This window comes from Gymnoscopelus braueri (assembly GCF_963280865.1).
Source record: "Gymnoscopelus braueri genome assembly, chromosome: 11".
In the NCBI taxonomy this organism is placed as follows: Eukaryota; Metazoa; Chordata; class Actinopteri; order Myctophiformes; family Myctophidae; genus Gymnoscopelus; species Gymnoscopelus braueri.
The window spans coordinates 29,725,777-29,796,359 of NC_137613.1; the positions used below are offsets into that span (position 1 = coordinate 29,725,777).

At 40.2% G+C, this 70,583-nt stretch overlaps 2 protein-coding genes and 1 long non-coding RNA gene across 7 annotated transcripts; 2 read left to right on the forward strand and 1 right to left on the reverse strand.

Moving 5' to 3' along the window:
• The first annotated feature begins 629 nt into the window (after positions 1-629).
• Positions 630-19,742, forward strand: LOC308095248 (histone-lysine N-methyltransferase SETDB1-A-like). 3 transcript variants are annotated; one of them, XR_013934052.1, is made up of 19 exons: positions 630-809; positions 1,428-1,702; positions 2,582-2,772; positions 3,230-3,784; positions 4,719-4,886; positions 5,664-5,862; positions 6,503-6,576; positions 7,212-7,402; positions 9,147-9,279; positions 10,731-10,806; positions 11,369-11,570; positions 13,007-13,359; positions 13,984-14,100; positions 15,079-15,248; positions 16,006-16,137; positions 16,249-16,380; positions 17,518-17,711; positions 17,847-17,930; positions 18,070-18,121. XR_013934052.1 is itself a non-coding variant. In XM_080442231.1 (19 exons), the coding sequence occupies exons 2-19, from the start codon at positions 1,521-1,523 to the stop codon at positions 18,188-18,190; spliced, it is 3,279 nt and encodes a 1,092-aa protein (XP_080298357.1). In that variant the 5' UTR covers positions 630-809; positions 1,428-1,520; the 3' UTR covers positions 18,191-19,742. The 3 variants fall into 3 exon arrangements, 2 of the variants coding, with proteins under 2 accessions (XP_080298357.1, XP_080298358.1); XM_080442231.1 differs by having other exon boundaries at positions 17,842-17,930; positions 18,070-19,742; XM_080442232.1 differs by having other exon boundaries at positions 17,536-17,711; positions 17,842-17,930; positions 18,070-19,742.
• A 3,781-nt stretch (positions 19,743-23,523) lies between these two features.
• clk2a (CDC-like kinase 2a) lies at positions 23,524-46,446 on the forward strand. Of its 3 annotated transcripts, XR_013934078.1 has the most exons (18): positions 23,524-23,666; positions 25,659-25,852; positions 26,045-26,345; positions 28,169-28,262; positions 29,138-29,204; positions 30,280-30,396; positions 31,588-31,754; positions 34,852-34,946; positions 35,729-35,858; positions 36,756-36,838; positions 37,348-37,427; positions 37,565-37,655; positions 37,975-38,453; positions 41,884-42,006; positions 43,272-43,406; positions 43,508-43,887; positions 45,100-45,187; positions 46,001-46,446. XR_013934078.1 is itself a non-coding variant. In XM_080442913.1 (13 exons), the coding sequence occupies exons 2-13, from the start codon at positions 25,659-25,661 to the stop codon at positions 38,161-38,163; spliced, it is 1,608 nt and encodes a 535-aa protein (XP_080299039.1). In that variant the 5' UTR covers positions 23,524-23,666; the 3' UTR covers positions 38,164-39,697. The 3 variants fall into 3 exon arrangements, 2 of the variants coding, with proteins under 2 accessions (XP_080299039.1, XP_080299040.1); XM_080442913.1 differs by lacking the exons at positions 41,884-42,006; positions 43,272-43,406; positions 43,508-43,887; positions 45,100-45,187; positions 46,001-46,446 and having other exon boundaries at positions 37,975-39,697; XM_080442914.1 differs by lacking the exons at positions 23,524-23,666; positions 25,659-25,852; positions 28,169-28,262; ... (3 more) ...; positions 45,100-45,187; positions 46,001-46,446 and having other exon boundaries at positions 26,206-26,345; positions 37,975-39,697.
• A 2,431-nt stretch (positions 46,447-48,877) lies between these two features.
• On the reverse strand, positions 48,878-60,107 carry LOC308094649. Its single transcript, XR_013933972.1, has 5 exons — positions 59,391-60,107; positions 53,587-53,619; positions 53,426-53,493; positions 52,432-52,491; positions 48,878-50,457 (listed from the first exon to the last, which is right to left on the reverse strand). It is a non-coding gene; the product is annotated as an uncharacterized lncRNA (long non-coding RNA).
• Positions 60,108-70,583: the final 10,476 nt, after the last annotated feature.

Genomic DNA, 70,583 nt, shown 5'->3' on the forward strand with positions numbered 1-70,583 from the left:
CTTAAGTACAATTTTGAGGTACTTTTACTCAGGAGTATTTCCATTTTAAATACTTGTACTTCTACTCCATTACATCTCAGAGGTAAATATTCAACTTTTTACTCCACTACAAATATTTGAAAACTTTAGTTACTAGTTACTTTGTTGATTTTGATTATTATTAGAAAACATACATTAACCACTTCAGCCCTATGTATACCCTATACTAAAAATGATAGGGTCATAATTGTTATAACCGCGTTGTGAGCTTGTAGGTCTGCTATTTTCAAAGATCTGACATTTTAGACATTTTGAAAGCATATTAACTTTTGGTACTTTAAGTACATTTTGATATAAACAGCTTTGTACTTTAACTCAAGTAAATTTGGAATTCCGGACTTTTACTTATAGAGTAGTTCTACATTGCAGTATTGATACTTTTACTTAAAGTAAAAAATGAGAGTCCCTTTTTCCACCACTGTATGCCATTATGTCTTGTTTCATCTAGTTGTGCCTGTCAAGAGTGAAGACGCCGTCGCTAGAGGCAGTGTTGTACGCTGGTGCCCACACCTGGCGGAAATGGACGACAAGAAGAAGCAGAAGAAGAAGTCTCGCGCTTTGCCGTGTCCACTTCCTTTTATTTAGCATGCTCCAGTGGCTAAGCAACAACTCTACAAAAACAACCACGGTTTCTTCTTAAAAGTTCATTTTTAATTGACCAGAGTAGTGTTTTAAAGTTGTTCGATAAACAAAGGTAACATCGGGGTGGTTTATTAGCCGCAAGCCGCTAATTCATTGAGAAAGGAAGGCGTTTTGGTGCAAATGTGTCGGTGAGTGTGATGGTAGATACATGTATGGTGCAAAACCCGTTGAGCTTTTCCTGCCTTTTGTTGAAATGTGCACATGTTGTTGTTTGTGACCTATTTTCCTTTGATAGATGCTAGTTATGCAATGCAGATATTAGGGTGTTTACTTTTGTAATAACAATCTCCAAAGTAACTAGTAACTAAAGTCTTCAAATAATTCTAGTGGAGTAAAAGTACAATATTTGCCTCTGAGATGTAATGGAAACATTGAAAATTGGAAATACTCCAGTAAAGTAAAAAAATACCTAAACATTTTACTTAAGTACAGTACTTGGGTAAATGTACTTAGTTTCTTTACACCACTGTCATTTAGATAAACATTATCTTTTTGCATGACCACAATTGCTATGAATGTTAACTAGATTTTTTTCATTTTGTTATCCTGGTATCCCAGTTAGCACCAAATTGTTCTTCTTTGCACTCTCTATTTACTTTACCATTTACCCAGTCGTTTTTTCATGCCATTTACTTTGATCTTAAACATTGTAAGTCACTCTGGATAAGAGAGCAATTGTGAAAAATGGCTAAAACGTAGAAACTGAAAAACAAGCTGTGTGTGTGTGTGTGTGTGTGTGTGTCCAGTTTTAAACGTATCCAGTGCCACAGATTGGGATTATTTCACTGAGCAACAGCTGGAGGCACCGTGGAATAGGAGGTGCCAGCCTTGTTACAGTCATGATGGACGGTGATGAGGAGAAGTTGGTGATGACTCGAGAGGAGATGCGTAAATACGTCCAAAAGATGGTGAAGGAGAAACAGAGGGAGCTGTTGAACCCAGGAACCGTGCAGAACGGCAGCTTCCAGTCCCTGACTGAGAGGAGAGATCGGCGGCTGACAGCCTTCCAAGATCTCTGCCAGTGAGTGCCTTGACACACACACACACACACACACAGTATGTACAGTACATTCAATATATATGGTCGCTGTTGGGTGGAAACCTCATATGTCAAAAACAGTTACTTTTCAGGAAATGGTTTGTTTGTACTTTTGTATAAACGAGCTCCTGTTTATACTTGTCATTGGTTCAAAATGTAGAAAACCCACAGACGGACTTAAAGGGATATTTCACTTTCAAAAAGACTTTGGGTCATTTTATCGTCTACTCAGGCTTTTGTGAGCCCCCCAGACAGTTTTTAAGTTGCTTCATTCAGTATTTAGATATTTAGATATTTAAATTTGATATTCATGTTATCAGACATTAAAAATAAATGAAAACGGTTATCGAAAAAACACGGCCCCCTTACGTATTAGGAGGGCAGGGTGAGTCACCAGAACCAAGGACGGGTGTTTTTGATGAATCTAACATGTTAAAAATTTAGTTTGAAGTTATAATGGGTTTGTATAGGAAGGCGACGTGTCTGATAAAATGAATATCAAATATCTAAATACTGAATCAAGCAACTTAAAAACGGTCTGGGGGCTCACAAAAGCCTGAGTAGACGCTAAAATGACCCAAAGTTTTTTTTAAAGTGAAATATCCCTTTAACTTTCAATAAAAAAGCAAAAAAAAGCCTACAATGCGCCGCGTTGTGAGCTTGTATATGTCATACTGTTGTGTGACACTATTATGACGAAGTAGGGCATGCCATACGTTTATGGAAAAACATAGAAAGTTGAATATGGAGATGTGAGACGAGGTTTCTGCCCGACAGCAACAATACACTGACAAAAAGTTATATATTTGGATACAACATATGTGAGAAAATAAAATATACATTGCTGATTGTGCCTGGCAGGTCTGTGGAAGAATGTGAAGCTAGCATGAAGGAACTGTACACTTTGCTGACTATGGAGTACAAAGACACAGATTCAGAGGATGAAAGCCAAGTCAGCATCAACTCTGACGAAGGAGCTGTCGCGAATGGATTCGATAGTGATGTTGATACAGTAGATGATGATACAGTAGATGATGCTGATGCTGCAGACAGTAAGGACGTTGTGTCACTGTGAAAACATAAATGTATAGCTTCATATGCATGTATTGTTTATTTAAGATACAGCTTGTGTATTTTGGATGTTCATAAAGAGTAGACTAGAAAAATGAGATGTTCACATGACCATTTTCCGCTTCTGTTATACAGTATATTATGTGGATGTTAGCCACCACAGTTTCACTTAATTTATTAGACTCATTTCTGGATCTTTTTCTAGCTGCGCAAGGATTACAGAGAAGCTAGCTTAGTAGAAATGTCAATGTATGACAAAGACAAAGATGAAGAACAAATGACTAATGTGGGATTTACAAGAACGGCTCCCATTAAAAAGAAAAGAAAATCGAGTTAACAAAGAGTCGCAACATATTTTATTAACATAATCCAAGTGATGACATAATTTCATTAAAAAAAGCATGATTTCTTATATTTTCACACTTTTCTCCTTCCTAGGTGATATGGCCCCTAACAGTCCTGCTGCCAAGTCACAACACAGACCACAGACCAGCAGGGTTGAGGATTCACACAAACACCCACAGAGAGATGAACCATCCACTTCTCTTCAGCTTAAACTGAAGCCGGTTGTGCGCCTTTCCCAACTCACCCCGGAAATGATTCGCCGTCCTCTCCCTCCACGGGCGGCGCGCCTGAAACAAAGAAAGGAGAAAAAGGTGGAGGAGGAAGAGGAGGATGAGCCTAGTGACTGTGATTCTGAGGACTCATACAAACCAAAGGAGGACGTCAGCGACGGCAGCAGCAGAAGCAGCAACAGCAGCGGCAGTGAATGGTCATACAGTGGCTCAGACTCGCTGTCAAAAAAGAAGAGGGAAAAGCATAAGCGAGGCAAGATAATGACGCCACAAGTAATTCCACAAGTGAGGCCACAACAAGTACACACCAACGTCACGAGCGCCGTACAGCAGAAGATCACCTTCACTCCTTCAAGCAAAGTGACTTTCCCACAGACAAACATCACGACAACAAAGATAATGCCAAAGCTAAATGGAGGTAAATTCTGGGTTTTAATGCAATGTTTTCTACTGCAATGCTAAAACTGATATGACATATCACTGGAGTCATGGAAATGCTTGCGCTAAAGGATTGATTCTGTGGTCACTGAAGTGTTTTTAAAGAGGGACAACGAGTGCATTTTCCGGCTGCGGCAATGCAGCTGCCGCCGGAGCAAATTGGTTTGATTTGCAGTTGCTCCTCAACATTGACAAACATCCTCAGTGTGAGGAAGAGATTTGTAGTCGAAACGTTGCAGCTTTTTTTGTGGTGTAATTAAGTATCTGCCGCATTGGAGCCCTCAGTGTGCGACCGTTAATTTATTTTTCTCTGCTTACTGTTTGCCGTTCTTTACCTGCATGCCGTTTTCCTTTTTTCTAATCTGAGTAAACAACAACACCTACATATTGTAGGATATATCCCTGTGAACTCATTCATAAAGCACATAGACGGACAGCTAGTTGGGGGTATTTTGCGTTACAGCCCAGCCGATGGATGCCAGAGTTTTGAGTCCTAGACCACAAATTACTGATATATTGTCAAATAGTGTAACATTTTCTAATTATTTTTTATTTTATTTTATCTATATTTGAGAACATAACTTAAAAACAAACAAATAACATAACTTTTTGAATTTAGTGTATAATATAATATAATATAATTAAGGTGTAGTTTACTTTAATTATACAATGAACATGTAAATATAAAATGCACACATAAACATAACTTTATTTTAGCCGATCTACAAGCTCACAACACATCGTATGATGATGCGTTGTCAGCTTGTGGATCTGCTATTTTGAAAATATTTGAAAATATTTAAAAGGTGAAAAATGAGGACACATCAGCTGCATAATTAATTGACTATACCCATGTCAAAAGGTCTGCTGCTGTGTTTTTAATCCAGTCATGTTTTGTGGTCACTCTCTTGCAGGAGATACATGTGCGCTTGTGGTTTCCTCCATCTCACAAGCCTCATCCCCCGTAGCCACAAAACCGCCCGACCTCCCAGACGAGGAGGTAAAGGTTGGCATGGAGATCTTAGCCATGAGGAAGCCCAGCTCCTGGGAGAAGGGCAAAATTACGGAAATCATAACAAAAGGTGTGATAATACATTCAGCAGCACACACTCTTGATGATTTGGATGTATTTGGGAATATTTCCTGTTTTTGGATGCAACATGCTTGGGTAGAAATTCAGCATGCATTTGCTTAAATAATTCCTCTGTTATTCCTTTTTTTTCCCCCTACGTAATGTTGAAGTTGTACTCTGAGCGAGAAACAATGTCAAAACATGTCTCAAAATCAGAGTTCCAGCACATAGACGAATGCAGCAATCCACTCATTTCCCTTTCCCAACAGTTAGTTGCGAACGCGGAAGGAGGCGCGGCGAAGCCGCCCCTCCGACCAAGTGGAGCTTACTATATCATCATGCTTGCGTTGTGTGTGTGTCCGTCTGTCCCATATTTATGGTCTTTCCGTCTGTGTTCACGCTCTCATTCTCTCATTGGCTCGCTCCCCCATGTGACTCGAAACTCCGTGCTGAAATGCCAGCAACTGCACTGCCTGTATACAGCCGACAGAGTGCGGCAGAGTGCACTACTACAGTGTGGTTGAAATATGGCAGCCACAGTCAATCTGCGTTCGCCTCCAGCGTTCGCGCGTCTTACTTGTACTCATGTTTTTATATACTGGCACTGGCAGAATGTGCTAAAAGTATGATTTTGAAACCACTCATTGAAGTTTTTATAAAGCTAAACTTAAAAAATCAGGGGGTAGGAAGAGTGAATGGAATTACTACTTCTGGTTCATTGATCACACAGCACAGAAGCAACAGAAAAAGATTAATAAGAAACGCATGTTTAACTCCTCATTCACAGATGGTGTGCAGAAGTACAAGGTAGATTTAGGAACAGAGAAGACCCTGTTGTCTGGACATCACATTGCGTTTTCCTACACACCGGCTCTGGAACGGCTGTACGTTGGTGCTCGTGTGGTTGCCAAGTATCAAGAGGCTGAAAAATCCTGGCTCCAAGCTGGTGTTCTGGTGGAGCTCCCCAATAGAAAGAACCGCATGAGGTTTGTGTGTGTGTGTGTGTGTGTGTGTGTGTGTGTGTGTGTGTGTGTGTGTGTGTGAGAGAGGGTTATAAGGGTTATAACAGTTAATTGTATTGTGTCTAAAATCATAGAGAAGATGTCCTTAGTTTTCTTCTCATTTCATTCAGTACATAAGCCTGGTATTTTGGGTATGGGGATATATGAAATTAATCATAGTTTTCCCTACCCTGTTGAATCTTGCCCCTGACACATACATATTTTATTTTTTTACCTGAAATTGTTTTTTACAGAATATAAACTAAACTAACTTTTAAACTCACTTTAAAACTAAACTAAAATTTAAAACAAAGTCAAAAGTAAAACAAACTAATGAAAAATGCAAAACTATAACAACCTTGTGGTGTGTGTGTGTGTGTGTGTGTGTGTGTGTGTGTGTGTGTGTATTTGTATCAGGGTGATGAACAATCCTATTATTATGGTGGATTTATTGCTTCATATCTATATGAGTCAAACCGCCGGGCTCATTTGTTTATTTTTGGAACAGTTCTTATATGCTGCGATGAGACGGCCGGCCCCGATTCTGCCTAATAGATGGGAGTTTTATGTTTTTAGCTCAGATCCAGTTTGAGATTTTGCCAAAAGACATGTTTCCATCTTTCAGGTTCCTGGTCTTCTTTGACGATTCCTCTCCCTCCTATGTTGGTCTACCTCTTCTTCACCTGGTGTGCCGACCATGTAAGATGGACACATTATTAATACTCTTGTTTTGGGCGGGGGGTTGCGTTATTCAATTTGAGGCGACTCATTTTCAAAGGAACTCTGCGTCAGAGTCTTTTGACTGTACATTTGTAAAAGTATTGACCAGGTAAGGCTGGTTGAAAGCATATCATCTGTCTCTGTCGGGTGGAAACCTCATTATGTCCAAAACTGTTACTTATCAGGATTCAAATTCAAAAATGGCAAAAGTAACAGATCTGCAAGCTCAAAACTTGGCGCTTTTCGAGCTTGTGGATCTGCTACTTTTTGTACTTTTGTTTGACGCTGTAGTATGATCAAGTAGGGCATTCATTTAATACACAAAAAGTTAAAATATGGAGATAATCGGTTTCTGCCCGACAGCAACGACATGCTCCTTCCAGCCATTGTTTACATTCATTCAGTCATTAATTGGGTAGTGCTCTATAAACGGGGATAATATATTGTACAAAACAAAACAAATCTCTGCGCATTAAGCAGTGGTAGACCTGACAGAAGTGAAACGGTAACCTCAACTAATATTATTCATTACTGATATTTACTAGTGCTTTTATTTATTTATGATTTAATACTGTTTTCAATAAACGGATGTGATTTGTCTTTGTGTGTGACAGTGGAGGACGTGTCTGAGGGGCTTACTGATGAGACACACAAGGCCTTTGTCCAGGAATATTTGAAGGTCTGGCCGAACCCTGCATTGGCCCAATACAGGGTTGGACAGACCTTGAACGTGGAGTTTGATGGAGCCCTTAGGAAATGTGAAGTGGATGAGATGGACTGCAGCTTGATTCAAGTTTCTTTCAAGGTGAGCTGCTTTCCACACCCTCCTGTAAATAGGGAATATATTGTTCATTCCTTTGATGTTTCAGACATGTATCTAAATCGAGAGGAAATGACGATGTCAGAATGAGCTTAAATTTCTACAGCAGCTGGTAGTAAGTAAAAAAGAAGCCTCATTCACAGACATACTGCAACCTGGAAGTTATCTAGATATTAACCTTTGGGGCTCTGTGTGAACTAATGTTTCGGACTCAGTAGGACCTGACGTGCAATGGACTTGGCTCAATGTGTGAATGGTCCGGGTCATTGTCTGGTGAATTTAAGATGAGTGTGTAGGTGTTTTGATGACTTTTCTATTGTTGAGGAGAGAGCAGCCTCCCTGAGGTGTTTGGAGAGAGCGATTCAAGCACAGAAAAATTGTTAATTAAATAGGCAGTTTTTTTTTATTGGTAGTAGCTTTTGAGCTGGAAATATTCACATATTCGAACCTCTGTGATCAATGGCTTATAAGTGAAACACTGTTAAAACACAAATGACGCCTCTTTCCTAAGAAAGTAATTCAGTAATGCACATGATAACAGTGCACTGACTGTGCACTACAGTTTACATTTTAGGCATTTAGCAGACGCTCTTAATCCAGAGCGATTTACAGTAAGCAAGGACACAAGATAATACATATTACATCAAATGCATAAAAAACAGTAATCTAATAATAAAGTAATACATAGTAAACCAATAATCTAATAATAACAAATGCATACGTAAACCAAGAACCTATCATCGGCCTACATTGACACTATACACACTATAGGATGCCAGGCCAACAAATCTCTGTCTGTACGTTTTTATTTGTCCAGCTCAAGAGGGTGATGTGTTTTTCAAATTAGGTTTTGGCTTGTTGACATTACTTTGGTCACTGAACAAACACCCCTATAGGGTGTTTGTTCAGTAACTTGAGTCTTCCTGTCTCTCCAGCTCTTTAGTAAACAGAAAATGCATTTTGCGGTCGGGATACCAATTTTATTCAACCTGAATACAGGATAAACGAGGGAAATTGGAAGTGATGACACAAAGAAGTGAGCAGACAACATTGGGACAGGGAACATTATAAAGTTCAAGCTAATAAATGTGTACTCTCTCCTGATTGGCTGAAATCTTTTAACAAAAATACATTTTGTTCCAACCAAAAACACATCACCTATCCTCTGTCAGGAATGGATGCTGCCATTGCGCATATTGGATCACTGGAAATGCTCTTTGTTGCACTAAACTAAATGGAACAGAGCCTTAATTGGACCTTTTTCACTGCAGCCATATTGACATAAATTGTTGAGTAATGTTACCTCCTTAACAGGTGATGATACTAATTAAGGTTGTCTTACATTCAGGTCAAACAGAGTCAGGATGCTGCTATTGTGCATGTTAAGTCACTGGAAAGGCTCTGTGTTACACTAAATGGAACAGAGCCTTAATTAGTATCATTGTAACACCTGTGAAAGAAGAACATTAGTCAAAGTCGACTATTAGTCAATATGGCTGCTTGCTCACATACCCACTATTATATCAGCTGCAGTTGTGTTTACCTTGTCATGATATGTCTGTGAAAGGGGTCCATCATCATATTGTTTTTACTTATAACAAACTAAAAATGTAATTGTAATGTCTTGGTATTGAATTGTAATTTCTTGGTATTACTTATAATTCATGTTGTGGACACCAAATGTGTCAAACAAAACGTGTGATAACGGTGGTCTGCATGTCATACTCAGGAGGGTGATGAACATAAGGAGTGGATTTACCGGGGCTCGAACCGCCTCGAACACATTGTGAACATGAAGAAACATTCAGAGGAGAATAAGCATGGACAACGCAAGGACAACACACCTTTCATCTCCCCACCAGGTTAGTCTGTGCTCCATTCAGTGACGTGATAATATAACTAGTCCAAACCCGGGGATGTATGCACCCAAACTATGTGCAGACTTGGGACCAAACTGTGATTACAGATAGCCCCACTAAGGTGTGAAAACTGCATGAGAATTGCCACATAACTATAAATGCTTCTAACCGGCAATTGGTTATGTCCCAATTACTGACACCGTTTTGTAATTAAAGCTTCGGTGCTTCATTGACTACACACATATACAATACCAGCCTTGCTGGGAATGCTGCTTGCCATGCATTTAAATAAAACACTTGTGTAACTTTGCACCATTGAGCCAGATCTCTCTTTTGGTGTTCTATCTGAAGTTGTGTGTGTGTGTATACTCTAGCCCCGAAGTCAGGTCCACGCACTGTCCGTCCAGGCTATGGGACCACGACTACAAATCCCATAGCCTGTGGGACTGTGAACGTGACTACCGATCTCATAGCCCAAAAATGCTAATAAACAGCTTAAATTTGGGAAAAGTCAAGAATAGGCTTTCATATTCTCTGCATACCAATGGCCAAGTGCAATTTCAGATCGATTGGTCAACCCATGGAAGAGAGATTTCTTGATTTAATATGCAAGCCGTAGCTCTTAAGGCAGGTTGTTACAAATAAAAATGTGTGGGGTAATCACATATAGTTTTGCATTTGAAATTTTTTTTTTCCCGTTTTTGTAGAAACGGGTTAACTAAGTTTTTAATTTATAAAAGGATGTGTTTCAGTTTTTATTTGATATAGTGTAGTTTTAAGGCCAGTCCATACCAACTATTCAAGATGCAAAAAAAACGTTGTCTGATGTTACAGAGAAAAGTTGCAGCGGTCTGAATTACCCTATTGCAGGTGTGTTCATTGAGTCGCAAGTGATTCAACTTGTCCAATCTCTCTATCTCACAGGCACACAGACCGCCACACACACACTCTGAGTTTGTTGTCGTTTATATTCCATATCTCGGAGGGACTGTCCTGTCTTTCCTGTGTGTAGACTGGACAGTTTTTTATCGTTTCAAACCACAGATTTAGGATTCGGTTGCAAGTTGCAACTCATTGCATTGCGAGTCATTGATGTGGACTCAGCTTTAGTTTCTTATTGTAATATGGGATATTTGTAAGGGGTGAGATTCAAAAAGGTCAGTAAAATTATTGTGTAATAAAATCAAAACATCATATCATTTAAAAAAATTATTCACAGTTAAAACTGGCACAGCTAAAAACAAATGAAGGTAGATTTGGAATACTATACTCATGTATGAAATAAATTGACAAAGATGAAACTTGTTTTATAACGCCTTGTTTTTGTTTTCATTTCACTTAACGAAAAAGAAATTCACTTCTAGTTTTTGTTATTGCATTAGTTTTATTTAACTAATAACCTTGTTGGTAACGTGTAACGAGAACTCACTCCTTTGCCTCTTTCCATTTGTCAGTGACATCAACACAGACCATCCATCCAAGCAAGCCCCCTCAGACCAGTCCTGTCAGCGCGAGCACCAGCACTAAAAAGTAAAATTTCTCGAATGAAGGATTCTAATTTTAAGCTGAAAGTAACACTTAATTGTTGTTTTGGATAAAATACTGTACTTGGACTTTGCCTGTAATGGTCTTTATACTGTCTGTAGTGAACAGGGAGTAAAGTACTATGAATATATTATGTCAGTCTGGATTTGTTACTATTTGTAGACCACATGATGTAATTGCCTCCTAAACAAACTACTAGATGAGGGTGCTATACTGTGGTGCAAATATTTGTGTACTACAGTTTTACACCATGTTATTACACCCTTGCCATGTGACTACAACAAATACACTGTGTTGTAGTCACTGTCACAGCGACATCTCAGGACAGTTTTAATAAACTCTCTGCATATGGCCAGCCCAGGTCCTGCATTAGGTTCTATTTATTTATTTTTTATCATGAAAAGTTATTCTTGCCTTTTTTTTATACTAACCTCAAAATGAATTCATGTACTTTGTAATTTTGTTAATTCAATTGTTATAAAATCTTGATTATTTATTATTATTGTTAATACTACTAGTTGTAAATTGTATCTTTTATACTTATTAGGGGGACAGAAGAGAGAATAGCCACCCCCATACCAACTTCTAAGCTGGTCAAATACAGCCCTCACCGTTGCTGCCCTGCCTGTCTGGACCAAAACAGGCCCAAAGACGCGAGAAAGCCACACATAGAACGCAACCCACTTCTGGCTCCTCTATTTTATGGGTTCCACCGTGTGAAAGCTCGCAAGAAGAATGGCACTGATGAGGTACTCTTGATTTAATGACAAATGAGTTGTTGAAGGTTTTAAATGCAAATCTTATTCTTTCGGTTCATTCCCATCGGGGTCGCCACAGCAGATCATCAGTTTCCATCTGTTTCTGTTTTCTGCACGACTCCTGCCACCTGCATGTCTTCTCTCACCGTATCCATAAACCACCTCTTTGGCCTTCCTCTTCGCTTACCTGGCAGTTCTATCTTCAGCATCCTTCTCCCAATGTACCTCTCATCCCTCCTTTTCACATCTCAACCTTGCCTCTCTTGTTTTATCACAAACCTTTCTGATTATGTCCTCCTTTCTCACTCCTAATGAGAATCATAGCTAGCTAGCTATAAACCTGCCCCAAATTTGCATACTGGGCCCTGATTGGTCCCTCACTATTCGGAGGGAGTGAAAGCCAATCACAACTGAGCGGTGCCAGACATACAGCATGGCTGGTCTCACTACCATCCTATACATCTTCCCTCTCACTCTTGCCAGTACCCTTCTGTCACAAATAACCTCCATCCGTTCCTCCCTGCCTGCCCTCTTCACCTCTCTTCCACACTCCCCATTACCTTGGATAGTTTACCCCAGGTATAGCTCCTTCACCTTCGCCACCTCTACTCCTTGCATCCTCACTGTTCCGCTGTCCTCTCTCTTGTTTACGCACACATATTCTTGAAAGTTGTAAATGCAAATAAGTTCACACATTTTTGGGTTGGTTCAGTGTTTTTCCAAATACATTCTTGAGTGAGTCTCTCTGAGATTAAAAGACAAAACAGTTTTGACTGATATTTTCTGTCTGCAATAGGTATATGGCAATGCACATTTAGCATAAGATAATAAAAAATCACACCCTGTGTGAAGTGGGCGGTGTCTTGCTAGCTAATCACAATACTGAATGGAGTCAACCAATCATGTACAAAAAATAAATACATTTATTGAAACACTCTTTATGATGGAAGAAACCATAACTTAAAAAAAACAAATTTATGTTTTTTTTAAAGTTATGGTTTCTTATATAGGGCTATGCACATGTGTCATGTGACACTGGCCAATCACAGTCCTGAATAGACTGTGATTGGCCAATCACGGTGCAGGGTTTGTTGTACAAATATCCAAACCTCACTTGTACATTTTTGGCCAATCACAGCGCAGGATTTGTTGTACAAATATCCAAACCTCACTTATAGGGGCGGTTTCACCGCCCAAAAATGTTATGATGTGATACATTGGCTAAATACTGTGTCAAACTAAATGCAGACTGTGATGAGTGTATACTGTAGGTAGAGGAACCAGTCTTGTGCTCCTTCCAGTTTTCTGCTTGGCGAGTTTGGATAAAACTATTATATAAAGAGACACCATCAACAAATGAGGTTAACCTGCCTAAGAAAAGGTTTTGTTTCGTTTTATTGATTGTTTATTGATTGTTTCCTTCAAAGGAGTCAATCCACCTCTACTACAGGTCTCCATGTGGCCTGTGTCTCACCACCATGGCGAGGGTGCAGGACTACCTTTTCATGACTCGCTGTGACTTCCTGTCTCTGGAGATGTTCTGCTTGGACCCTGAGGTGTCCATCTCCTTGACCCGAAAGCCCCTGCGCCAAGTAGTGTTAAACCTAGACTTCGCCAATGGCAAGGAGCTCAGAAAGATCTCCTGTGTCAACGAGCTCAACCGCGAGCGACCTCCCTCTCTGATGTATAGAAAGGACCGCGTGGCAACAGACGGCATCTCTATCGACACTTCCCCCGACTTCCTGGTGGGCTGTGACTGCACGGATGGCTGCGGCGATAGGTATGTTTTTGTACCAAAGACCCAGAAAGGTGCGATATATATACGTACGCAAAAGTGTGCAACCACGATTACTAGGAAAAGAACATTACATGTGGGGTCGCTCTGGTGGTGCAGGACTTAAATGTATCACCATGTAGACTAGGGGTTTGAATCCTCTGCGGTTTGACGGGCCGCTCCAACAAACACATTTAGCCATGTTTGGAGGGGTGCAGGAAGGGTGATTTCTGTCACTGCACTAGCCATTCTTCCAGGTTGGTCAGGGCGTCTGTTCAGTGAGGTGGGAACTAAGGAAGAGTAGTAGGTACCTTCCACGCATGCGTTACGTCCCCCCAGTGAAACTCGCTGTCAGGTGAAAAGGAGAGGGCCTTGATGTCACACGTGTCAGAGTCACATTGTTGTCTGTGCTCTTGCTAGGACCAACTTTTGACACAGTGACAAGGGGCTAGAATTCACAGGGGAATTGGCATAACCGCTAAATTGGGAGAAAAAGAAAGGAAAAATGTGTACATCCACGATTACATGAAAAACAATCCATGTGATCTGAAAATCTAGCCAAAGCTAGTTGTGTGACTTCAGACTGGAAATGCTGACTTATGACAAAGTGTGTGTTTTTTTACTTTGCAGTGTGGTGTGTTCCTGCATGCAGCTGACTGTTCAAAGCACTTCCCTGAGCACTGAGGGACCAGTGGATCAAAGTGCTGGATATTCTTACAAGAGATTGTACAATCACATTGTTACTGGGTGAGCTTCTTCATTCTTTTATTTAAGTCTTAATTCATGATGTGCCTCTTTAAGATATGTATATATACCGCACCTAGTAGGCAGCACAACAAAACTTTTATTCAGACATGCAAAATGACAGATATGATACCAGTACCTTAAACGGACACAATGTGTGTAGGCATGCATGGATTCTTCAAAGCTAATGCTGCTTTCAAGACAACGTCGAGCGCATTAGTTTCACAACTAGGACAATACAGCTTTATTGTCACATCACAGTGGGTGAAATTTGTTTCTGTGATAGTTCCCATCGTATCGTTATTTCCATAGAAAAAAAGAAAGAGAAGAAAGAGGGGATGCCCCTTGGAAAGATACAAACACATATTGCATAATTTCAGATCCAATTATGTATTGAAAGTAAACGAACACTTGTATGGTAATTCAGTTCTTACCACTAACCATGCTTGTCACCACAGTTTTGTTGCTATGTCAGTTGTTTGGGGGAAATTGGCACTCTCACATGGTTCCTGACATAAAATTCTGATTTGGACAAACTTAGTTTTTTTCACAGGTAGGAGATAATTATTTGTAATGGGTTCTGAATTGTCTTGAAAGCAGCATAAATCTCTGCTCTGTAAACTTGTGAAAGCCTTCAGCCGAGTCATCTTTAAGCCTTGCAGACCTCAGTGGTGTACTGTAGTATTCCACAAAAAACTCAACGTATTTCACAAACAATTGTCTTGTAGAGTTTTTCATGCACAGCTGTGGAAGAAAGCATCAGGCTGAAGCGAGAACATAGCCATTTCTGTTCTTAGATAAATAATTAAGCATAAGTTATGAGTCATCATTTGTTCTATTGTAAAAACAGTCTTATATGATTGCAATCTAAACTTTCAGAGCCTCGTAAAACTATTTGAGACTGTGTGTGTGTATTGTGTTTTCAATATGCTTCATGGGTCTTTGACATGTCCCCCTTTGTCATCACTCCCATCTCCTCAGTGTGTATGAGTGTAACGCTCTGTGCCGCTGTGACCCTTCTATGTGCTCCAACCGAGTGGTGCAGCATGGTATCCAGGTGAGGTTGGAGGTTTTCAAGACGGATAATCGAGGCTGGGGCGTCCGCTGTCTGGATGACGTGGCCATAGGGACCTTCGTTTGCACCTTCAGTGGTAATCAGTTTGTTGGTATTACACTGCGCTCTGACCGTCTGATCTGATGGCGTTGTCCTAGTAATCCGTTAACATAAGAAGCTCAGAAAGGATCTGTTTACTTGTTTTTCAACGAAACACAAAACCTTTTTTGGCCGTCCAGGCTTGATCAGTGTGACGGCTGGATGGCCTTCAGTGGTAAGTCACTCAGAGAGCCCTCAGTCCACTGAAGTTGTCTGTCGATTCAGAGTATGTTACAGGTGGACAATTTTCAATTACCCGAAAAAGGCAACTTTCACAACTATCCCAAAACTGATAGTTGAATCATCCTATTTATCTGTCAAAACAGCTTTGACTTAAAACATTTTGAGTTGTGTATAGCCCTGGTAGACTACCCATGTAATGTAAGCTCTTGCATAGAGTATAGAAAAGAAAAACAAGGAAGAACATTACATGTGCAATTTTGATTATTTTCTGCCATTTTGATCTTAACATACAGGAGTGTCTCTCAGCAAATTCCTTAGTTACAACAGTTCTTCAAAGACAGCAGGGCAGCCGTTATCGACACACACATGGCCTATTGTTAAAATGAACTTACTGCAGTGGCTTCCATTGAATGGAATGTTGCTCTCTGTGCACACCTGATGAAGTATTTTGCAACATATCATATTTAGTACAGCAGGTACACGAGTAGAGAAATGAGTGATTTTTCCATCATGCTGGACTCCGTTCTTCAAGCTCTCACTCTCTCCCTTCCTTTCCCTCTCTCCCTCCACAGGTAGAATTCAGAACAGGGAGAAGAAGAACCTCGGTCCAAATGAATACTGTGTTAAGTTGAACCACATAGAGGCGGCTGAGATTCGCAAGGAGGATTATGAGACCGAAGCCTACTGTTCCGATAGTGAACCAGGTACAGACCAGATGGATTCCCTTCTTCAGCTGGAAAATATATTTTATATATTGTCTATATGTCCTTTATTCCTTTAACTTTTATTATTTATCATGTTCCATGACCCATCAGCTGAGGACCAGGTAGATTCTGACTCTGTCCCGTCCACTGAATTGAGGTTCACCACGAAATCTGGCTATAGCACCAAGAGCAAGGAAGCTACAGTGAGACTAGAGAAGGATAGCCGGAAAAAAACACAAAAAGGTATGTTTGCATTCAATGCACGTTCCTCTGTGCAATGCACAATTTAGCTCATGACCAAATTGGGCAGTGATGGTATCAATTGGCACTTGCTTTTCATACAGTAGTATAGGCCTGTCCCCGACTAAGGATTTGTTTAGTCGACTCTAATTGGCGACTAATTGCCAATAGTCGACTGGCAGTCGACTAATATAAAAAAAATAAATAAAAAAAAAAACGTTTTTTTTTTTTTTTTTGGCCAAAATACATTTTATTTCAAAGGGCCAAGTCTACACAGTTTGTTTTGTCTCCAGCAGAGTTTCTAGTGTCTCTATCTCTCTCTGGAAGAGGTTGCACATGAACTCTGCAGCCGCACTGAGGCACTCCAACACAAACAATACCAATACAAAGACGAGGAATAAGAAGAATAAAGTGGAAGTTACGTGTGGTTGCAGGTGTAGACTTGGCCAAAAAAACAATTTAAAACATTTTTGGCCCTTAAAAAAAAAGAGTCGACTAGAGTCGACTAAGAGACACTTAGTCGACTCGGACCCCCCGCGACTAACCAGTCGACTAGTCGACTTAGTCGAGGTCAGGCCTACAGTAGTATATTATTCACTGGTACATTTAACGACATGAACCCTATCATCAACTATTCTGGGGTGAACAGATTTGGTGTAGAGGGGGGAAAAAGGAACCTACCTAATTTAGAGCCCTGGGGGATCCCAGTCAACCACATAAGGGTCTACTCTTAAGTGGTTAAACCTGAATCCAGTTATTCTATTGTGAGGAGGATGTGTGAAAATCTGACATGACACTTCCCAGTGCGTTCAGTTTTTTCAGAGGCACTCCCATTTTGCTTAGATTTTTCCAGTGAGAGCTCAACTAGGGTGGCAACCATTATTTATTTTCTAAGTGATTATTGTATTGATTAATTTTTCGATTAATTGAATAATCGAGAAGCACGTTTTTTTTATAATAAAAAATACAACAATGAATCATTGCAAAAAATTCTAATTGTTTTTTTTAAATAATCGATCAGTCTGATTTCCCACTGAAACCCTATTTTGTACTTTACAGTGTCGCACAAAAATAGCGACTTTCAACGTTAGAAGACCTGGCTCAGACTGAAATACTGATATGTGTGTATATTTCTCATAGACCCTAAAAAGACAGCAGACCCTAAAAAGACAGCAGGCCCAGCAAGAAGATCTCACTCTACCTCAAAGGAGAAGGGACCAGAGAAATCCACTGCCCCTGTTACCACGACGATGACCAGGCATTTGTTTGAAGGGGAGACCCAGTGCTACATCGTCAATGCTAGTTTGGAAGGGAATGTAGCACGCTTTTTCAACGTAAGTTCTGATGCAGCCAGGATTACACTGTGCTGTCAAAAAACAGCCACTTTATTTCCATGAAGTTCACAAAATGTCCCTGAATATGAGCACAAAGTGAATGGCTGGACATGTCCTCTCTCTCTTACAGCACAGCTGTAGCCCCAATATGTTCGTGCAGAATGTCTTTGTGGATACACATGACATTAGGTTTCCCTGGCTGGCTTTTTTCACCAGCGAGTAAGTGTCCACCTGTCACTGTCTGATAGAATTGGTTGAATGCTTTTGACCAACACATACAGCATAATAAGCATACATCATATTTCTGTCATGATCTTTTTACAGATGTGTTGACATGCCTCTCCTCTTTATGTTTCAGGATCATCAAATCTGGTACTGAGTTGACCTGGAACTACAGATCTATAGTAGGAGGGGCAGATGATGTCTCAAACGGTTTGCATTGTCTTTGTGGTTCAGAAAACTGTCATGGTAAATTGTAACTTGGAAGAGAGACTCATCAGACGAGTATTTCACAGTACGTGTGTCTCGGGTGCACGGTTCTGGAAGAAACAGTTTCTTAGAAAGCAATACCAGCACTCATGTTTATTCCAGTCTTTCACCCCCAGCAGCAGTTCATATGACGGACGTTTCGGCCCACAGGCCTTCCTCAGCGTGAATGGTATATTGTAATATAACAATTGAGAAGAGTGGAAGCTGCTAGGTGCAAAAAGTTATTTGCTTACAGTAGCTATCCTTCAATAATGCGCAAGTGCAATATATAGTTTCCTTTTTGTGTATTTTTTCTTTTTTTTTTGTAGTCCGGTTTTTTATTGCTGCATGTTTTTAGAATAGCCTAAATACATATTATGCAACTATACATGTATAGTATATGGTTGCCAAAAGGGCAGTTTAAATGCAGTACCACCCGGTTGGTTCAGTTGTTGCATGCGTTTTATTGACTGACTTTTTGCATCTAATAGATTCCAGTCTTTTTCTATGTAATATTGGAGGGCCTCTTTGGATGCCCTATTCTCCCCGTTTATGTTAAATCAGCTGTAGAGGGTAGCACGGGACCATTTGGAACTGAAAATCAGAAACTCTGTAAATGTGACGTTAATTCGTACCCAGAAACTATAATAATTGCTGTGTGTGTGTGTGTGAATCTGAAATGGATTTACCCGTATGGACCCTGTGAGGACCCGATCTGCTTTATTTCCATGTTAAACTTATTAGACATATGCATTGTAATTACGTTCTAAAATTCATATAGTCTGTTATTACATATGAATGAGGCACACGTGCGTTGACAGCTGATTGAAACGCTGCCAAATCAAGTTTTCTTTAGCAAGGTGAAACGCAATCTACAAGGGAAAGTATAGTGAGCAAAAGCCACCAGGAACGTCATAAGAAGCTCTTGTGGTTATTATAGATGAATATGGTAAGAAAGTCTGCAAAAATGTACTCTGCGACTGAATGAATGAACGCCTCAGATTTAACGCAGTCAAGACAGGCATGTTTCAACATAGTCTTGCATAGCCAGACCTTTCACAGCTCCTCCTACTAACTCCGCGGTGGAGCTCTCTGAAAGTCTGGCTATGCGAGACTATGTAACTCTTCTCCCCCTCCGCGATCTATATCGGGGAGGGGGAGGTGACAGTAACAGACGGTTAGTCTCAACTGTGAAATGTTTTATAAAGCGTGGCTGAAAATATAATTGTATAGTATGTGCCTTGGGGTCCGGTAACGGGTGTAGACCCATCATGGTCAGTTTCGGACCGGGTCTAATAATTTGAAATCTCCACGGGTCAATTTTGGACCCCCGGATCTAATTATCCTCTGTTTCGGAAAGGGTCCAATTCTTTGGACCCGTTTTACCCTCTAATCAGCTGGGCAATGCGAATCCATTCGTGGGCAATGCGATTATGTGGTTGTTCTTTGAGTTGCACCATCAGTAAATTGTACTGTAACAAATGTTTTGTTAAAAAAAAAAGGATGTTCAATATATCTCTAAAAGAAATTAAGCAATGTTTAGATTTTAATAAACTGCTTTATCACAAAGTGTGCTCATTAATGATTGAACTGAGTATTTAAAGCTTTATCTTGCTTTAATTACCCACTAAACATTTTTTCTTTAGAAAAGGATGGACACACTTTTTTTTTTTTCAATGTTGGAAGAGTAGCAGACATCCAGGCTGATAAAACAGCCCACTTCTATCTGAAATGACACTGCTGATCTGCTCTGGTGTCTAAAAGGGTAAGGAATTAAAAAAAGAAAATTTTATAGGGGTTGAAAACTACACTATAACTTTTTGGATGTATTGGTGCCTTTACACCATCATTGGACGTGACGTTTCGAGCCTGCCAGTTCTTCATCAGACATTACGTATTTGGTGTCCCTGTGGTCGGGGAGGACCACTACTGGTTGACAAGTGGCCAGTGGAACTGCCTGAAAGTCAAAATTCAGTATCTCCCCTGAGCAAGCAGGCGTGCCCCATTGGCTCAGTGGTAAAAATGTCAGCACTTTGGGGTACCCGTGTTTGAATCATGGGTAGGACATGAAAGTTCTAGTGCCGTTATGTGTGGTTATTGTTGCTGTAAGGCCAGCGTGCTGCGTGCGTGAAGGGAGGTGGCTAGAGGACAAACGGCAGACACAGAAACAAAGCTCCAAGTGTGATACAGGGACTGAACAAAGCTACACTAATACAGTATAGACCCTGGCCTATAGTATAGTCTGTCTGACTCCAAGCCCACTATCAAGAGCTTTTTATTTTTCACCCTTGGAAAACTAAACTTAAAAAAGGGACCAACAGTGCTAGTCACAACCAGGCAAGTTTACAAAATGTGATCTGTAGGCTACTTGTATGTGCTTATTCTGTAGTGGAGATGAGAGCACATTGGTCATAATACTTGGATTGAATAGCTGAGGTCAATTGTACTCTGAATAATCTTGTATAATACTGTAGGTCTTATGGGGTTTGTTGTTGAACATGTAATTTTCAATTTGCATCTAATAACCACTTCCACCATGAAGATGGGACCCCAAATCTTGGTAAAACGTTCATCTTTATTATCACAACTCTTCCAAGTAATGATATTGATAAAGGACCTCATAGTTGAAGATCTCTTTTAATTTAATTCACCACTGGGTAAAAATAAATAAATGCATAATAAAGTATTACAAGCTTATAGGTTAGTAAGACTCAATGAATGCGTTTGTAATGCTATTATAAATTATTGAAGCATACAGCTTGTATCAACATTCTTAAGCAGTCTGTGCTGTTAATACATTTCTTGAGCTTATAATGTCTAATGAATCTGACGTATTTATGAAGCTATTGACACTTAAAGTCTTATTAACACAATTAGTCAGGGGATATTAGCAGAAAGATTTCCAATCTTGGAATAAATTCCTTACCAAAAAAAGTCTTCACCAATGTGTTTGTAAAGGTGTCTAGTAACACATCTCACAAAGACTGAAATTCAGTTTCCCTAGGAGAATTTTTGACAGCTGCTGAAAGTTGGGGTACCCACCATTTCCCTGCATTTCCATGCAAGGCAAAAAAAAAATCTAATTTTAATTCTGTTTTAAGTAGCATGTGAGGGGTCAAACTAGGGTGTTTTTATTATTCTGAATCCATTGCAAGCATTTGGTTTTGCACCAAAACCACTCCTTGGGCTAAAAACAGCCCAATCTCAATGGGCTTTTTACACAAAAAGTATACCTGGACAAGGATGGCTATGGCCGTTTTTAGCCCAAGGAGTGGTTTTGGTGCAAAACAAATGCTTGCAATGGATTCAGAATCATAAAAACACCCTAGTTTGACCCCTCACATGCTACTTAAAACAGAATTAAAATTAGATTTTTTTTGCCCTGCAGGGAAATGGTGGGTACCCCAACTTTCAGCAGCTGTCAAAAATTCTCCTAGGGAAACTGAATTTCAGTCTTTGTGAGATGTGTTACTAGACACCTTTACAAACACATTGGTGGTGATTTTTTTTGGTAAGGAATTTATTCCAAGATTGGAAATCTTTCTGCTAATATCCCCAGACTAAATATCAATATAAGCATCTTACCTTATTAACCTATTAATTAGGGCTTATTACAAGTACCTTTAATATAAAGCATTAAGATCATCAATCTGTCAGACCAACTTCATCTAGCATTTGATGAATAGCTTTTTGTCTAGGTCTTGGTATGGCTGATGTAGAAGGCTGTTTAACCAATTCCCAATCTAACGTTCCAGATTCCAGTCACCATTATAGCCTGGCCGTATTAGAGCAGCGGTTCTCAACCTGTGGGCCGGGATCCCCAGGGGGGTCCCCAGCAGGAAAGTGACAATTTAAGGACTTTTAAGACCTTTTTAATACCTAAAAAAAAGAATAAAGACCATTATGGCATCAAAAGTAATCAACAAACTATACCATAAAAACTGGTCAAACATTGGCCAAATTGTCAAATAATATAAGACATAGGCAAACATTGTGAAAATAGCCGATCTACAAGCTCACAACTCCTACATTCCAAGTGCTTGTCAGGGTGGGGGGGGGGGGGGGTAGCAGTTCAAATATGATTATTTGGGGGGGTCCTCAGTTCAAATATGATTATTTTGGGGGGTACTCAGTTCAAATATGATTATTTTGGGTGGTACTCAGTTCAAATATGATTATTTTGGGGGGCACGGCCTGAAAGGGTTGAGAACCACTGTATTAGTTTAAATTAAATGTTTTGAGACAACTATATATCTCTAGTCTAGAGCATGTTCTTTACTACTTGGTTTATCATGGTCCCCAACTCTCCAGCTGGTCAACAGAGCAATGTTATGCCACCATGAAGACTTCATTGGTGTCATCATAACATTGCTCTGTTGCAGAATCTGGACTATACAGGACTGCACGTTCTCCACTGGAAGGGAGGCGGTGCAGGTACACATCATCATGTTACACCGACATTGGTGCCATAAAAGAATCATCTTTAAAGAGCACTTACACAGGTGGCTGCAATTCGGAACCACCCCCTGTAAAAAGTCAAAGCCTATCCCGCCTATTGTACATATTTTTTATTTTCTACCCGTTTATGATGTTTTTGCATAGTAGTAGTGTATATTTGTATTCATCGAAAAGTTTCGATGAATTGAGTACAAAGGACCTCAATGGAAGCAAGCCATAGTGTTTCTTGGGTTTAAAATCCTCTTAACAGACCTTGTGTTGAACTGTACTTCCCTGTACTTGTCTTTGCAAAATGTTAATAAAGTATTCAATCACTCAATCAATCTCACTCCAGCGGTCAACTTGTCTAGGGAATTGGTTCTCAAAGTGGGGTCCGGGGACCCCCAGGGGGGTGGACCAGGGGGTCCCCAGCAAAAGTAGTTTACTTTTGTACGTCTTTTTTTATATATCGAAAATGATATCTTCTCTTCTGGGGGTCCCTGGCACAAAATCTTTTCAGATGGGGGTCCGCAGCCAAATACATATCAATTTGGGGTCCTCGACATGAAGAAGTTTGAGATCCACTGGTCTATGGGTTGCAGACATGGGACTTGGGGACTGTCCAACTGTTTTTAAAATAGCCTAGCTATATATTATTCAAGGCAACGTAGCAAAGTACAAAGTACATCCTTTAAACAATTTTTTAAAAAAAGATGAAAATGCAGTAACATATACAAAATATATTCTTATACAATAATATAAAACAAGTAAATATTTATTAAATACAAAATAATAAACACATTATAAATAAACGAATATGCCGAAATTGCACAATAGCGACCTCTGGGGTCATCTAATTGGATATGTCACCAATGTGGGTGTAGCACCGCTGCTCGCTCAGAATAGAACTAGCTGTACCAGCAGACTTAACAAGCTAGCCGTTTTTGCTAGCAACAACAACAAGCCAAAACGAGAAGAACAGAAGAAAAGGGCAGAAACGCAGCCACGGATTTCTTGTGGGACAAACATACAGGCCTCGCGGCTAAAACGGTAAATGTGACATTTAATTCGCGCTCGGGTCAAAAAGCAGCACTCGAAGTAAGTTAGTTAAGAGAAGCTAAAACGTTAGCCTTTTAGCTAGCGTTGGTTAGCAGGTAAACTAAGATGGCGGTCAAATCAGCTACGTTGAGCTAACCGAGCTATCCTGGCTGTGTGAGAAAGTAAAGACATTCCTCTGCTGTTTACTAACACGTGAGACGTGTTACTGTTTAATTGTATTTCGCTGTGGTATATGTAGGCTAAGTTACTGTTAACTGGTGGTAATGCACTGTTGTTAAACACGGTAGCTGACGTTAGCATTAGCATGCAGCTGGCTTGATAACACAGAGCAGTGGTTCTCAAACTTTTTCATGTCAAGGACCCCCGAATTGACACTTATTATCCCGCGGACCCCCATTTGAAAAGATATGCCTCAGCGACCCCCATATAAGATTTTTTTACGTCTCCAGCAGTGATTCTCAACCATTTTAATTTCAAGGACCCCCAGTTTGACATGCATTAGGGCTACGGACCCCCATTTAATGGCGTTCCTATCACTTGGACCCCAATTTATATTGTAAAATCTATGTCAATTTAACTCTTGAGAGTGTACAAATGGACCCTAACGGGTCCATTTGGTTCCATTTGTACACTCTCAGAGTTACAGACCCATAAGGGTCCATTTGGTGCCTAATCTATTGTTTTTAATTTGTTACTGTTTTATTTTTTTGTTTTCTTTGTGAAGCACTTTGTAACACAGTTTTGAGAGGTGCTATATAAATAGTTTTATTATTATTATTATATTTAGCTGGGGACCCCTAGAACTCCCTCAAGGATCCCTGGGGGTCCCCGGACCCCACTTTGAGAACCAATGACCCAGAGACCTGAAAATATGTAGCATTATTATATCAGGACATGTGACGGTACCAAACTAAACGTCCGCTTATTATGATCGACTTTGGGCTTCTTTTTCTGTCAAGTTGCTTGTAAGTATTGGTGGTTACCGGTTTTTTTTGGGCTCGTTTCTAAAGTGTAGTTGCTTATTTGGACTTGTTTCCTAAATTAGGAAATCACAAACAACATTAGGCTAATGTTGTTTAAACCAGTGGTTCTCAAACATTTTCATGTCAAGGACCCCCAAATTAGAATGTATTTGTCCACGGACCCCATACAAGATTTGTGGCGTTATGTTTCAAAATATTCCAAAATTACCATTTTATTTTTTAAGATTTTCTTTTTTGAAAATAGCAGATCTACAAGCTCACAACTTGTTGGGAGGCGTTGTGAGCTTGTAGATTGGCTATTTTCAAAAAGTCGTAGCCTAGTCGCTTCTTTTGGGCTTGTTTTCATAGACCTGGTTGAACACTGGTACTAAACGTGTAACAAACTGGTTCATCCACCCGTCCCAGTGGTTGATGGGTTATTTTGTAAGCCAAAAATATAAAAATAAAAACAAACAGGGCGTTTGTTGCACGAAGCACCATCAGTCAGTCCTAAATATAATATGCACATAGGTTTCATTGGATTAAGTACTGCATTCATTATTAAGCTTTTTAAGTATAACCCTTTAAAGTTAAATAACCTTAAATGAGATCTTAAGCAGAAGAACTTTGTATTTTGTGTGCAGTCCGCCACAGAGCTCATGAATGATGTCTGCTTACCCCTGCCTGTCAACTTACCGAACTAGTTATTGTTACTTTATTGTTTTAGCCACAGTTGCATTTTACATTCATTAGTTTTTTTTTTCTCAGCCACATCGTTATCATAGGCAGTAAGCCTGTTCTACCCTTTTTAGTTAGTTTGTTGTCCTCTTTTTACAACGTAGAATATCTATTCCCTCCCCTACCCATGTCTTTTAACCAAACTGTCTAAATGTCTAGTATCCACCAACAGATGCTCTATGTTACCCCACACACACACACACACACACACTCTCTCTCAAAATAAATCCAAGACCTGTAAGAGTAAGGATTTGTCTCTCTCACCTTTTTAAAACATTCCCAGATGCCTCACACAAGACGGTACTCGTCCTCGGAAAGAGACAGCCGGAGCAGCTACCAGGACCGCTACAGGGACAGAGGACGGAGGCGTCGGAGGTCACCTTCCATCTCCTCAAGCAGCGACAGAGACAGGGAGAGGGACAGAGACAGAAGGGGTCGCGGACACAGACAGGAAGGAAGCTATGCACGCACAAGGAGGTAGACTATGTCGTTGCCGTGCTTTTCAGGAAGACATTACTTAGTTAATGTCTGAAGGTCCTAGTTATGTTTTACATGTATGATTCTGCAGATAAATATACCCTTGTTTTGGAACTCTTGTGAGGCCCGAGGTCGGGCTTTAAGCCCCAGGCAGACATTTTGTCCTGAGAAACGCGCTTCTCTCCACTGCAGCCGCAGCTACGACAATCGGTCGGTCGAGCGCCGGCCGTTCGACAGGAGGTTCTGCGAGGGATACCGGCGACTGGACCACAGCAGGGAGCGGGAGAGGGACCGTGAGCGGGAGCCGCACGCCGCCGGCGCCACAACCGAAAGCTACTACCCACGCGACTTCTCGGCCAACATGTACGACTACCGGCGTGGCGGCGGCCGAGAGAGGGAGCGTGAGCGCGAGGAGTCGTACCGACGGAAAGGCAGCAGGCGTAAGCACAAACGAAGGCGGCGTAGATCCAGGTCCTATAGCCCATCATCCTCGGTGAGTAGAACCCAACCCAAGCTGCTGTTTTAACCCCCCTTTACTCCTCCTGTCTGCTTCCATCTCCCTCTCTTCTCTCTTTTGTTCAGGTCTTTCTGTCTCTCCCTCTCTTTAACCCTTTCTTGTTCACAGCTCCTGGACTTGGTAAGTAGCACAATCTTTTTGTTTTGTTTTTTTAGTTTTTTTGCTCTATCAGCAGGATAAAAAAAAAGAAATTCCATCTGAAAGGGCCTTGTTTGAAGTGTTATTTCACTTTGGTATGAACGTTGTTTTTGTTTTAGAAGTGCACATATGCCTCCATTAACATTTCATGAATCGTCAACCCACATTTGCTTGCTGACATACATGTTAGAAAATCTATGGCATGGGGTGTGCGCCTGTGGCTGACCGGAGGGTCAAGCAAATGGTATTGGCGTTCCCGCTTTGCTTCTGGCTGGAGACGTGTTGTATGTCGTAGCCCCTTCTTTGCCTTCGTTCAACATTCTCCCTTCACTGTTCTGCCTAAATCAAAGAAGAAAAATACAGTTTGCGCTAAAAGTCACATCTGTAATACATCCATTTAACAGGGAAAAGTAAAACTAGATGATATAAGTTAATTTATTTTCTGTTGATTTTCACTTATAAATATTGGGAACAGTTGAAACATGTGAAGGGTAATAATAATAAGACTAGTGTAATGACCACTTTCCATACATAGTATGAGATTGCCTCGCCTCTACTCGGTTTACTTTGACTCTACCCGCCCGCAGGTGACAGGCTGTCTGGTGCTAATGATGTCTAGACACAATCTCAATTTTATCTCCCTCTTTCATTTTCTGGTTACATCAAGGTGAGAAAATAGGCCATGTGATTCATTTACTACATTTTAAACCTTTTTTATATCTAATTCCCTTTAGTAGACTACTAGTCTACAATAAAACTAACAATTAACCCCTACTTGCTCCGTGCTATAAGTGCAATATTAGCAGCCTATATACAGAAAGCAATAGGGTAGCATAGGAGGCCAATGCTGGAGGCTTCGTTTGGTTTCTCTCAAAGTTCAACTTCCTGCAAACGGACAAACTCAATGCAGTCTTATCTGAATTGTTACCTGGTGCCAGGTTCTAATAAATGAACTGTCACTTTCCCATTATGCCCCCTTTCCATTGCATAGTCCAATGTTCTACCAAAGTGAAATATTGCTTTACATTTTCTTATACATTTTGTTTTCATATTTAGTTATTTAATAGCTTGCTTTATTTTATGATCATGCAATTTTGTGTGGGGTTGGTAATGTCCACACTGGTGTATTTAGTATAGTTTATATGTAAGCAATGGGTGGAATTTCATGCTTTATAATGGATTTAGGTTTTAGTATTTCCTACTTGACTGCCAATGATCCTCAGAATCTGTTTGCCATCTTGGATAGCAGTTTTGTTTAATCTGAGAAGGCAGCCTGATAAGTTCCTTAATTAGCTATGCTATTGTTTGTTTGGGTTCTGCGTTGATGAATGGATATGCCGGTTGCTTCCTTGTCTGTAAACAGCTGTGGTTGAAAAGGTAGAGGGGGAGAGAAGCACAGGAAGAGAAATGTGATCTTTGACTTGTGTCCCTTGCACTATATTCCTATCGTTATATATTTCCTTCACGTGGTGTCACGCGTGAATCGCCCCATGGCCACCATACAACCACTACATCAACTACAACCTACACCACCCTCCTCCTCCCTCCTCCTCTACCTGTGTCGCCTGATGCCGTGGCTACGGCTGCCCCTCGAAAACTCGCCCCTCGACCCCTTCGGTCGTGTCGTGACCTGCTGATGGCGGTTTGGGGTCTGAACACAGCGGAGCGACAGCCGGACGCGGGCTCCGAGTGCTGTGAGGGACGACGAGGAAGGGCACCTGATCTGTCGGACGGGGGACGTCCTGCAAGAGAGATGTACTCACTGCCACTACTCTATCGTAACCCTTCTCCATATGAGTATAAAAGCATAGAGCATTTTACATGACAGGGGAGTGCCTGATGATGATGCCTTGCTAGAATGCTGTTCGCCCTGGCTGAAAAAGCAAGGGTGGATTGCAAGATTTTTTTTTTGGAAGAGAAGGATTATAGATATCCTGATTTTATTTGTTTTACTTTGTTTTTAAGATTTTTAGCTGTGGAACGTTTTTCTTTTTTAAATAACGTTGCAGGATGTATGACCTCCTTAAACTAAACCTAGAATCTCTAATGTTCTTGTTAGTCCTCTGTTGTGCTTCAGTTTAGAACTCTGTTACAGGTCTAAGACTGTTAAATAAACTAGACATCGCCCATGATAAGGATTAGCTTTCACACCTCCTTCGCCTATGTTGTTTTTTTCAGTGAAGACTAATATTGCACAACATTTAGACACTATCTACATGTACACTTTTCTTCATCATGAGATTTTTAGGTTTACATTCAATGCAAGTCATTTTAGATTTCTGTCCACTTATACACATTACCCCCCCACCCCCGCCATGTCCTTTTGGGCAAAAACTGCATCTCAATAAAAGTGCTCTAAATTTCAAAGGCTGTAATTAGTCACCGTGAAGGGAGCACTGTTAACTGCACCTCCTCACATTCGTTAGTTATCATGCTAGATCGGCTCACAGCGCTTCAAACCTGCCAATATGAATAGGCAGCGGATTGGGGAGGGGATTGGCGCTAGCATTGATACGCCGGTCTTCACTTTGCATCTTTGTGACACTCTTCTTTGCTCCAGCATCTCTAATTCCTCTGTCACTCTACTCCCCCTCTCTTTCTCGCCCTTCTTTGTCTGTCGTGTCTTGCAGATGAGATCGTCAGTACTCTGGGGGAAGGCACCTTCGGGAGGGTGATGCAGTGCATTGACCATCGCAGGTGTGTACCCATAGAATAACAGCAGCTGTTCACTTCTCCCTTAGAGTCTCTCCAGGGGTGCTGCTTCTTACACCTCCGATTCTTCTCTGATGTGGCACATTAAGACTAGTCGCATGCTGGTATACTACAGTACTTGTGCTGTAGTCTGTTCTACCTCCCACATAAGTAGTTTACTGACTGCTGTCTGGAGGTTAAAATTTCTCTGCATAGTAGTTTACAGTAGTTTAGCTGGATCTGATGAGGTCAGTGATCACTGACGCATTAGTCGTGTCCTTTATCTGCAGTTCCCAAAGCATATATGATTAAAACAATAATAATGATAATAAATTCAGCCTTCCTCAGTACTGGCTGGTTTTGTTAATGTTATTATTGATCACATGATTAACTCAGTTCTAACTCTGTATGAACCAAATCCTCTGTCAGTCAGAGCAGGAAATTTCCTTTATTTTCAAGGTTCACTTTATTTTGTAATTTACATGCTTTACAGTGGCTGCTTCCGATGTTTACTAATAGATTTTCAGAATACAAAGAACCCTCAGACAATGCAAGGCAAACGTGACCCGGTAAAATTAACTAAGGTGCTCATGGTAATTTTCCACACTTGACCTCTGCAAGCTCTGGCTCTGTGTCACTGCTGATTAATTATGAAACGGGCACCAGAAAGACAAACCATGCAATTTTATTTTAATGGTTTGGGCCATTTCGTAAGCAATTCCCTAATGCTAATTCTGCCCCTGTATTGCTGTTGAAACTGGATGTATGTTCTCTTTTCTGTTCTACAAAGTAATCTGCTTACCATAATGAAATAATTTGACTTCTGGCGTGTGTCTCAGGACAGCGTTCTTGATTTGTTTCCATTTACTGTGTTGTGGGTGTGAAGTTAAGTGATATTAAAATGTAACATGGAACATTTTAGATATCATCTGTCCCACTCTTCAGGGCCTGTGATTAATCCCCTGTGGGAGTTTGTGCCGTGCATGCGTGCAGGGTGTGGTGGAAGAGGTCATATGAGTATAATCCATGTGAGGTGTTTAGTTGCATCTATTTTGGTCCACACTGATGTTGTGCTCCACAGGGGAGGAAGCCACGTCGCCCTGAAGATCATTAAGAATGTGGAGAAGTACAAGGAGGCAGCTCGACTGGAGATCAACGTCCTGGAGAGAATCAATGAGAAAGACCCGGAAAATAAACAGTGAGAACAGACTCAGTACTGGTTGTTGCACTGCATCCATTACATATTTTTATTATAAAATAAGTTAAAAAAAAGACACACCTGCTCTCCTTAACTCATTCCCTGCCTAGAACGTAAAAAACGTAATTATATCCAATTACCAATTCTGCCAAGAACGTAAAAAACGTAATTAATCTTTTTTAGAAAAAAAAACCCAAAGACCAAGGAGATATGATTTTTCGAAGATCTAGACTCCCATCCACTTCCTTGTTAACTTAAAACTTAAAAATTCTGTATCTCGGCTCCTGAGTACTTTTTTTTTTTCAATGAAAAATCTCTGGCAGTGGGCAAACGCGGCCAGAAATAGTTCAGGCAGTGAATGAGTTAAACCACATTAATCACTACTTTGGGCATGTAAAAAAATTGGCAAAAATACAAAGCAAGACAAATTATATGTATACATTTTTAACATCCGAATTTTTCAAAATAGCGAAAATGGCACATCTACAAGCTCACAACACGTTGCATCACGACCTGTCAAACAAAAACATAATGCCTCCTTATATCAGCAGGTACTAACCAATTTCAACCAATATTATGATGACATGCCCTCTTTCTCTCCGCCTGTCTCTTCCCAGAGTTCTCTCTGTCGCTCGCTTCCTCAGTATGGCACTATGTGTAACATGTTGCGATCATAGTAACGAGGTCTGACTATGAATTGATTAACACGTAATTCGCTGTGTGTGTACCGTAAATTTCGGACTATAAGCCGCGACTTTTCCCCCATTTTTCGACCCTGCGGCTTATATAACGGTGCGGCTTATCTATGGATTTTTACAGCTAACGGCCACTAGGGGACCTCCTAAATCTATGGATTTTACACCCGCGGCTTATAGTCCAGTGCGGCTTATATATGTACAAATCATTCAATTTAGCTGCTGCGGCTTATATTCAGGTGCGGCTTATAGTGCGAAAATTACGGTACTTTACAACAAACTACCACTTCAAAACAGTCAAAAATTCATGATATGGAAATTAAATACTTGCTAATTACAATTTAATGTTGTCTTTCAGTAAGTTATGTGCATATAGCCTGTTGTTAATTGATTTATGATGGGTTGTTGCCGCATGATGCCACATGGTTATTATTGGTCTCATGATACAGATCTTATGCAATTTGTCATAGTCGAACCTCTCCTCTGTGTTCCCCAGCCTTTGTGTTCAGATGTATGACTGGTTCGACTACCACGGACACATGTGCCTCTCCTTTGAGCTGCTGGCTCTGAGCACCTTTGACTTCCTGAAGGAGAACAACTATCTCCCTTACTCCATCACCCAGGTCCGACACATGGCCTATCAAGTCTGCCTGGCCGTTAAATGTAAGTCCTCACAGTCTCTCACACTTTAACCAATTAGACATACAGTATATGAGCTGGCTGATTGGATAATGCATCAACCATATAATCACAATGTCCCCAGTTCAAGGTCAGGTGAATGCACAGGGCGTGTTTTCAAGGGAATGTATCTTTTGAACCGTGAATCCAATCAAAGCACCCTTTTTAGAAGACCTGATTGACTGTTTGACACAAGTCCAAACCTGTAATAGACAAATGGCTTTTAGTTTAACCCATTAACTGCCAGAGGTATTTTCATATTTTTTTAGCCAGTGCCAGAGTTTTTAATTGAAAAAAAAAAAGTACTCAGGAGCCGAGATACAGAAGTTTTAAGTTAACAAGGAAGTGGATAGGAGTCTAGATCTTTGAAAAATCATATCTCCTTGGTCTTTGGGTCAAATTGAAAAAAAAAGAAAATAGTTCACGTAGATCTACGCGATTGGCACGTGGCGGCTTTAAATAGGTTCGCGTAGATCTACGTGATTGGCTGTGAATCAGGTGGTAACATTAATGTTTTATTGGAAGGACACAGAAGCAGAATCGGTAGCGCTGGCCTTAATGGATTAAAAAAATGCTGCTTAGAAATGTCTGTCAAACTTAGCCAAAATTGCACATTGTCAGTGAAATATTGCTGACACACCCACTTCAGGAATGCTACAAAACCCGGGTAACTGTACTGCTGGGACATTTTGTAAGTTCCAATGTGGAACAACTTGTACAATAGCCTGGGGGCTCCGGTAGTTATGGACTGAGTTTGCCAGTTTTCCCACTAGAGGCCAAATCTTAAAAACAACTGATTAGCTCATATGATCAACTAATCAGGCCTTCTAATAATGTATTTCTAAAATAATAATAATGTATTGCTTTATATACATATATAGCAGCATGTGAAATCTCATTGACTCACTCAGAATGACTACCATCTATTTCATGATAATCCATGTTATCGTCTAGGCTTCTACACCCAGTAATATCAATTCTACAAGCTGGTTTTCAATGCTTCTGCTGACAGCAGTCTCTTGGTCTCATGCCACTGCTCTGAATAAACTCTTGAGTGCAGACGAACACGTCCTCATTTACTCTTCACTCCCTCCTCCAAACTCTTACTTACATGTGAACTTCACATTCAAACTGCTTCAGAAGCAGTTTGAATGAAAGCTTCCTTTGTTTGCAAACACTAAACCCTCTGCAGCCACATGAGGGCGTCACAATTCTAGATGTCCTACGAGTAAAGCGGGGCAACATTTACAATATCAAATATCACAATGTATTTGTTTTGTTTTTTTGTGCAGCCAGTTATTTTTACCCCTTCTCCCAATTTTGTCGTTACCAAGTCCTGAATTCCCCATACACTTGTACAGTGTGTTTGATTGATTGAATACTTTATTAGTCAGAAATGTAAACGGCACGAGGTACAATCGGACGTTTAGGCTAAAAGGATGACACACAAAAGTCCTGGGGACTGCTATTGTACCCTACTGGCTCACGACACCTGTCAGTGAGGGCTCTTTATATTGATATATACTTCCCAGGGTAGCTGTCATTGTAATCATCTTAATTTATATGGTACCTTTTAAACAGGGATACAAAGTTCTATATAAATCACTATAGAATAAAACACCAGTGCAAATAAAAGATAGGAGATAAAACAAGTGATACAAGCATTACAAAAAGAAACTCAAAACATTACAGGAATGTTAAACGGAAGTGAGTAAAAAGGCCTTTAAAACACACACACACACATATATATATATATATATATATATATATATATATATATATATATATATATATATATATATATATATATATATATATATATATATATATATATATATATATATATATATATATAAATAAATATATATAAATATGTGTGTGTGTGTGTGTGTGCGCCTGGGGTCATAGGGTGTTTCGGGTCTCGCAACATACACCCTCGCCCAGGTGACCCAGCCGGCGGTTGATCAAGCCCCAACTTACATCCCAGGTAGCTACCCACGGTCAGTCCTATAGGGAAAGACAGGGCCACTCAGTCCGCTTCTCCGGAACTACTCTGCCTGAACACGGGGAGGCTCTGGCACGTGGAGGGACTAGGCTCTGTGGGTGACCTCCTGGCCGGGCTCCTCCTTCGTCTCACCAGGTCCAAGACCTGAGCGCTGTACCAAATCCGCTGCACCAGATATATATGTGCGTGTGTGTGTGTGTGTGTGTGTGTGTATGTATATATATATATATATATATATATATCTATATATATATATATATCCACACACACACACGTGTGTATGATTGCAAGTGAGGTAGTAGCTAGGTACTAGACCATGAAGGTGGTAACAGTAAACCTATAAAACTTTTCTAAGATTAACTGCTGGCCAGCTAAAACTAGTGACGTGCTTGTATCACCTTGAACCAGTTAAAAGCCTTGCAGCTGCATTCTGCACCAACTGCAACTGATGTAGATAGCTTTGGCTGAGGCAGGAGTATAGTGAGTTGCAGTAGTCTAAACGAGAATAGAGGAGGGCATCAACGACTCACATCGTCGTCACTGGACAAAAAGGACCTTTACTTGACCTTTACTTTGTTTTTCAGGTAAAGGAAAACAAGTGTACAGCTCTTTTAATTAAAACAGAAGTCGCCATTAAATGATCCATCCAACATGAAATGCTCAATCCTCAATGGGTTCTCTCTGTCTGTCTATATAAATCTGTGTGTGTAACCGATTCACTAAATCAAATTCCATGCATGTGAAAACTTGGCCAATAAATACTTCTGATAATGACTCTGATTTGAATTTAAGATTTACTTTGTTTTTCAGGTAAAGGAAAACAAGTGTACAGCTCTTTTAATTAAAACGGAAGTCGCCATTAAATGATCCATCCAACATGAAATGCTCAATCCTCAATGGGTTCTCTCTGTCTGTCTATATAAATCTGTGTGTGTAACCGATTCACTAAATCAAATTCCATGCATGTGAACACTTGGCAAATAAATACTTCTGATAATGACTCTGATTTGAATTTAAGATTTTGAATTTGATTTTATATTAACACTGAGTTTAATTTCTCTTCTCTCCCGTCCGTAGTTCTCCATGACACCAAGCTGACGCACACGGACCTGAAGCCAGAGAACATACTGTTTGTCAACTCAGACTTCACAATGACCTATAATGTAGAGAAGGTGAGAAAGTAGGACATGGAGTAACAGGAGAGTAACTCTTTTACTCTTAACAGTCTCTGGTGGATTTCAAAGTCCCTGTAGAGTAGACAACTTGCCAGCCTTAGATGGCTTTGACCACGTTTTCATACTGTTTTCCCTCGCTGCTGAATAAAAATGGAGGAACAGAAGGATCAGAGTCACTGTGGGACTACAGTTTTTTTCAGCGCCTGTTTTTAATATTCAGTTTTGTCCTGAATGGAACTTTTTGGCTTTGCTGCCTGAAGAAATCATGAATAAACATTATTTGCCTGCAGGTATAGTTTGGAAATGTCTATCAAAATGACTGCAATGAAGTTAAATATGAAATCGCTATATGCAGGTCTACTGTTACCAACCAAGTATTTTAGTGCTAATTATGTTACCTTTTTATCTTTTTATCTTCGAAAAATCATATCTCATTGGTCTTTGGGTCAAATTTGGAAAATTAAAAAATAAAGTTTTTTTTTTACGTCAGTGGCAGTATTGGTTAATTACGTCAATTACGTCAGAGGCAGTGAATGAGTTAAGAGTGAACTACTTGAACCCTTGCATCCTTTTTCTGGAGAGTACATTCTACAAAAAATAGCAGATCTACAAGGACACGACACAGAGCGACGTGTTGCAAGCTTGTAGATCAGCTATTTCTTTTTTGTAAGTTTCAAGTTCACTAAGTATAATTTAAGTGGTTACGGTTTTACACTTTATGGAGAGACTGGTACATTGTACTATCTACGGTCTAACATCCAAGTGTTCCTCTTCACCAGAAGCGAGACGAGAGGACTGTGAAGAGCACAGACGTGAGGGTGGTGGACTTTGGCAGTGCCACCTTCGACCACGAGCACCACAGCACCATCGTTTCCACGCGGCACTACCGTGCCCCTGAAGTCATACTTGGTGAGTGCACTTTGAAATCTTCAGGGAAGAGAGACTACATTTGACGTGTCACTCTGTGAATCTGTCCACACATACTGATTTTTCTGAAAATGACATTTTTTTCCCCTCTCTGTTTAAAAACAGAATATCCATATATTATACATAAGTGACAATACCTGTCTAATTAGAGGACAAAACAATTCAAAGTTTTGTCTGATCAAAGTAGCATCAAGCACACTGAACGTGCTCAGTCATTAAATCAGTCACCCAAATGATCAATCTGTGAATCCGGTTTGGTGTCTTTGACATGCTGCTGCAGCACTAACATGTCACATTAGGTTGGTTCTAGTCAGACTCTTAAGCCCCCACAGGCGGAGTAGACACAATTAACTCTGATCAGCTTTGGAGGCACTCGGTCCTACATGTGATGAGAGTTAAGCACGGAACTCTTTGGACACGTTTGATCTTTCCAGTAGATTAGTGTGACTTTTGTCTTATGTCATGTGTAGGGTCCTGATCTATTCTTAGCTTTAGGGAAGTTGTTTCAGCTTCAAAACCTACATCCTTCGGTGTACAAATATTTTGGTTCTTTTTCAATTATGACTGGCTTAATGTTAAATATCCTGTTTATTACACGGCTACTTAATAAAAGGGTATAAATATATATAATATATACATTGACACAAAATATAACAACAAAAATGTATTCATTTGTAAAAAAAAAGAAGGTTTAATTGCTTACTGAAAAGAAAATAGTCAATTAGACTATTTTCTATCTCTACTATCTAACACCTCTAGCTTGCTCTTGTTTAAATAAAAAAAATTCTTATGAAGAATAAAGATTGTAAGAAATGTACTAAATGTGTGTGACATTGTGACACATTGATGCAGTATGTTGACTGTGTTGTTGTCCTTCAGAGCTCGGGTGGAGCCAGCCCTGTGACGTGTGGAGTATTGGGTGTATCCTGTTTGAGTACTATCTGGGATTCACCCTGTTTCAGGTATAATAACGCCAGCTGCTTGCCTGCCTCCCTGTATTCATTGAGCTATTAGGTGGAGGAGAGGAGTTGTTGGATAATTGGTTTCTCAGTTACTTAAAACAGTGATTCTCATCCTTTTTTAATTTCAAGGCCCCCCAGTTTACAGTAATATGCATTAAGCCACGGCCTCCCGTTTGATATATATATATTTTTTTTATCTCTGGGACCCCAATCTACTCTTGGAAAAAGTAGCCCCTTGGGCTACTTTGCAGGGTTTAAATTTTCCAGGACTGGTCCTCGCATAGATAGACGTTAAAGAACACACATACACACCCTTATACACCAGCAGTCGCAGGGAAGCCCATTTTATAATTTCACTAGGATTAACACTTTTTTGTTGAGGTTGCTGTTTGTCTGTTGTGACTCCATACGGACAATCAAGCCCTTTTATGGTGACTCTGAATCAGCTCATAGACGATTATTATGGAGATGGGATTTGTGGCAAGTCATGTTTCATTTGTTTCTCTCAGACCCATGACAACCGAGAGCATTTGGCCATGATGGAGAGAATACTAGGACCAGTTCCCTCCAGGATGATACGTAAAACACGGTCAGAATACACGCACACACACACACACACTTACCGCTATGCCTTTTGATTTCCTCAGACTCATATTTATCTAGTCACACATTTACACATTTACAGACACACACGCCTGCTCACATGCATCTGTCTGTCCCCTGCAGGAAGCAGAAGTATTTCTACCGTGGCCGTCTGGATTGGGATGAGAGCTCATCAGCTGGAAAATACGTCAGAGAGAACTGCAAACCTCTGAGGGTGAGAATGAACTAGAGCGATGTTCAGCGCTTTGAGAAAACGGCAGTCTCTTGTTTTAATGCTGCTACTAGCATGCCTCTTAATTGTTTACACATGCTTCTTTCAACCTGCGAATATTGTTAGCCAAGCACTCAAAATCATTAACAAGCTACTCTGTACTACTACTTTGTACTTATTTTGGAATGTTTTCTGGTCAATGTATATATTGTTTTATATAGATTATTCTCAACAAAGCTAATTTCTTAGAATGCAAGGTTCTATGCAAATAGTAATAGTGATTTCTCTCTCTGTTCCTGTCCTGGGTTTTCTGGTCTTCCAGCGGTACCTGCTGTCTGAGGCGGAGGAGCACCACCAGCTATTTGACCTGATCGAGAGTATGTTGGAGTATGAGCCGTCGAAACGCCTGTCCCTGTCCGACTCCATCAAACACCCGTTCTTTGAAGGTGGGGGGACGAGCGATTCGGCAGCGGGGAAAAGCTGGGAGGCGAACCGGGACATCAGCCGGTGACCCGCAACGATGCAACCATAAGACTCTGTACCGCGGAGGGAGAACGAGTTCTGTTTTCTGTTTTTATAAATGTGGAGCAGAAGATAACAGGGGAACTGTTGAACTGGTGCATTGATTGGGGCTCCTCTGTCTGAAGGTGCTAGATGTGTTTTTTTTTTTTTTTGGTCATTCAAGCATGGACATCTTCCTTTTTACCTGCCACCCCCAAACCCCAGCGCACCCCAATGTGCGTACGCACACACACACAAACTGACTTCCACCTCTGCAGCCACAACAAGAGAGGCTTTGTTGTAAGTTGGGGTAACACAAGAAAGACTCTTTTCAATACTATCATTATTATTAATACCAACGGAGGACAGATTCTCAAGATATTTCTCCTGCCAGCTAAATTGTAGCCCTGTAGAAACTCCAGTCTTCCCTCTTGACTTACTACTACTCCTTTTTTACTTTCTGTGGTTCCCATCCTTTCTAACCCCCTTCTCAACTTTCTTCCAGGTCCGTTACCGGTTTTCCTTCCTTTTTCTCCTAGCCTTTTCTTAACTTCCAGAACTTCCCTCCCCCTATCAGTATGTTAAGACCTGAACTTTCAGACCCAGCAATCACTACTTATTCAGTGTCATCTGAACTCTGTTTTTAAAACTGAAAACTGTCCTCTGATTATACAAGTTGAAAGACCTAGAAACATTTTAGACCCGTATATGCAATGAAAGTCATTGACGTCTGCAGAGTCAGACCCCCCCCCCCCCCCCCCCCCAAGACGAGCAGTTGTGCTCTATGCTTACCGTCCACATTTTTTAACATCTAAGGGTTAAACTTTAAATTACACCTTTTTGTGTTTTTGCTATCATCACATCAAGGAGCAAGCAAACCAAATATTTTTCCACAAATGATAGTTGAGGATTTGCCACGACAACACTGATGGGCGTCCCTGGCAACGGTGTGCATTTCCAGTTTTGGTTTGGCATGCACTTAAGTTGCGTATTAATATATAACTGTTCTGAATCTTTTACGTAGAAAAGGAGCCATATGGACTGTTCTTGGCCCATGTATTGATAATGATGGTGGACATTGGACACTCCACACCTATAGGCCTCTATAGCCTGACTTATCGATAGATATATCTTATTTCTGTTACGTTATGCAAAGATTTTGGTGTGTGTGTGGGGGGTGTTGATGGTTTCACAATAATGTATTTCTCCGTGACCCGTTTCCCTCAGTAGCTTTTACTCAATATCTGTTTTGGGAACAGTTTCAAACGTGTGCATCCAAACATAAACTGCCTTGTTTTATTCCATGTGTGACATGATGATCAGACTTGTCTGGTCTCTTTATTGAGATTAAGCACACAGTTCTGGCTGGTAACCAATAGACGGCTCACGGATGCTGTTTACATTATTTATTATTATTACTCGACAGTCGCAATCCCACCCCTCCCCCTGACCGCACACCCCTTCATTTTTTGTATGAGATGAAACCATATAAAACTGTATATATGTATGATTGTGTAGAATTAAATTTATGTCCTTCTCACTTACTACTTGCTGTAGATGTCAGTTTGGTGCCTGAGGCAGGGACATGGAGACACAGCCACAACCACATTAACCGTGGCGTCCCTATTTTGGGCTTGTCACTATAGACGGAAATTATTCTCATATAGTAGATCCACAAGCTCATAGATCGTATAGAGCTTATAGATCGGCTATCGAAAGTATAAGCTGGGGTTTAAAACTGTAAATGGTTAAGTACCGGGTCTCGCTGTTCATTCTCTCTAAAATGGGGCGGTATTGAGTTCACCTTAAGTTCACAATACAGCCTCCATCTGAGAACGCTCAGAGATTGGAGTTTACACCGACCCGTGCTCGGTCGAACCAATCAACGGCAGCTATGGGTGGGATCTTGGCGAGACCGGGTGCGACGCCATCGAGAATCGAGAAGCGCCTATTGCATTGTAGTTCTTTCACTATTCTTCATGGCCGTTACCACGAACGGCAACACTACAAGTTCTACTACTATACGTCATGTAGACACATCAATATGATTGGTTGGAGTTAGCACGCCCAGACGGTGATAGACAGACGGTCCCGTCCAATCACCTGCCAAGTAGGTTGAAAAAAGTGACCGCCGTCTTGCAGTGGTTGAGCTACCGTGGTCTCAGATGGAAGTAGCTCGTGAAACCATTGTGTGAAGCAAGCTTCTTCCATCTGGCGGAGTCGGGTTACATTCTCTCACCTTGCTTCATTATTCCATCACTGATAATCCACCGGCTTCGAGTGCTATCAATGCATTGAATGGGAGATTATCACGTTTTATCAGACCATTCAGGAGCTACTGACCTACTCGGAGGCAGAGCAGTCCCCACCACATGATTTACGATTCTGTGCCTATCTGTAGATAACTCGAACGGTGCTGAGTAGGCTCAAGCGAACGTCGCAACTTTTGGGACGGCAACTCACGTGGCTCCAGTTCGCTTGCGCACCTCCGTCATGGTCCGAAACCGAACTTTTTAAGTCATCTCCGTCGGTAGTATGTCTTGATAACACCCAATGAATGGTCTGATAAATCGCGGGTAGGTCAGTATGTCGCCTACTTCACCCATTCAATGGTCTGATAAAACGTGATAATCTCCCATTCAATGCATTGATAGCATCCAAATGGGGTGGATAATCCCTTAATTGCCTGCTTGACACAATATGTGCCCGGGACCCACATTGACTCTGGTTTACACTGTCAAACAGAGACCTGCCACATATTTGGGAACAGGTTGTCAATTTTGGGGGGGATGTTGGAAGAGTGACAACAAAATTAAATATAAATCATCTCCAACACCTGACAAAAAAGGAGGTGCTTGCTTTAAAGGCAGAGCAACAGATAATTTTTAATACTGGAAATTCAAATATGTGAAAAAACGACTTGTTTGTTATAAACAAAAAGTGTTACTGTAAGTTTGGAAGTTGTGTTTGAACAGCTAATCCTTCCCCGCCCCAACATTTCCCATACTCAAGGCTGTGAAGTCAGTACTGGAAATAGCATTACCTTGCTGTTGCTGCAATATATCTAATTGTATATTTAACATTTAGAAAGGGGTCCAGAGCATTGCAAATAATTTTGAATGTTAGATACTGGCAATTTACATTTATAGGGAAATATTGTACAGTACAGTCAATACAGTAAGTACAACCAGCAACGTCCTCCACTTGTGATGTCATGATTCTAAAATAACATTTGTTCAACTTTTAGTTTTAATTCATTTCCATACAAAATGATTACATAAAAAAGCAACTGATATTGTCTAGACTCTAGATATGTCAAGTAAATATATGAAGTCCCTTATCTGTTGCCATACATTTAAGGCAGTGGCATATTACACAATAATGGGAATTACTGTATATTTTTTAGGCTTAATATTTTTGCACATGCTTCTCTTATTTGTATCTTCATATTTGTTATGTACCACCTATAGCTGCAAAATCTCATCTTAACCACTTAAGACCAATTTTCAGAAATGTCAAAAATCACCGATTTACGAGCTTGTAGATCTGCTATTTGTTTTTGAAAATGTTCGCCTAGATTAGAATGACATGCCCAAAATAGGGACGCCAGGTTGAACATGTTTAAAACACAGAACGAATGTTACGATTCCTTGTTTTGCTGTCGTTTCTCCAATGTAGTGGTGTGTGTGTTGTGTTGAACCCTGGTAACTTTCCAAACACCTTGTAACAGGCCTCCTAGTGAACTCCCCCGTTCCATTCTGCTGGTGAATTCTTCCTTCCTGAACATTGAGTCCTCCAACTCTCCAGCCCCGCCGAGACAGCGAGGTCAAGGTCGGAAGCTCATCTTCAACAGGTGTGTCCGGACATCATCACAAACGGCCCTCCATCTGTCTGTAATTCATCTCTCCACCTGTCTCACTCTTTCCCTCGCTTCCTCTCCGTTGCCCATCTTGTCACCTCCTCTGGAAACTGGAGCATGGGTGCTATAAAAAGAGATATCATGATGATACTTTAAACCAACGGCAAAGAGATGGTGTTGCTGTTGTAGCCAAAATAATAAAAATGTGGAGGATGTTCTTTGTAAGCTTGGGTTCAGTTTCACTTCAGAAATACAACCAAATGTTTACCGTTTCAGTTACAGTCACTTACAGTCAGCATCTGCTGTTTAATTATGTTACATTTCGTCACCTTGCTAAACTAATGGCCTAAGTAATTTTTTGAGGAAAATGATATTTTTGCCTAAGTCGGCTCGTCATGACACTGGCCACCTCAGGTAAAATCCCCTATATCCTAATTGAAAAGGATCATGCTATTCCTGCCCCTTTTAGTATAATGGCCCTAAATAACTCCCTAGTGTGACTTAGGCAAAAATCATTTGGCCTAAGTCAGGTTTAATCCTATTTAAACCTATTTAAATCTCATATGTTACATAACTGACAGTTATTTTTAAATTAATAGTCATACATTTTGGGTGAAATTATTAAGAAATATCCTATAGTTTTGTTTTGGATCAGTTTTTAAATTTTTCCTGAAAAAATGACTTAGGCCATTAGTTTAGCAAGGTGACGATTTTGAATGCTTTATATGATTTATCTTTTCTTTAAAACTTAAAAATGTAATTTTTGCAAAATGAATAATAGCCAAAAAGTTGTATTCTTGGATCATTGACAATATTGCAGTTGAGCATGGTCAAATGATCTCATGCAGGTCATCAGTACAATCTACTGTAAGGCCAGCTGATCTCATGCAGGTCATCAGTACAATCTACTGTAAGGCCAGCTGGACACTTATAGGAAAGTTCTCGTCATTGAAGAGTCATTCATCTTCTAAATCTCCCTCTCTAATGAGGGGGTGACTCATCATTCTCATTCTCTGTCTGCACATCTCCCTCTCTCTCTTCATAATAATAATGGTCACATTCCTGTCTGCAATAGAAATTTCAAGAGATTTAGTCTGTTATCTATTCAAATATAACCCACAATTGCACATCTATGAGTCACCCCAGTGATCACAATGTGAACTAAGATCAACCATGCCTGTGTAGAGTTTCTGACTCCTCGCTTTAACTAATGAGATCAAACAATGCTTACGTGTTCAACTAATCTGCGGCATTAGCAGGTAAATCCCCATAAGAGGAGAACGTGACTGAGGAGAGACATACACAGGTTGGGAGCACCTGAAGCAAGCAGCTGGACACTGGGGTTGTACACCTTTCAGGAGCTTGCAGAGCCCAAGCAGCTACACCACTGACATGTATGTACTGTTATAGTATCTATGAGGGACACAAATTGGATGAATTTATGCAGTAACTTGTGTTATACATGTATTTAACATTACATGCTTTGTCCTTGCAGACCTAAAACTGGAACCTTGGGACGGAAATTGAGAGAAAAACCAGATCTCGGATTTATATAACATATTCAAGACATCAATGCATAGTCCTAGATTTCTGTGACATACTACACAGGACCAGCTGTCATAAACATCAACGTAGAACTGTGGAGATGGATTCCATGAGGTTGCTGGGCGCTCCTCTCAAACAGTTCACCAGCTGCGTGTCTGAGAAGAGCACAAGCAGCAACAAGAATACAGCTACCAAAAAGACTCAACCCAATTGCAGGAACATCTTCGGACGTAGGAAGAGTGTCGGACGGAGGAGAAGTCTTCCTTGCAGCAGTCAGAAGGTTCCAGACTCCTGGCTCAGAGTGTATCAGGATGAAATCAACAGAGAGAGGTAAGAATGGTCTTAAAATAATCACTTTAAAGGGGTAGTTCACCCCCAAAATGTTTCTATCGATTAGTTTTTAGATGTTCATATCTCAAACATCTAGTAGTGATAAAAAGAATTTCAAGGACCCCCAATTTGATATGCATTAGGCCACGGACCCCCATTTGATATCATATTTTTATGAAGAAAAATAATAAACCTGCACACTCATCTGCTCCAAAGTAATTTAATGACGTTTCGAGCCGTGGCTCTTCATTGGAGCCTTGGCTCGAAACGTTGTCATTAAATTACTTTGGAGCAGATGATTGTGCAGGTTTATTATTTTTCTTCATAATACTTTCCAACCCAGCACCTCACCCCACAAAGTGATGTGCGTGTGGTATTAGTTTTTGTATACCATATTTCTTATCCCTCGGAAAGTCGTAAAGGAGGATTTTTACACTGTAAAGTGTTAGTTTAGCTCTTTAGTGTGCAAATTGAACCAAATGGACCTTTAAGGGTCCAATAGTTGGTTCCATTTGTACACTCAATTACAGACCTGTAAGGGTCCATTTTGATCCCTAATTATCAATAATTTATCTGGGGACGACCAGCAACCCCTCAAGAACCCCTGGGGGTCCCCGAGCACCACTTTGAGAATCACTGATCTAGCGGAGCTGTTCCCAACCCTAGTCCTCAGGGACCCCTGGTACTTCTGGAACTCGGTCCTACCAGGTAGTTGATTACATGTTTATTTGTCAAACCGCATTGCTTAAGTGTTTTAGCATACATGCTAAATTGCTATTCTCAATACCTGTCCACAGGTGGCTTTAAGAATGCTGAATATGAAAGAGGATAAAACATGTAACAATCATCTGGACTCCTAGATCAAACTAGTACCTGACTAAACTGGTAGCATAACAAAGATGCCAGTGGAGTGCAATTCAATTCCTGTTTGGATAGAAAACCGTAGCAGTACCAAGGCTCTCAGAGGACTAAAGACATGTGACCTGATCTGGAGGACTGTCTGTCAAGGTCTTAAGAACTTTAGCCACACTGTAAATATACCATGATTTGTTTACTATTGTGGTACTGTATGCATCCAGACTGACGATAGTGTTGGCATGGAGGTAGTTAATCTGTACTAGTCACCTCAGGATTAGTATTTACCTCATTAGAATAAGCCACTTCTGTGTGTGTGTGTGTGTGTGTGTGTGTGTGTGTGGGTGTGTACCATAGGAAACGACAACAGACCATCTTGGCAAAGAAGAGCGCTGAAAGGACTGTGCGAAGAACTCCCTTCAGGAGCCAACACTGCCTACCACGTGTAAGTGAAAGGTTCTTCATACACTGTCTACAGGGTTATAAAATGAAACAAATGTGGTATTTATTTATTCATTTCAGGTCTTTGCTTGGCATCCTTTTTTTTTATTGTTGACTTTTATTTATTCAGGGAAGACCATTGAGAGCAAGCTCTCTTTTTCAAAGACGCCCTGAGTACAACATGATCACAACATATACAAAAAACAATAACATTTTAAATAAAGTGCAATATATAGTTTCTAAAAATGAAGTTAAATACAATGGAAGCTTGCCACACAGGGCCTTATAAATAAATACATAAAACACAATGTTGCTCTCTGTGAATGGCAAGAGAAGGCCAGCCCAGTTTTTCATATACATTTCAGTGATGGGTGTGAAAGCCATTGCCGGTAATGAAACATATCATTATACCCTATAGGGTTTGTGTTTGGGGACCTTGTAAATAGCATACATTTAGTCTTGTCAGAGTTCAAGACAAGCTTCATAGCGCCACCAGGAGTCCAACTTATGTAAAACACATTTTTTTATATTACTCCTACAGATTTTGTCCAAACATCACGCGAACCAGTACACATTATCTCTATAGTCATGTGATCAAGATCGATCTGTCCGATTTTTCATTTTCTATCAACCTTGCTGGCCCACAATAACCTACCTGACCTGGCGGAGACCTGTGCTCCGAGGAGCACTTTCTCTAGTTTATTCTCTTTTCGTCACTTGTATTCTCTTTTAGAGGTGATGGAAAATATTTCTTAAGATGTTTTTTTTTAGGTATCATTGAGATAATGTTACCTTTTGCTCGTTCCTTCCTGTGCAGCACACCGCCTCTGCCAGGAGGAAGCCTGCCATGAAAGATGACTCCTTCTTCGGAGCATTCCAAGGTCTCAGTCTGGACGGTTTCATGGGAGGTTCCCCCAGCTCACCTGCTGCTCCGAGCACAAATGGAGAACAGTGCAAAGTGATGTGAGAGATGGTCCCTAGCAAGGGAAACACAATCTGGTGTTGGATGGGTCCTTCTTGCAGGAGTACAGGACTCATTGGAATGCTGATTGTCATTGAAAATCAAACCTTTTTGATCCCATGGAGAGGTAAAATGGAATAAAAAGGCAATTTTATAGTTATCACTAATAAGTTGTTTGTACACTGTGTACATTTCTTTGCACACGTTGTGTATTATAATCTGCCAAATAAAGAGGAATATATTTTTAGTAAATGAATTTAGTGCAAGTGACAATGAAACTTTTTTGAAAATGTTCTTTAACCCTCAATTTGTTGGTCCCTCAATTTGTTGGTCTTACCAGATACTGCAGATCCATTTCTCATCCATGATTTCTTATTATTCTTAGTTTTGGGGATTCATCAATATTTTCTTATGTTTGCTCTTCTCTAAGCTAAGATTTTATTTTTTAAAGAGTGGTCGAGAGCACTTTTACTGAGATGAGAGGGAAAAGGGTGTTTTCACAGTCCACAACTGTTGTTTGTCCAATGCCAGAATCTAATTAAACTTTATATTACATGTTTTCCAGTAATTATAAAGATTGGTCCATTGATCCCTATTATGATGATATTGCGTACGTTCAGCTTCTTTTTCTGAGCGTGTTTTTCAAAAACACAGCAGATACAGCATCACAAATGTTTGTTTTTCCATTGCTGGGTTTTTGATATTCCTATAAACTGCCCTTATATAGTGAAGATGGGGCGTTATCTATGCTAAACAAACATATGGCCATGCCCCTCCAATTTAAAATCAAGTGGGAATCATCATTCACACCTGGGCAATAGCAGATTTGGATGTTAAAGTGCGATATCTATACTAAATTACAAACATTACAAAGCATGTAAGACAGTAAGACGAGGCAAAATCCGCAATGCAGTGGTCAAATATGTGCTTTTCAAAGCAAGAGGTTGAGAGTTAAAAACCTCAGCCTCATATGTTTTTTTCTAAGTTTGCACTGGCTCTACTTAACTGAAGAGCTTGCCAGAATGAGAATATCAAAGCACGTTCAATTATGGTTAATTTTGATGAAAATAAAAGCTTTTAGATGCCCAAGTGACATTGTGGATACGATGAAAAAATCAGTTCCTCTGTAGGCTACAACTACAGATCAATCATCACCATCCAACATTTTTATAAATATGTTGTCACCTGTGTCTTCCATGCTTCTGTGATGCTTTATAATATAGAGTTAGTGGTTTGAAACCACCAGTGGGAACTGGGAACATTTTCTGCATCTAAATCTTGTCAGTGATAGTTTCTATACCTCTGTAGCACAACTTAAGGAATGTGTTAGTTTGTGGTTCAAGATGACTGTTGGGAACATTTAAACCCTATAGATTTCACTTCATTGACAGCTTGTATGCCAGCGTGGCTCAAACGGTTTATAAACCGAAAAGGTTCAAACCCCTGTAGGGACACAATAAAACATCTATCAAATGCCTCAACACTATTTGAAGTTGAGGTGGAGAACACACAGAAGAGGTGGCAGGTCAAAACACGGTAAACACCTCTCCCTGACAGAATGACTGACTGAATCTACAGTAGGACCCACTGATGATCAGGGTTTATTATGACACAACTGAGATTTAGGTTATTGTTTAAAACCATCTGGTGTAACATTTTTACCCAGATTTACACTTTGTCATATATCTGTTATTGACATACCATAGTCATTCATTAGTTTGAGTAGCCTATAGCAGTTCTAATCAACCAAGAGTAACAAGGTTATGTTAAATCAAGTACATTTGTCACTTTGGACTGTTACATTAAAACAATTATGGCTATAAAGTTTTCAACTAGTTTCTCAATCAGTGCCGTATTATGACCACAGCTCATTTTATATTAGCTGAATTAAGTTTGAGAAAATACCGCTTTATACATGCAGCATATCAATGATCAATTATAGGTTGAGCCCATGTTTTGTTTTGAGCTATTCTGGTGACTCAGGGATAACAAATTACATAAATTGAATCCAACCACTTCCATTTCATGTATTTATTCCAACAACCACCAATAAAGAATTAAAAACAGGAAGTTCATGTGCTGTGAACAATTTAGTCTAACAAGTACAAAGTATTATGGCATTGTATAATAACTTTATTATTTTAACAACAGTACTGTATGGCATTTTGTTTAAACTAGCCTATTGCATGACTTAATTTTTATGACTTTTCATAAAACTATTGTCAATGTAGGAACTGAAACTCCTTCTTGCATCAACTCCTCCAAGGAACAGGCCATGTGATGTAGTTGGCAGGATTTTCTGAAGAAAAGGTGACATTGAAAACAACTAGACGCGTCGCAATTCAGGGCAATTGCAAAGTGTGGTTGCGCCGACGCCGGTCGCAGGTCGCCGCCGCCGGGACTTGAGGAATACGCTTGGAGGAATACCGTCGGAGGCCGCGCAACGTGCCATTCGAATTTGGTGCTGATTGGATCCTGCGTTCGTGATACATGGCGTTTTGATTGTAAGAAATAGGCCCCTCCCACTAAATAAATAGGCCCCTCCCACAAATGTAGCGGGCCAATGACATCGTCCTGTAACTCCTCAGATCACCTGCTTTTCATTTTGAGAGGAGTGATCCCCCCAAAAATCATGTTTTTGCATCAAACGGTTACGTTTTGCGCAGTTGTGGCGCCCCCTATGGATCAAAGTGGAAATGCTTTTGGTGATTTGTTGAGTAAACCACCCTCGACATGTGATTTAAATTTGGGATCGATTGGACGTTTTGTTCGTGATATTTGGCATTTTTGGTAAAACGGGCCCCTCCCACTAACTTTGGAAGCCAATTACGGACGAACGGTAAGGACTATCAAAATGCCGTTTGGATATATTTATTGCATGGGTCCATAGATGACCTGTACCGATTTGTGTGAGATTTGGACAAACTTTTTAGGAAAAGGAGCAAAAAGTGTGTTTTGAAGAAAATTCAAAATGGCGGAAAATCTATCCTGACGCAAATGGGCGTGGCCTATATGGGGAGATGCGTCGTGACCCAAGGAAGCCTTTTATTTTACGACCTACGGTTCAAGATTTATAGGCCAAAACGTAAAGGGGGCTATTATAGCGCCACCATGAGGCTGACTGGTGTAATTATTTTTTTGATAATTTCGGAGAAAATTATGAACCTCCCCTCCAAATCTGGTAACTCTAGCTCTTACGGTTTCTGAGAAAAAAATACTTGAATTTGAGTTTTTTCACTTTTCCATTAAAGTGGATGGGGAAATTTAATGCACTAATAAATCAATATCAATAAAACTATGCAACCAATCTCTTAGCAAAATACAAGCACACGATTCCCGGTGAAGCCGGTCATTTTGACATATGGCACGACATTGGGGGATAAAACTGTGGGAGGAGTAGCAGCCCGAAGTATTGTTTATCTAGAAATAATAAAGTTCAAGTACTATAGTCTGGTTGCCCTGTTAGGGCAACCACACTAACTATAGTCTGGTTGCCCTGTTAGGGCAACCACACTAATAATAAAGTGTATGGATTACTATAGTCTGGTTGCCACACTAACTAAAGTTTTCTAATAATTGTAGTGGAGTAAAAGTGCAATATTTGCCTCTGAGATGTAGGGGAGTAAAAGTACTGAAAATTGGAAATACTCAAGTAAAGTATATATACCTCAAAATTGTACTGTATTTCATAAGTACAGTACTTAAGTAAATGTACTTAGTTACTTTCCACCACTGGAGGGTTTAAGAGTTTAAACATGTTTACCAGATCTCACACACCTCTGCAGTAGCTCTAACAGCACATATCCCTGCATAGAGAGGTCCTCTGTCGAGGAAGGTTCTTACTGTATGAAGAAGCTCCATTCTGTTTCCATGAATCTCATAGAAACGCACAGTACCTTCTCTCTGAATTACTAACACCCCCAACCTGCCCCCCCCTGTGGAGGGAGCAGGTACTGACACTACTTTATAAATGTTGTTGTGAAGGAACACGTAGCGTTCAGCACCAACAGAACCATCGCACCGTAACCCCCAGGACATGCGAGTCTCTCCAAAGCCTGATAGCTCCAACTCCTTTCTGTTGATGTCTTTATAACTGACTGCTATCTCAACATACACTCCACTCCATTCAACTTCAAAGTAACAAGTATCAGACAGACTCTCTCTACTCAACACATTAGACCTAAGGGTAAATCTCTGTGGATGATCAGCATAACGTTGGGGGGCTCGTCCTGTATAAGTCACCTTCCTGTTGTTCTCTGACAGGATGAGTTCCTCATTCACTGTGTTTGGGTCCAATGACAGAGGAGAGGAATCTGTGAGAAAAACACATGATAAAATATCACAACTGAAACACTTTCTACCTGATGACTGTATTCTGGACATGTTATTAATATATACACCAACATGTTTAAACACATTAAAATAATAAATCATTTAAAACATTTTCACACAAGTCCTCATGTGTGTTTTCCAGTGGTGGAAAAAGTACTCAAATGTTTTACTTAAGTAAAAGTATCAATAGTCTACTGCAGTGTAGAACTCTGTTACAAGTAAAAGTCCGGAATAAAAATTTTACTTGAGTAAAAGTACAAAAGTGTTGGTATCAAAATGTACTTAAAGTACCAAAAGTAAAAATACTAAAATGGTTGAAAATAGCAGATCTACAGGCTCACAACTCGTTGTGATGTGACACGTTGTGAGCTTGTAGATCTGCTATTTTCAAATAGCCTAGGTATGAAATAGGGCTAAAGTGGTTAATGTATGTTTTATAATATAATAATCTAAATCTACAAAGTAACTCAAGTTTTCAAATAATTGTAGTGGAGTAAAAGTACAATATTTGTCTCTGAGATGTAGTGGAGTAGAAGTAAAAGTATAGACAATTGCAAATACTCCAGTAAAGTAAAAAAAGATACCTCAAAACTGTACTCAAGTACAGTACTTGAGTAAATGTACTTAGTTACTTTCCACCACTGTTCACTTATAACGACACGTATAAACTAGGGACACCAGAGTGAACGTTTTAACCACATGAACCCTATAGCGTCTCTGTGCAAATACAGTACTTGAGTAAATGTACTTCGTTACTTTACACCACTGGTGTTTTCAGTGGTTTTACTATAGAGGGCGCTGTTCTACAGTCTGAATGATCATCCAAGAAGAGACACCCAGAGATCACGTGATCACAACAACATGAAGCTGCTGGAGTCTACAAAGAGTCTACTGTCTACAAAGACTGTATTCAGGCTCTACTTGAGTCTACAAAGTGTCTACTCACAGTCTACTCACAGACTCTACATACAGACTAAAAAACATTTTGGGTGGTGGATGTTAGTTTGCCGCATTAAGGCCAGTTTTATCACCCACCCAAAGACATTTTCAATGATAACCTAGTCGCTTCTTTTGGGCTTGTTTTTATAGAACTGGCTGCTTATTTCTCTCACTGAATTTGGCAACAGTTTTGCGGATTCCCCTGTATTGCACGTTTAGATGGAGACGCGAGGCTGCACGTTTTCAAAGATTTCCACCCTGGAAGGTGGTTTCACTTAAAGGAGGAGTTCACCCAAAAAATGACTTATTTTCTATCAATTACACACCCCATGAAGCCTTGATTTCATGGATTTATTTTTGTTTTTGTGGCATTCCTAAGACAATAATTTGATGACCGTGTGTATTTCCGGTAGGAGACGCAAATAATCTACTTTGTGTCTCCTACCGGATACATTAGCCGGTAGGAGACGGGAATCAAATTATTAGTTTAGGAATGCGACAAAAACAAAAAAGAATCCATGGATTCAAGGCTTCATAGGGTGTGCAATTGATAGAAAATAAGTAATTTTTTGGGTGAACTCCTCCTTTAATTGCAGATTCAAGCCCCAAAACAGCTGTTCCAGTGTAAAAGGACGGCACATCTGATATTTTATTTTGACGTTTTCTCTAGAGACCGTTGTCGTGTAAAGGGGGCCTAAACCACCCCACACACACACACACACACACACACACACACACACACACACACACACACACACACACACACACACACACACACACACACACACACACACACACACACACATTTGAAATATTTATTTATGTCCACATACATAAACAGCAGTACAAGATGTACAAAGGACATAAACACTGCCAGTGCAGTCAGATAAAGCACACACACACACACACACACACACACACACACACACACACACACACACACACACACACACACACACACACACACACACACACACACACACACACACACACACACTAAACCACCATGGACTCACGTTCTATAAAGTCCTCTCTGTTTGTGCTCCAATGACATACTGCTGGACGTGAAGCATAGCCTGGAGACAAAGTAGACACAATAAATCCTTATATGACTGAAGAATGACCGTAGCTGAGGTTACATTTTAATCTACAATATATCATGATATAATTGTTCCTTTTGTAGTTGTGCTTCATCTCATTTTAAATATTCAATCATTTATGATTAATAAGATGATTGGCTCATTGTGGTTCCCATTTGGGAACATGGTGCTTTACCCACAGTGTGTGATGTGCATGTGCTTAGCGGTGGCCCTGGGTATATCTACTCTCTAAAAGACAACTATTCATCAGTTCATTAATGTCTAATCTCTCAAGAACAGATTCAGAGCTACGCTACTGAATCTGTCGGGAGCCCCGTTCAGAACGTGTGCGCGTTAGCTCACAAGCGGGGGTGCCTTCAGATCAGGAAGCAGGCCGCGCTTTACACAATCAAATGTAGTGGCCGGGATTTACTGTCTGCGCTCGCTTCCCACTGAAAACAAACCGAAACTCATTTAACAATAGCGTCCTCGGAGCAGACAAAACCACGGAAAGATAGTCATTTTAACTTGCTCTTTCATCATAGAAACAAGTGGGCTTATAACCAAAACGATCCATGTTCTTTGGGAGAAGTGGTGTTAGTGTTCCGTGGAGAAATATTGTTAGTGGGAATGAAAACATAAGCGCACCACCGGAAGTGGACGGCTGAGGGCAGACCAAAAACCCCGGTTTCCTTGAGCACGGGTCGTCCATTCAGCTCGACCACCCAGAGCCAAATGAATAAGTAAAAAACAGCAGAGGGCGCTGTTTTTCCTTTTTATTTGGCGATGGGTTCCCAGATTGATTAATGTCTGATACATGGATTAAAAAACAACTATTCACCATATTACTAATGTCTGACACATGGATAAAAAACAATTACTAATGTAAGATTACTAATGTCAGACACATCATCTTACTCATCTTACTCACCTGTCTGTTGGTTTGATGATGCAGCCATAGTTTTTCAAATTTAGCGTTCAGATCAGCCTTCTTCTGAGCTGCAATGACATATATTTGTACATTTTGATGAACCACCAACTGCACAAGTAAACTATAGACTTTTATTTCGGTTTTAATAATCAATTTCTCACCAAGAAGTGTGTTTTCAGTGATGGCACCTTTTCCTGTCAGAACATACATATAGAACATATATTATGTAAGTTTAGATGAACCACACAGACAGTCAAAGAATCATATCTTATATATATCTTTATCTTGTATTTATTGTAATATTGTTGTACTGATATAAATATTTACTACCTTTACCTTTTTCTTTAATATTTAATATTATAATACTACAATAATTACTAGGCACTGGCAGACATTTTGATAACACATCCTATGAATCCCATGTTAGTTCAGTCAGGAAAACTCATGAATTGATAAAGGACAACTCATGAAGATAAGATATTTTATTGAGTATAAAATGAGCAATATATTTATTATGGTTTGGCGATTAATTGGATCTGATTTTAGGTACTCTGATAAAGAGCATTTCCCAACCATATGGACTCCTAATCCCCCCCATAGTACATAAACAGCAGATCCAAAACGACAGGTGCTAGCTGGGGTGGTGGAGGGTGAGACAGGTGCTAGCTGGGGTGGTGGAGGGTGAGACAGGTGCTAGCTGGGGTGGTGGAGAATGAAAGGAGTTGATTGGATGAGTGGATGTGAACGTGGAGCTGAGGCGGTCCAATGGTCGGCTGCCAATTCCCACAGGCTATCAGACTGTTAAATGACAGTGAAAAGTGAATGTGCAATAACTCTTGTACTCTGCACTATGCACTTTCTTTGACTGATATTTCTTGCCCTGTGTTTACTTTTATTGAGTATTTTTTAAATTGGTTTATCACTTTTTATGGTTGCACTGAGTTCCCTGACAGAACTTGCTCTGCACATGTCTGTGCCAAGCGTGACGCTCATTTTATCATAGTTGTAAAACATATTAATTTCAAAATTCTTCATAATCATTGTTTTAATAAATAGATATTTTCCACATGTGTGGAACATAGCTCAATGTCACAATGCAGGATCACAGGAATACACACAGGAACTATTCATTACTCTGGTAAAGACCATTTATGTTTTTATTTCCGCTATTCAGTTGAGGATTCTATATATGGCACTATAATATAATATATAATATAATATAATTGCATAATCTGATATGGTACCATTGTGAAAGAAAATATTATGTAGTCTGATTCCAGTTTAAAACATCACTGTTACAATATTTTTCAGGGTTTTGTAACCATAAACAAAACAATACAGAATGTCTGTTATGACCTCTTTATATAATAATCTATTATCTGGCACTGATGATGATGATGATGATAGTCGCATGCCCGAAACGATAGCTGCACATTACACTTGGGCCACTTTATTGAGCATGGGAAATAAACCGATACACCGATACGGAAATTCTTGGCCGATACCGATGTTTAAAATAACAGTTTAGCCGATACTGATACCAATATTTGTTCATTTTGTTTTTGGTGTTATTATTTCCCCCTTTTGTGCCAGGGAAACATATAAATCTTCATTATAATGAATGAATGAATAGTTTATTTCGGTCCTAAGAGAACAGCAAACATTTCCAAAGAAAAAAATATATTCTTGGACCGAAAAGGTGTAGGTTGAAGCTGTAGCTTATAATGCCTACCCTTATAATATTCTAAAACAAACAATAACAAAACATCAATCAATACTCAAAACAAAACAAAACAAAAACAAAGACAACATTTGTATAAGAAATAACTGTTCAGAATCTGCAGAAACACAACATAATTGCCTTGATGCAAGTAACATTAACGAGTGTCAACGAGCGTCAGCTGGACAGAGACACACACCTCAGCTGTGCTGAACTGAAAGTGACTTCCGTTAGTTAAAAACAAGCCCTTTAAAAATATATATATATTTTAAATTTTTATCCCACGATTTTGTAACCCTATTTTTTTCAGTGCAGAAAACAAGTAGTATTGCAGTAACGTTTCTAATAGTAAACATGGCCAAACACAATCAATAATCAAAGAATATGTCTGATTTTGACACCTATGTTACCAGCGTGCAAGACCTCCTGATAACATAACAGAAAAACTGAAAAATATATCTACAGAATATTAACCATCTGTGTATATGAGATTGTTATTGGACTGTCATGACTCATACATTATTACCTCATTACAATATTAAAAAGCAAAGAAAAGCCATGTATTTCACTGCCACCAGTTTTTTTGTTTTATTAATTGCACAATGAAACAAATGAACGGCAGCCAATGATAAAAAACGACATCATTCAAATTCGTGATGTACATTGCTGTGCTACACAATGTTACTGAAACCCATGCTATTCTGAAGGGACAACAGATGGATAAATGTTGCACAGAGCACAGCAAACTCTGACCATCTTGACACATCTCTAATGTGCTTTGTAATATGGTGTACTTGTTCCTCACAAGTTCCTCACCAACGTGAATGAAGCAAGTGAAAACAAACAAATGCGTCACACAAGCACACACGCTCACACACCGACACGAATTAAAAACACACGCAAGCAAGCAGCACTGACACAAATTAAACCTTGTGCTCCTCGGAGCACAGGTCTCCGCCAGGTCAGGTAGGTTATTGTGGCCTCCTGGTGGCGCTATAATAGGCCAATGTGAAAAGGGTGGCATTTCTTCCTCGGCCTAGTGGGAATGTGCATGCATTCATGATTTGAGGCATTTTGTTCCAAAAATGTGTTTTGCTAAAGTAGACCTGCTGGTGGCGCTATAACAGGGCAATGTGAAAAGGGTGGCATTTCTTCCACGGCCTAGTGGGAATGTGCGTGCACATTTTCAGGGAAATCGCACGCCGCGTTCATGATTTGAGACATTTTGTTCAAAACGGACCAATCCTGCAAACTTTGGAAGCCAACCTTAGCCAATCAGGATGGAATATGAAATATCGGACAGATGCGTCTTGATCACATGACTATAGAGATACTGTGTACCCATTTGCGTGATGTTTGGATAAAATCTGAAGGATTAATATCCAAACATGTATTTGACATAAGTCGGCCTCCTGGTGGCGCTGTAAAAAGCAGATGTGAAAAATGCAGTGCATATGTTTTTCCTTGGCTTCTAGGGAGTGTGCGTGCAAAGTTTCACGCAGATCGGTGCAGTTATAGTTAAAAATGCAAATCGGCCTGTTATAGCGCCACCATGAGGCCGATTTGAAAAGTTTTAAGTGGCATTTCTTCCTCGGCCTAGTGGGAATGTGCGTGTGCAATTTTATGGAAATGGCAAGCTGCGTTCATGATTTGAGGCAGTTTGTTCAAAACTCACCAATCCTGCAATCTTTGGAAGCCAACCTTAGCCAATGAGGATGGAATATGGGAAATTGAACAGATCCGGGTTGATCACATGACTATAGAGATACTGTGTACCGATTTGCATGACGTTTAGTTAAAAGCTGTAGGAGTAGTAGGAAAAGATGGGTTTTGCACACATCGGCCTCCAGGTGGCGCTATAACAGGCCCATGTGAAAAATGTGGGGCAGAGGTTCTGAATTGGCATCCAGGGAGTGGGTGTGCACAGTTTCGCAGCGACCGGGCCAACGGTGCCTGAGATTAGCTGCTAACACACAGACAGGACGGACGGACGGATGGACGGACGGACGGACGGACACACGGACAGACACACACACACACGGACGGACAGGGGGCAAATCATACTCTCTCGCCATGCCTGGCGGAGACAATAAAAACGCAAGCACACACACACACACACACACACACACACACACACACACACACACACACACACACACACACACACACACACACACACACACACACAAACACACACACACACACACACACACACACACACACACGCACACGCACACAGGCCAGGGCCGTGCTTTGCTGTAGGCAAGGTTCGGTGGCCGCCTGGGGCCCCACACAGTCACACACACAGTTTGTTTTTAAATACATATAAATAAACAGCTTTCCAATCATTCAAGGCCCTTTAAAAAAATCCCACATAGGGTTTCAAACAGTCAGGGGGCCTCATGAGATCTCCTCAAAGTTTTAAAATGCCACAACAAGACCACTTCACTTGAGGCTCTTGTATGAAACAGGCTGGAGGGTTGACATGATGCAAATTGTTCTGGAACGCTGCCAGCCTTTGTCCCTGCCGTAGCTCCACGTCATTCACAGTGGTGTAAAGTAACTAAGTACATTTACTTAAGTACTGTACTTAAGTACAATTTTGAGGTACTTTTACTTTACTGGAGTATTTCCAATTGTCCATACTTTTACTTCTACTCCACTACATCTCTGTAGCCTGGTAAACCCTCCCTCCGGAAATCTCAATTCCATTTCATTTCAGGAGTGAGTCTGGCCTGATCCGCCTGTCTGCAATATTGGCTGTGCTGGAGTTGGGCGGGAGTAATACCGTTGACTGACAACCCCTTCAGCCAATGATAATTTTTCCCCTTCAGCCATTCAGCAGTTCACCAGTCTTAATGTGACGCGACGGGACTTTTGAGACAGCCATACCCAAAATGGGTTGCCTTTTTCGGGTACAATGGTGTCACTGCCCGCCCCTACCGGTTCTCTAATTATCTTTTTTTAAATAGGCTTTGTCATGATTAATTGACCACATATATGAAGTTAAACAACTAAATTCTATCCAAACGATATCTTATAAGTAAATTCCGTGCCTCAAAATAGAAGTTAGAGAGCTTTTTGAAGTAAAAAAATAGCGGAGAATTGGCCGCACAAGAAAAAGATGGCTGCCGTTCGTGTTTTGGGCTCACTCGAACTCGCCACCTGATTGGCCAACGTAAGCTGTCAATCACAGAACAATGAGCGACGACGCTGATAGGCGCGGCCGTTTGGCATACACAGCCAATATTGCAGAGAGGCGGTTCATGCCAGACTCACTCCAGGAATCAAATAGAAATGAGATTTCCGGAGGGAGGGTTTACCAGGCTAACATCTCTGAGGCAAATATTGTACTTTTACTCCACTACGATTATTTGGAAACTTTAGTTACTAGTTACTTTGTAGATATAAATTATGACATTATAAAAAATACAATAACCACTTTAGCCTTATTTCATGCCTAGGCTATTTGAAAATAGCAGATCTACAAGCTCACAACGCGTCGCATTGCGACACGTTGTGAGCTTGTAGATCTGCTATTTTCAAACATTTTACTACTTTTACTTTTGGTACTTTAAGTACATTTTGATACCAATACTTTTGTACTTTTACTCAAGTAAATGTAGAATTCTGGACTTTTACTTGTAACAGAGTACTTCTACATTGCAGTATTGATACTTTTACTTAAGTAAAACTTTTGAGTACTTTAGTAACTAAGTATACATTTACTCTGTACTGTAGCCTACTGTACTTGACGCACTTTTACTCGAGTATTTAATTTTATTTATTTTCTTGATAACTTTGTACTTACTTCTACTTCACTACATCTCAGACGCAAATAGTTTAACTTTTTACAATATTATTAAATAAGTTAATACAATGTATTTTACAATATAACACCATCATGTGTTGGAGGAAAAAAAAGAAAGAAAAAGAAGCGTCTTTTTGGCAAAGAGTAAAATTCCAAACCAAGGTGTTCTTTGGTACAATTGGGTGATAAAGTTACACAGCAAAAATAAAAAGCCTTTATTGTATTGGCTAATGCATACATATATATATATATATATATATATATATATGTGTGGTGCACGTACGCAGCAGACAGCCTTCATCATGGTGACTAAACGTTTAGTCGGTGCAAGGCGTTCTTGCCTCTGCATTAGCCAATACAATAAAGACCTTTTAATTGGTATTTCCCCTCTTTTTTACCATCACATGTGTTTGGTTTGTGGCTTCAGCCCTTACCGGTCACACGTCCTGATGAGTCCACCGTCCTCGTCTGTAGAAGTGTTAATGTTGAACCTCGTCTGTAGAAGTGTTAATGTTGAACCTCGTCTGTAGAAGTGTTAATGTTGAACCTCGTCTGTAGAAGTGTTAATGTTGAATGTGTTGCACAACGTCAGGTATGAACTAGGCTGCCCTAGCGCGTCTGATATCTGGTCTAGAGGGGCGGGTTCAAAATCTCGGGAGAGAGAATCCGTGGGCCGTGAGCCCTGACGTCACAACATTTGGAGTGACGCCCACTGCACTCTGGTTGGTTGGGGAAATGAAAGGTTGACTCCCACTTCCTATGCCAGGAACGTCAACACCCTGGTCCAGGCTCGTATTTTTTAGCAAAACGCAAAGGAAAATAAAAGCCTGGAGATCGAGGCTAGGTATGAACCAGCAGACACACAGAGTCAGGTATGAACCAGCAGACACACAGAGTCAGTATGAACCAGTAGACACACAGAGTCAGGTATGAACCAGTAGACACACAGAGTCAGGTATGAACCAGTAGACACACAGAGTCAGGTATGAACCAGTAGACACACAGAGTCAGTATGAACCAGCAGACACACAGAGTCAGGTATGAACCAGTAGACACACAGAGTCAGGTATGAACCAGTAGACACACAGCGTCAGTATGAACCAGCAGACACACAGAGTCAGGTATGAACCAGTAGACACACAGAGTCAGGTATGAACCAGTAGACACACAGAGTCAGGTATGAACCAGCAGACACACAGCGTCAGGTATGAACCGATACCAGATAATAATCGGGTTTCTATAAGGTGATGAGCTGGGAGGAGAGACAGAGAGACATGTTGTTATACTGGATTCCTAAACACATCAACCTGATGCTTCATCAGTAGAAAAGAATGTAGAAGATTAAGAGCCTAACTCACCTCACCTCACCTGACTATAGGATCCTATTTAAGGATGCACCCAAAACTCAGCCACCGAAAATATTCGTCCGAAAAGGCAAAAAAATAAATTTTGGGTCAAAAGAATATCACAGAAGGAGGATGTTGTGATGATGTCATCAAAACGCAGTGACAAGCATGGCGTGTGCACATGTCTGTCTGACTGGCTGGCTCACCGCCAACATGTCTGCTGTGTGGAGATATTTACACATACCAGAGGAAGACAGACAGACAGACAGACAGGCAGGTAGGCAGGCAGGCAGTCAGTCAGTCAGTCAGTCAGTCAGTCAGCTGTGTGAGGATATTTCCAGATATCAGAGGAACACTAGCCATGCATCCCATGTCTATGATGCATTATGAACATACTTATAATGTATTATAATCTGCTTACAACACTGTATAACTAGACCTGGCGGAGACCTGTGCTCCTCAGAGCACAGGTCTCCGCCAGGTCACTTGACTATAGAGATAATGTGTACCGATTTGCAGTGGTGGAAAGTAACTAAGTACATTTACTTAAGTACAATTTTGAGGTATTTGTACTCTACTTGAGTATTTCTTGAGTATTGAGTATTTCTAATACTTTTACTTCTACTCCACTACATCTCAGAGGCAAATATTGTACTTTTACTCCACTACATTTATTTGAAAACTTTAGTTACTAGTTACTTTGCAGATATACATTATTATATTATTAAACATACATTAACCACTTTAACCCTATTTTATACCTAGGCTATTTGAAAATAGCCGATCTACAAGCTCACAACGCGTCGCAGCGCAACGCTTTGTGAGCTTGTAGATCTGCTATTTTCAAATATTTTGTACTTTTACTTTTGATACTTTAAGTACATTTTGATGCCAATACTTTTGTACTTTTACTCAAGTAAATTTTGAATTCTGAACTTTTACTTGTAACAGAGTATTTTTATATTGCAGTATTGGTACTTTTACTTAAGTAAAGAATTTGAGTACTTTTTCCACCAATGCCGATTTGCGTGATGAAATAAAAGAATAGTTTTGAGGGGAAAAAAACGGCGGCCTGGTGGCGCTATAATAGGGCAATGCTAAAAAGGTGGCATTTGCTCCTCAACGTAGTGCGAATGTGCGTGCAAAGAGATCATGTCTACCGATTTGCGTGAAATTTGGATAAGATCTGAAGGAGTAATATCCAAAAATGTGTTTGACATAAGTCGGCCTACTGGTGGCGCTATAAAAGGCAGATGTGAAAAATGCAGGACAAAAGTTTTTCTTTGGCCTCTAGGGAGTGCACATACAAAGTTTTACACAGATCAGTGCAGCTATAGGTAAAAACACGAATCGGCCTGTTATAGCGCCACCATGAGGCTGTATTTCGGGCACCATTTTAGAGAAGGCAAGCATCCGCGTGCGTGACAGAAGGGGACGTTCGGTAGGCCAATCAGAGGCAGGTGGGGGCGGGCCTTAACCCTTTAAGAGGCAGCCGTGCAGCAACTAGTCAGTTAGACGTGCTGTGATTGGCCAGTAGTCAACACGCTGTGATTGGCCAGTAGTCACTTTGAGTGGCATGCAGCTTGCCTTCTATGGCGGCCGCCAGAGCCTTGTATTGTGATACAGGTCACTCCAATGCCCTGCAGAGGACAATGAGGGAGCTAGGTTTCTATATCTATGTTCTCAACGCGAACTGCCTATTCCCATATTGTTGATGCAAGGGGGCGGGGCTGGGAGAGAGTCAGCGCACTGAAGTCAAGGCACAGACTACTGTGTTGTTGACGGACAATGGATGCACGTTTATGAGAAACAACAAAAATAAAACCTGGCAAAACAGTTGCGTGCATTTGTGCAAGATGAGGATAAAGGAAACAGTCAGTCTAAATGTCCAGCTTGCTAATTCTCGCCTACTACTACTTTTGTATTTTAAACTTTACATTTCTCTAAATATTATAAACTTTCAGGACAGCCTAAGTACAAATATCAGTGAAGTCATTATTCAGTCCGACTTCACTGTAGGCTATTAATAGTAGCCTTCTCATAAATGATATTTGTACTTAGTCTGTGCCTTGACTTCAGTGCGCTGACTCTCTCCCAGCCCCGCCAGCCCCGCCCCCTTGCATCAACAATATGGGAATAGGCAGTTCGCGTTCTCAACTGGGTGGTTCAGGAGATGGAGCTCCTCCCACTGGGTGGTTCAGGAGGTGAAGCTCCTCCCACTGGGTGGTTCAGGAGGTGAAGCTCCTCCCACTGGGTGGTTCTGGAGGTGCAGCTCCTCCCACTGGGTGGTTCAAGAGGTGGAGCTCCTCCCACTGGGTGGTTCAGGAGATGGAGCTCCTCCCACTTGGGGAAACGATGGAAGGTTTCTGGTTGGATCCCCGCCTCCTTACTAACCGGTATTTGTTTATAAATCAGTGAACAGCCACATCTCTGACCTTCTGACCCCAGATATCCCTCCCTCAGTCTCAGATGGACAGATCAGCTGTCACTCTTTGAAGAATATTTAGAGGTCAATACTGTTGATAATGTGTTAATGTTTGATAAGGGACTTTTACTTGTAACAGAGTATTTCTATCTAGTGATATTGTAAATAAATTAATAAATAAATGGACTACTTTGTCCACCACATTCAGAGATATAAATAAAACTAAAGGATGGAGGTGTTACAGTTGTGAACCCTTCACCTCCACCTTCCACGTTTGGAGTTCCTGTACACTCTGTCACCTATAGACAAATCCACAGACGCGCTTGCCTGTAGCTGCCTGTAGGCAGCCATTGCTGCGGTGTCGCGGTGCGGAGCGTTGACACCGCAGCAATGGCTGCCTACAGGCAGCGCGTCTGTGGATTCGTCTATAGACACTCAGGCTCACCTCTTCATTCTCCTCCCGGTGGCAAGCTGACTGGGTGTGGCACTGCACACCTATTTCCATTTTCCCATCAACACCAGAGTCTTCAAGAACCCTGTACACTACTGGGTACTTTTCTCAATACTGCTTCCTCTTGCATTGCATCATCTGGGAGGCATCATCTGGGATCTTAGTTTTGGGGATTCATCAATATTTTCTTATGTTTGCTCTTCTCTAAGCTAAGTTTTTTTTTAAAAGAGTGGTCGAGAGCACTTTTACTGAGATGAGATGGAAAAGGGTGTTTTCACAGTCCACAACTGTTGTTTGTCCAATGCCAGAATCTAATTATTCTAATTAAAACTTTATATTACATGTTTTCCAGTAATTATAAAGATTGGTCCATTGATCCCTATTATGATGATATTGCGTACGTTCAGCTTCTTTTTCTGAACGTGTTTTTCAAAAACACAGCAGATACAGCATCACAAATGTTTGTTTTTCCATTGCTGGGTTTTTGATATTCCTATAAACTGCCCTTATATAGTGAAGATGGGGCGTTATCTATGCTAAACAAACATATGGCCATGCCCCTCCAATTTAAAATCAAGTGGGAATCATCATTCACACCTGGGCAATAGCAAATTTGGATGTTAAAGTGCGATATCTATACTACATTACAAACATTACAAAGAGCATGTAAGACAGTAAGACAAGGCAAAATCCGCAATGCAGTGGTAAAATATGTGCTTTTCAAAGCAAGAGGTTGAGAGTTAAAAACCTCAGCCTCATATGTTTTTTTTCTAAGTTTGCACTGGCTCTACTTAACTGAAGAGCTTGCCAGAATGAGGATATGGACAAAGCACGTTCAATTATGGTTAATTTTGATGAAAATGAAAGCTTTTAGATGCCCAAGTGACATTGTGGATACGATGAAAAAGTCAGTTCCTCTGTAGGCTACAACTACAGATCAATCACCATCCAACATTTTTATAAATATGTTGTCACCTGTGTCTTCCATGCTTCTGTGATGCTTTATAATATAGAGTTAGTGGTTTGAAACCACCAGTGGGAACTGGGAACATTTTCTGCATCTAAATCTTGTCAGTGATAGTTTCTATACCTCTGTAGCACAACTTAAGGAATGTGTTAGTTTGTGGTTCAAGACGACTGTTGGGAACATTTAAACCCTATAGATTTCACTTCACTGACAGCTTGTATGCCAGCGTGGCTCAACCGGTTTATAAACCGAAAAGGTTCAAACCCCAGTAGGGACACAATAAAACATCTATCAAATGCCTCAACACTATTTGAAGTTGAGGTGGAGAACACACAGAAGAGGTGGCAGGTCAAAAGATGTAAATACACGGTAAACACCTCTCCCTGACAGAATGACTGACTGAATCTACAGTAGACCCACTGATGATCAGGGTTTATTATGACACAACTGAGATTTAGGTTATTGTTTAAAACCATCTGGTGTAACATTTTTACCCAGATTTACACTTTATGTCATATATCTGTTATTGACATACCATAGTCATTTATTAGTTTGAGTAGCCTATAGCAGTTCTAATCAACCAAGAGTAACAAGGTTATGTTAAATCAAGTACATTTGTCACTTTGGACTGTTACATTAAAACAATTATGGCTATAAAGTTTTCAACTAGTTTCTCAATCAGTGCTGTATTATGACTACAGCTCATTTATATTAGCTGAATTAAGTTTGAGGTATTTTTTAGCAATTCAAAGTGAAATATCTCTAAAATTACAATTGTTTTCAAAAATTTAAATGGTAGCCGATATGTCCTAAGTAGGCCGGCCGAACGTTGTAGAGTTGGAACGGATTGGTAGCTAAAAGTATGAAGGACTAGTTTAGGGTAAAAAAAAACTGGTGAAATAAGTATATAACATTAGTGTGATTGCTAAGTATATACTGTTATGCACATACATGAAATGTGTCCTCTGCACTTTAACAACTAGCAGCCTCAAATCACTAAGCTATGGCACTGATTAAATTTAAAGGAAACAAAAGGCAGACTATACTAAGTCAGAGTCACGCTTTACAAAATGTAAGTTGTTAAAAAAGTCAGACTATACTAAGTTATTATTATTAGGTTTTACTCAGTCATAAGTTTACAAAGTACAGTGAATGTCTGTCTCCATCACTGAAAATAACATACATAAAACTGCTGTCCTGTGCAGTTAGGGTGAAAACTATTTCACTCCTAATAATAATACTTGGGGGAAATGCAGCTTTCAGCTTCACCCAGTTGATGTCTGCCCTCAGAGGAGCAGTTAAAAATGTCTTGCTCAGAGACAAATTACCATGATCGGGCTTTGAACCTGTTACCTTCGGTTAGTTAGACAGTCACTCTATCCATTCACCTACAGATGTTTCTTCTACAGATGAATCTAGTTAGCCAACATTTTGTTGTGAAGGACAAATTGACATTGTAGTTCATGCTATTTTCTCATTTTCTAATACGTTGTCTGAACAACACCGCCCTCCTCTGGTGGAACTGAATTTCACCGTGGTAAAATGTACGCACATGACGTTGCTCTTTCTTCCGCTGATGGATTCAACAATCGAGCAATGGTATGCTGGTGTTTACAACTCCGCTCCATTTCTATCATATCAATAAAGTATTATATTCCTATATTAACTGTAATCTGTACACGACATGGTTAAACATTATGACCAAAGATAAATATTCACCGAGACCAAGTTTCAAACCCACAATCTTCTGTTTGTGGAACCTCAGCTTGTTTCTTGCACCACCAGACATTTCCATTAATGATGGGGTGCCGTGATCTTCAGTGATCCCCCCCCCCCTAAAACATAATCATCAGGTATTATGGTTATACTAGGAGGAAGATTTTTTTCAAAAAAGTTTACAGAAATTGTTAAAATTATGTTTTTATGTGGACATGCCTCCAGTTCATTAAGTATACCTGGTTCTCACCTTAGCACCTCCTCCACCACCTTAGCACCACCCACCTGTCCTAGTCCCTCCTCCTCCTCATGCCCACACCTGTTGTGTTATGATAATGAGGGGGGGTATGTTTTTACTATGTCACTAAAGCGCTGTTTCTCTATTGGCACGTTTGACCCTCAAGGTTTCAGCCTCCAGGTAGAAACTCAAAATAGTCATAGTCTCCTGAGCCACACTGATATGGAAGATGCAACTCTATTTAATGACTATAAGATATGACAATAACGGATTTGTATTTTGATGACATTAAACATCCCTCTGTTTGCTCTCAATGAAAGAGTAAATCTGGGTGCAGAGAAAAATGTTCCAACAGATCTGTTTTTTAACAATAACTGTTGTGTTTTCTTGTTGTGTTCCTTGTTTCTTATTTATACTTGGTGTTTTACAATACAGTTGTGTTTCTTTACATATTTTAGAAATATATCTTCTTAGTTCTAATTTACACTTGTGTACCTTTTGTTTTGTAGTGATGTCTGAGTGTTTCCTGTTTGTTGCTACCTGTCTTGTCTCACCCTGTCATTTGCAAATGTTGTTCACCTGTGTCTTGTTTAGCCTTAGCCAATCGTGTGTTGATTGTCCATACAAGTGCACCTGTGTCTCCAATGTGTTCCTGGTTGCCCTTCACTGCCAGTCTGTTTGTTGTATGTAGTTGTCTGTGAGTATCTTAGTGTTTGATCTAGTCTCCTTGATTCGGTGTATGTAGGCTATCTTCTTGTGCTTTTACAAGTGAAACTTGCAAGTGCCTTCCTAGTCCTTCTCGTGCTCCTTGTGTTCCCTGGTTTTTGTCATAATAAAAAAAATGAAAACTCCTTGTATCTGAACTAGTCTGCCTTGGTCTTTCTGTCCTGCACTCCCTCCTGACTCTCATAGTGACAGCAGTCTTCATTACTTTTGGAGTCTCTCATTCTCCCCTCGGCTTGTTTGTCTTTTGGTTTGCATCCATCATCCAACTCCTTACTTCTAAGACATTTTAATTTCAATGACCCCCATATCTCTGAGAGTGTACAAATGGACCATTAGGGGTCCATTTGGTTCCATTTTGTACACTCTCGGGAGTTACAGAAATGTAAGGGGACGGACATTTAGAACCCCCTCAAGAAACCATGACCCCACTTTGAAAACCACTGCTTTACACACATCCACTACAGATTCTGCAGACTAACTCACTCATAAACAATTAGTTAATTAGCCTTTGTCTTTATATTCATAATCAATTCTGTGTTGATCAAGTGTATTGCTCTTATTTTGTTTGAACTCTGAGCCAGGTTCACACATTAAAACTGATAGTTTTGGTCTTCTGAAATTGATAAATGACTAAGATATAACAATAACAAATATGTGTTTTGATAACATTAAACATCCCTCTGTTTGATCTCCAACCATCCGTTGCATTTTTTTTCCCAACAGATGGTTTTTAACAATAACCGAAAACTCAAAAAAAGTTGTGTCATAATGAACCCTGATCATCAGTGAATCTAGTAGATTCAGTCATTCTGTCAGGGGGAGAGGTGTTTGCTGTAGACTTTCAACTTTTGACCTGCCACCTCTCCCTTAAACTTCAAATATTACCTCTAGTTTCTATTTAGTGTGAAAAGCCTGGTGGCGCAAGAGAAAAGGAGAGGCCTCGCAGGTGGAAGGTTGGGGGTTTGAATCTTGGTCCTGGTAAATCTCTATCTTTGCTCTTTTTAAGGCGAGGAGCGTGGAATCAGCCCGCCTCCCTCCTCACGCCCTCTTTTAGCTCCGGTAGGAGGGGGAGGAGCATGGGTAAAGCCCACCTCCAGTGGGAGGAGCTTAATAAATGTACATACCTTTAAACAAAACAATGTTTTGTTGTATGTCATTCACATTATTAGTATTATAGCTGACTTATTTGTTATTTTTTTGACCACTGTTTTATGTTTTTTTATTGAGGCACTTTGAAGTTTTGTATTGATTGTTGTTTTGGTTGTTTGAGATATTTTGTATTAGTTGTTGGAGTTGTCTTTTGTATTAGTTGAGTTTTGAACCCTGAACCTTTGGATTATAAACCCCTGATTCATCTATTGAGCCACGCTGGCATAGGAGATGTAATCGGGAATGTCATAGTTAACTCACCTTTCACAATTTAGATGGAAAGTGAAAAATGCTCTTTGGGAGCTTTGAACCCAGAACCTTTGGATTATAAACCCCTGATTCACCTATTGAGCCACACAGGCATAGGAGATGCAATCGGGAATGTAATACTTAACTCACCTTTCACAATTTAGATGGAAAGTGAAAAATGCTCTTTGGGAGCTTTGAACCCAGAACCTTTGGATTATACGCCCTGATTCACCTATTGAGCCACGCAGACAGACATAGGAGATGTAATTGGGAATGTAATAGTTAACTCACCTTTCACAATTTAGATGGAAAGTGAAAAACATTATTTGGGAGTTTTGAACACATGCAATTGAGAATGTAATGATTAACTGAGAATGTAATACTACACCCACCTGAGAATTTAGACGGAGTGTGATTTTTTTCCTTCTGGAGTTTTGGTCCTTAAACTTTCTGTTTATAAACCCTTGATTCATCATTTGAGCCATGGTTTGTACTCCTGACTCACATGCCATGCCAGCATGGAAGATGGAATTGAGAATGTAATGCTTAAAGGGCAAGACCACTTTGGTAGAGGTGTGGGTTGTGTAGTTACCTTGCCATGATGTAACTACAAAGGTGGACAAGAAATCAAAAATAATCGCTCCATTGATTAGAAATTGATCATTCAAAATATGCTCCTCATTGACTTACACTGTGCGGTAAAACTGCTCTCAAAGTCACTCTTTTAGCACATAAATGAACACAAACAAAGTTGATTCAGACAATATAGAACATCACCAAACCCAGTACTGTTTTTTTTTTAAATAATTTTTTTAACTTCCTGTTGATTTTGCTATTTTATTAAGAAGAAAACCTGGACTGGATTCGCGGATCCGGATCCAGATCTTCAAATAGTAAAATCAGCAGGAAGTTAACATTTTTATTTAAAAAAAAAACAGTACTGGGTTTGGTGATGTTCTATATTGTCTGAATCAGCTTTGTTCGTGTTCGTTTACGTGCTTGAAGAGTGACTTTGAGAGCTGTTTTACCGTACAATGTAAGTCAATGAGGAGCACATTTTTAATTATCAATTTCTAATCAATGGAGCAATTATTTTTGATTCCTTGCCCACCTTTGGAGTTACATCATGGCAAGGTAACTACACAACCCAAACCTCTACCAAAGTGGTCTTTCCCTTTAACTAAGAATGTGATACTTAACCCACATTTTAGAATTTAGATGGGAGAGTGAAAAAGTTATTTTGGAGTTTTGAACCTTTAATCAACGGTTTATAAATCACTGATTTATCTCACATGCTAGCTGGCATGGAAGATGCAATAGAGAATGTATTACTTCACCCACCTTTCAGAATTTAGACGGAGAGTGAATTTTTTTTCTTCTGGAGTTTTGACCCTTAAACTTTCTGTTTCTAAACCACTGATTTAACGTTTGAGCCACACTGGCATTGAAGACGCAACCGAGAATGTAATATTTAACCCACCTTTTAGAATTTAGATAGAGTGATGATAATGGTCACACCTGCCAACCTCAGACCGTCCGATAACAGGAGATTTTTTTCCGGGGGTCCCCCCCAGGAAATTTTTATATGTATATGTAATTTCCAGTATTCTGGTGGATTTTGACACTTTAATCTGGCTTTACTTACATAGGATCCATTAAAAAGTTAAAAGTAGTAACAAAAGAGCCATATCTAAAAAAAAAAAAAAAAAGAACCCCCCCAAGGACCCCGGTCCATTTTGTATGGATTTTTTTGATGGTGTTTTTGCAACGCAGCTGACTTTAATCAAAAACAGCTGATTCAGCAGAAATAGTGCAAAAAAACAAGACTCTCCCCACCAAAATCGGCAAGAGACACCATCTCCCGTTTACTTCCCGTATCTGCATAGTCTCGCGTCTCGCGTAGCTTTCTGCGTGAAGTGGGCGGACGCCAACCTGCATCCGGTCTCCTAAAAACAAAGGCGTCCGCCCACTTCACGCAGATAGCTACGCGAGACTATGCAGATACGGGAACTAAAGATGGTGTGTCTTGCCGATTTTGGTGGGGAGTCTTGGTTTTTTGCACTATTTCTGCTGAATCAGCTGTTTTTGATTAAAGTCAGCTGCGTTGCAAAAACATATACCCTCTCTGCTGTAACTACTTATGAAACTGGACCATCTGACTTTGAAGTGTGAATCATAAAATGTCATGCTGGCCTTCACAAAATAAAATAAACAAATACCTGGGGTTTTGTGTTGACATGCTTGTTGGAGCTCATTTGAAATCATCAAAGTAAGTATTGACCCATTCACTCACTTTGCATCCATTCATTTCACTCACAGACCACCGACGGTAAAGGAAACCATGCAAGGAACCAACCTGG

What these genes read in the sequence shown, in the direction of transcription:
- LOC308095248 (XM_080442231.1), top strand. Translation starts at nt 1,521, where the DNA reads ATGATGGACGGTGATGAGGAGAAGTTGGTGATGACTCGAGAGGAGATG. An exon ending in AATGCCAAAGCTAAATGGAG is followed by an intron (nt 3,785 to 4,718) that starts GTAAATTCTGGG and finishes ACTCTCTTGCAG; the next exon opens with GAGATACATGTGCGCTTGTG. An exon ending in TACAATCACATTGTTACTGG is followed by an intron (nt 14,101 to 15,078) that starts GTGAGCTTCTTC and finishes CCATCTCCTCAG; the next exon opens with TGTGTATGAGTGTAACGCTC.
- clk2a (XM_080442913.1), top strand. Translation starts at nt 25,659, where the DNA reads ATGCCTCACACAAGACGGTACTCGTCCTCGGAAAGAGACAGCCGGAGC. An exon ending in AGCTATGCACGCACAAGGAG is followed by an intron (nt 25,853 to 26,044) that starts GTAGACTATGTC and finishes TCTCCACTGCAG; the next exon opens with CCGCAGCTACGACAATCGGT. An exon ending in AGTCTGCCTGGCCGTTAAAT is followed by an intron (nt 31,755 to 34,851) that starts GTAAGTCCTCAC and finishes TCCCGTCCGTAG; the next exon opens with TTCTCCATGACACCAAGCTG.